At 31.6% G+C, this 72,089-nt stretch overlaps 5 protein-coding genes and 1 pseudogene across 5 annotated transcripts; 1 reads left to right on the top strand and 5 right to left on the bottom strand.

Moving 5' to 3' along the window:
* Positions 1-9,200: 9,200 nt before the first annotated feature.
* Positions 9,201-10,223, bottom strand: LOC148202538 (protein ASYMMETRIC LEAVES 2-like). Its single transcript, XM_088110358.1, has one exon. It carries the CDS (start codon positions 10,122-10,124, stop codon positions 9,480-9,482), a length of 645 nt encoding a protein of 214 aa, XP_087966484.1. The 5' UTR covers positions 10,125-10,223; the 3' UTR covers positions 9,201-9,479.
* A 9,252-nt stretch (positions 10,224-19,475) lies between these two features.
* On the top strand, positions 19,476-20,890 carry LOC148202537 (uncharacterized; annotated as a pseudogene).
* Positions 20,891-22,091: 1,201 nt separating this feature from the next.
* LOC148202536 (putative choline kinase 2) lies at positions 22,092-25,082 on the bottom strand. The gene is made up of 8 exons (XM_088109649.1): positions 24,585-25,082; positions 24,222-24,343; positions 23,883-24,078; positions 23,651-23,768; positions 23,519-23,566; positions 22,951-23,051; positions 22,611-22,719; positions 22,092-22,421 (listed from the first exon to the last, which is right to left on the bottom strand). Exons 1-8 carry the CDS (start codon positions 25,080-25,082, stop codon positions 22,312-22,314), a joined length of 1,302 nt encoding a protein of 433 aa, XP_087965775.1. The 3' UTR covers positions 22,092-22,311.
* Positions 25,083-32,223: 7,141 nt separating this feature from the next.
* Positions 32,224-33,176, bottom strand: LOC124833969 (uncharacterized). The gene has a single exon (XM_047308547.2). It carries the CDS (start codon positions 33,158-33,160, stop codon positions 32,378-32,380), a length of 783 nt encoding a protein of 260 aa, XP_047164503.1. The 5' UTR covers positions 33,161-33,176; the 3' UTR covers positions 32,224-32,377.
* Positions 33,177-51,845: 18,669 nt separating this feature from the next.
* Positions 51,846-57,050, bottom strand: LOC124831548 (putative disease resistance RPP13-like protein 1). Its single transcript, XM_088110357.1, has 2 exons — positions 53,205-57,050; positions 51,846-52,079 (listed from the first exon to the last, which is right to left on the bottom strand). Exon 1 carries the CDS (start codon positions 56,818-56,820, stop codon positions 53,275-53,277), a length of 3,546 nt encoding a protein of 1,181 aa, XP_087966483.1. The 5' UTR covers positions 56,821-57,050; the 3' UTR covers positions 51,846-52,079; positions 53,205-53,274.
* A 10,808-nt stretch (positions 57,051-67,858) lies between these two features.
* Positions 67,859-68,881, bottom strand: LOC124833963 (protein ASYMMETRIC LEAVES 2). The gene has a single exon (XM_047308540.2). It carries the CDS (start codon positions 68,780-68,782, stop codon positions 68,138-68,140), a length of 645 nt encoding a protein of 214 aa, XP_047164496.1. The 5' UTR covers positions 68,783-68,881; the 3' UTR covers positions 67,859-68,137.
* Between the last annotated feature and the right edge of the window lie 3,208 nt (positions 68,882-72,089).

The following is a 72,089-nucleotide window of genomic DNA, read 5'->3' as shown; positions in this document are numbered from 1 at the left end:
TTTAACGCCTCTGTTTTTTTTTCCTTATTTTTATTAAAGTTGGATGCATTGTGTGACTTTTTTCATCAAGCAAACGTAAACTACTTAAATACATTCTATAATTCAGCAAATGTTAACTTCATTTATTGTTAATTTCTAGAAGAAAAAAAAAAGTACTTTTCCAAGCCTGCCGAATTTTGACAATTGTTTCCTGAGTAGTTTATGTTATCGAATAATTGAAGCTATGGAATTTATTTAGACATAACTATCTGTAAGCACTTTAGAAGAAAATAATAAAAATAAATCATCACTACAGCCATGATTTTACAGTTCATTTTATTTTCCGTGAGTGGATGAATGAAACTGAGTAATTTGAAGTGAAGCTAACGTCTTTGATTCGTTACAGTGCAATGGAAATAATAGTTATAAGCTAACTTTTTGAATTATGACCTTTAGTTTTTCTTTGGTGATCGTTTTTTCCTTGATGGTTCGCCGTCAACAACCAATAAGTGTTGTGTTCCACAGCTGTCATTCACAAACTGAACTACAAAACTCATGTATTACTAATTTCTAAGTACTTTCCCAATGCATGATTTTAACAATTGTTTCTTCAATGGTTGTTCATCCTTCAATAACTGCAACTATCAGCACTCTTAAAAAAAGAGAAAAAAAATTTCAAGTTAAATTTAGTTTATGTATTAATTAAATTGTAATTTTTTTATATTACATCTTTAAGTTCTTATTTTTAACTTATACTAATACTATATTATATTTATAGTAAAAATTAATTTATTTTATTTTTTCTTCTTATATATCTCTTCTTAAAGTAGAAAAATCTGTTTACATGTCGGAATTTGTGTCAACTACTACAGTGTGAACATCATGTGAAGTGCTCCAAAGTACCTATAATTTCACACTATTTTTCCAAAAATATGAAGAATGTTGGTGCCATGGTCTCCAAATGAAAATATGTTGACATTAGGGATGAGAAAAAAAACCTCTTTATACCAAATCGATTTTCGGTTTTTGTTTTCACTAGTACAAAATTCGTTTTTAAATTTGTATAATAGGCTTCGGTTTACACAAAACCAAAGCCTATCAAAACGCGGTAGCATTTTTGTAGTTATAGCGAACTTATACGTCTCGGTTCAAGGGAAACCGAGGCATAAAACCTCTATAACCTCGGTTATAAAGACAACCGATACCTAAAACCAGTGTCGTTTCCCTCAGTTCATCAACCGTTGCGCCTATATAGGTCCGACGTCCATATAGACGTCCGATCCATACAGGTTAGACGTCTCTAAGGTTGCTCCTGACTCATGGTGATTCGAGTTTACAACTTTATATTTTAGTTGAAGAGGATGTATTGTACATTTTTTTATTGGATGGTTTTAAAAACGTAGTAGAGGGAATTAGAGGAGTACAAAACGCAAGAAATCGCCGCTATAGAACGTCGCCTAAAGACACGAGAATAACTGTACCAAAACCCAACGAAAACGCATTTTAATCGGTTCAAATGAAAGATAATGCATCAAAGAGTGATGTAATCGGAGTAAAATTAATTTAAAACGGTGCAAAAGTGAGAAAACGAACCTGAAAAGCGTAACCCGTAGAGAGAAAACATGACGAAGATGATGAACAATAAGTGCGCGTAACGGTTGTCTCGTGTTCACGGTGTTTTAATGCCAAAATTTAGACGTTGGTTCCCCAATTAACAAACGTCTAAAGTGCTTCAGAAGTCGGAGTGGCGGGATCAGACGTCTAAACGGAGTCAAAAAGTGACTTTTTAAATTTCTGGATTTAGGGTTTAGACGTCGGTTCCCCAATTAACAGACGTCTAAAGTGCTTCAGAAGTCGGAGTGGCGGGATCAGACGTCTAAACGGAGTCAAAAAGTGACTTTTTAAATTTCTGGATTCAGGGTTTAGACGTCGGTTCCCCATTAACTGACATCTAAAGTGCTTCAGAAGTCGGTTCCCTCCATAATAAACGTCTAAATAGAATAAAAAAAATTTTTTTTAACTTTTTCGTTTTGTTTTGGCGTCTATTCGGAGGAGCCGACGTATATGAGTATTTAGACGTCGGGCCATTCCATAACCGATGTCTAAATAGTTGTTTTATTTACGAAAAATGCCACCGGTCATTTTTTACGTTGGATATTCGAGGGTCAGACGTCTAAAGGGTGACGGTAAAGGTCTTTTTTGCACTAGTGTGAGAGGACGGAGGAGGTAGATTTTGTTGAAGATTTGGGCTTTGTTGAACGGCTTTGGGGGTGCTTCAAAAGCCTTTCCACCATTGCTAAGTGCTTCTTCTGTTTCTCTGTTTCGTCTTCCATGGAGGATGATTGTTCCTGTTTCTGGGATTCCTCAAATTCAATTCATAGTACATTCATGGTATTCATATTCAGGCTTATTTATCAGAGAAGATCGGGCACGGAGGGTTTGGGACTGTGTTTCAGGGGGAGTTGAGTGATGCTTCGGTTGTGGTTGTGAAGAGGTTGGAGAGGCCATGGAGTGGGGAGAAGGAGTTCAGGGTGGAGGTCTCCACAATTGAGAATATTCAACACGTGAATCTTGTGCGGCTCATGGGAAGTTTAACCAAGTTTTTAATTTTAAAACTACCTAAATACACATCATTCAGCCACATTAATTAAAACTCGGTCCAGTGTGTCACGTCAACCAAAGACTGACGATGTAATATTAGTCCTTAAAAATGGACGGCGTCAACTTTTTGTTGATCTGGCAAACGGCGAGGCCACGTCTTCTGCCAGCTTCCGTCTTAAATATCTGCCAAGTTGCTTGTTTAATTTGTAGAATGAGATTAAGTGATTGGCACGTGTGTGAGTGATTGAAATCAGATTACGAAAGTTGGGTTCTTCTTCGTCATCTCAGTTGGGGGCAAAGTTGGGTTCTTCTTCGTCATCTCAGTTGAAGGTTGGAGTTCGTCTTGTTGAGGAGGTAAGATGATACATATTGTTTTGCTCTTCTACATGTGAATATAAGAATTGGTGATTTAGGGTTTGGGTGGGCACGAAAGTATTTTGCTCTTCTCGTTGGGAAATTGGTAAATATTATTTTACTTAGTTTATCAGAAAATTAATTATTCATCAGATTACTAGCTCATTTGTATTGAAAATTATTTGCGTATAAGCCTTTTTCTGATAAATGTTGTTCTACAGGGTCCTTTGTCGGTCTAGGTTTTCTCTCTCTGTACCTATCGGGAAAGATTAAAGCTTTTTGATCAAAAAGGGCACATAGCAAAATTATGCATTGTTTTTCTTCCTCTTTTTACTGCTTGCATGGTTGGAATCTCGGGAATGGATGACTATTGACATCATTGGTAAGATGTGTTTGCAGGAGGACTTCTAGGTTTGTTTTTTATGGACTATAAGAAGGCTATGAATGGATTAAACATCACAGCAAAGTATTAAATATCAGAAGTCATTTTGAAAAAATTAAATAAGAACGAAACCCATCTTACTGTGTGTGATGTTTCTTTCAAGTTTAGTCACATGCAGAATCTTCAATACTTATATTCACACGCAAAAGATTGAGATGACGAAGAAGAACCCAACTTTGCCCCAACTGAGAGATGACGAAGAAGAACCCAACTTTCGTAATCTAATTTCAATCACCCACACACGTGCCAATCACTTAATCTCATTCCACAAATTAAACAACCAACGTGACAGATACTTAAGATGGAAGCTGGCAGAAGATGTGGCCTCGCCATTTGCCAGATCAACAAAAAGTTGACGTTGTCCATTTTTAAGGACTAATATTACATCTTTCAATACTATGACGACTAAAAACCATCAAAATTTTGAGTAGGGACTAAAACCAAAAATTAGTGATACTTAAGGGACGTAAAACATATTTAACCCTTATAATAATAGTTATATTAAAAAATAAAAATAAAAAATAAAAAAGTGAAATAATAATAATACAAAATTTGATTTGATATGTTAAAATATATTAAAATAAATTAAACAATTATTAAATTTTAAATAGAAACATAAATTTCAAATATGCTAACGGTTTAATAAATATTTAATTTAATTAAAAATAATAATTTTAATTATTATATTTTATAATTTAATAATTATTAAAATATGATTTATATTTTTATAATAATTTTATTAAAAAGTAAAAATAAAAATAACTAAAATAAATAAAATTGAAAATAGTGTTTAAAATGACATTAAAAATATTTAAATATATTATATTATATTAAAATATTAAATTAAATTAAATAATTATTAAAATTTAAAAATAAAAAAATTAAAATTTGTTAATCGGACAAGGAAATCCGATAATTTATTACTCGGATATGGATATCCGATTAAAAATTTTCTTAAAATTTTGTTTTTTATTTAATTTTAATAATTATTTAATTTAATTTTAATAATTATTTAATTTAATTTAATATTTTAATATAATTTAATATATTTAAATATATTAAATGTGATTTTAAATATTATTTTTATTTTCAGTATCATTATTTGAATTAATTTTATTTTTATTTTTTTAATAAAACTATTATAAAAATATAAATCATATTTTAATAATTATTAAAATATAAAAGTATAATAAATGATATTATAATTTTCATTTAAATGAAATATTTATTAAATTTTAAATAAACAAAACCGTTAGCATATTTAAATTTATTTTTCTATTTAAAATTTAATAATTGTTTAATTTATTTTAATATTTTAATATTTTAATATATTTTAACATATCAAATCAAATTTTATATTATTATTATTATTTCATTTTTTATTTTTTATATTTTATTTTTATCATTATTTTTATTTTAATTATTTTATTTTTATTTTTTTATATAACTATTATTATAATATAAATCATATTTTGATAATTATTAAAATATAAAATTATATTTAATAATATTTAAATTTTAAATTAATTTAAATTATTATTAATGTGGTGTAGAGTGACTTTGGTAAGAAAGAGAATGAAAATAAAAAGATATTTATTAAGGTGACTTTAATAAAAAAGAGAAAAAAATAAAAATATTTTTGTTCAAGTTAAAAAGTAAATCTTTTGAAAAGATTGGAGGTGTAGATTGAGTTGTGAGAAACTTAAAAATAAAATTTTTGGAGTGGAAGATGATATATTAGAGGTGTAGGATGAAACACTCATAGATATAACACATAACTTGCAAACGAAATTTGGGCTATTGCTTTCTGCACCTCACTTTTTTTTCTTCTACACCCCATAAAAGTGGTACTTCCCAAATTACTCCTCATAAAAATTATAATAAAAGTCTCTATATCTCCTTATTTTCAATATTTTTAATATTTTGTCTTGGTCTGAGATGGACACGGTTCAATTTCACCAAAAATAAACTTAACATGATTCGGTCAAAGATAAATGGACATAATTCAACGAGAAATGGGTCTGAGTTGACTCTGTTTGAGATGGGTATAGTAGTGAACCTGACTTTACTTCACCAAAGGTAAAACCATCCCAATTTGACTTAAGATAAACCAAAAATGAAATTATTAATCGAAGTTAAGATTGATTCGATCCAAAACTCAGTCGAGATGAATTCAAGTTCAACCTAAGCCTAAGATATATAATAATTGTGAAACTGATTCCAAATATGGTAATTGAGATAACTCTGTTGGGCTATATTAATATCATTCATGAGAGATTTTGAGTACATGATAAAAAAATATCATTTTATTGACATTTTGATAATAAATACTGAATTTATGATATAAATAAAGAAAACAATTTAAGTATATATTTTGTAAATGGATGATGGCACCTTCAATATTCTAACATAATTATATAATTATTTTCTGATTAAAAAAACATGTCTTTACATAATTAATATTATGTTAATATCACTAAAACTCATAAATATTATAACTCTATATACATTTTTTAATAAATATTAAATATATATCTTTTACGGATTCCAGTTAACACGAGTATTTTAATTATTCATTTATTGATTGATGGTGTAAAAAACATCATAGTATCTAATCCTCCTCTACTTACTTTCTGTAGTTAATCCTATCATTATCCACTCATCTTATATAAGTATTTTTAAAAGAAATAAGTGATTGTAAAATTATTAGTAAGACAAATATTAATAATGTAAAAATAGTTTAAAATTTGAAGATATATATATATATATATATATATATATATATATATATATATATATATATATATAATATTAATATTTTTTAAGATATAAGAAGTTATTTTTAAAAAAAATTAACTTTTTAAAATTTATATTTGATATAATTTATTTAAATTTATTCTTAGAAAAATTACATTTATTTATATTAATATTTTAATATACATTTTTATTTAAATTATACTTCAAAATGAATTGTTTTTTCTGATTTTATATTTAAAAATTTATTTTCGAATTATTTTATTTAAAATTAAAAATATAAAAATAAATATATATGTAAATATATATTCATGAATATTTAGAGACATAAAAAAAATCACAATTATTTTTTCAGATAATACTCAACAATTAACGAGCTGGGGTTGGAGAGATATATGTAGAGTAGTGTCTGAATTTGACTTCAAAAATAGTATAGTAAATCTTTATGTGGATAAGAAAATACAAAGGGTGGGAATGGATGATTTGAAACTTATTCTCTAGCTCATAAAAGCTTTATTTCTTTCCAACCACCTTAATGAACTGTTATGCTTTTATTTATTTGTTTATTTTCATTTCAACTATGTGTTTTTTTTATTTCTGCATTTGACTTTTCATTTCAATTATGTGTACAGTACCTTTTTATATATCATTTGTTCGTTGTTTTACATAATGTAATTTGATTTCAATGTAATCCCTTATTAAGTGTTCGAAAAGTTTTATTCGATTGTTCATTTCTCACAGTTTACCAATACATTGTGCTAAAAATATGACTTTTAAGGCTATATATATATATATAATTAACTTTAAAATAGTAAAAGAGAAATAACTCCAATTAGAAATTGAGTATACAACTGCTAAGAAAAAAATAATAATAATAACAAAATCAGCGTACAAATTGAAAGATATGGTGTCAAAATAGTTAGTTTTTTAAATATTATCTTTTTAAAAAAATCTATCTGGTAAAAATGAGGTTAACTTTTAAAAAGGATTTTGTAAATCATTTTTCCTATCTTTTGGAAAAAAAAGGTCTATTATTAAGTAAAGGTGTTGGAAGATGTAAGATGTCTAACTATTGAGTTTGGGCTAACTCTAGATAAATCTTTTATTTTCACAGTATTATGTTTCTTTAATAGGTTTATTTCATTAAAATGATTCGGTAACAAATTCATAACAAAATTAAGTTTAATTACTTAATTAATTATGATTTGATATTGATGTAAAAACAGGTTGTTTTATACCTTTTTAAAAACAAACAGTGAATGTTAAATTGAGTTTCAAGAGAGAATGTGTGTTGCAACTTACATATTTGAAAAAAAATAAAAAATATATATGCACCTTAAATAAAAATAAATAAAAAATGTATATGCACCTTATATAAATAAAATAAAATAAAATGAATTTATTTATATTTTACTTTCTATAAGTGAATTGAAAAGGACACAAAAGTCATCAACCCATTGTTGAACAATATACATGAAAGAAGAACTAAAAGAAAAAAAATACACCATGAAAACCTAAAATAAAAATAACATTATATTAAAAATTATAAAACAGGTTTTTTATTTTAAAGATTTGAAAACCTAAAATTAAAAATGACCCAATAGAGAATCTTAGACTGAGGATTGATGGTGTGGATGCATTTGCAAAAACACACTTGATTACGTTGACGTTTTGTCACATCTGGTGTTAATTTTGTTGGTTCCTTGTTCTTTCCGTGGTCAGAAAAGAAAGAAAGAGGATTGGGAGGGGACAAAGAGCATGTAATTAAGGAAGTAATAAAGAAGAAAGATGAAAGAAATGCAGTAGTAGGTGGTTCTGGGGCACATTAGATATATATTCTTTTATTCTTTTCTTCCAGAGTTTGAAGTTGGAAGGATGAACACATATATGGAAAAGCGTGCAGTGCCAAACTTCAAGAAAAAGTTGTGTTGATAGAAACAAGGAATAGTCAAGGGCATAGCAGTGTGTGATAATGCAGAAGAGAAAAGGTAAGAGAATTGGTCAAGTCACCCTCATTGAATTCATTTCATACTCAATGGAATTAACAAAGGCGTTCAGATGCAAGACACAGCTCCATAGTGTTGGCACTGTCTAATAAATGCCAATGACATTCACAATTAAACGTAGTAGTGTGACTCATTATTGTGTTGAGTGGTTTTTACTCAGAACAAGCAACTGCTATAAATGCTCTTCTTTTACAGCAAGGTCTAATCATCTCTTTCTCCCATCTAATACCAATTTCAACTTTACAACGTCTAACTTGTATCACCAAACCAAAATATCACACGACCAAAACCAAACAAAAAACCTCAAGCAGATACAATTGATCCAACATTGTTCTAGACACCAGGTCAAGTTATTTGACCATACATTTTGTTAGATTTGACCAGAGTTTGTTTTCATTACTAGAACAAGCTTTTCTGTGATTAATAACCATAATCATTGTCTTTTTCAGTGGAGGAATCATCTGCTTTTGTTTACTTAGTTTTGAATTTGAGTGCCTATACATAAAATGACCCAAATATTAAACCGTACAAAAAAAAAAGTTAATTATCTTAATTTTGATAAATTAGATAAGTGAATTATTTAGTGGGGGAGAGAAGATTTTTTTCATTGGTAAGACAGTAAAATAATAATAAGATTAAATATGGTCAGCTACTTTATGTTGACGTCATATTTAAGTTTCTACCTAGAAGTTCTGCAATGATGTAAAGGAAATATTAAAATGCAACTTGAGCTTTGAGGTATCATGATCTTGAGAAGTGTTGTGAAGATTGCGGTACGATTCTTTTTTCCATATCTAGTGTTGTCAAAACTATTAAAATATCCTTAATTAATAACAAGAAAAAGTAATTGGTAATCATACAACCATGCATAATAATTATGATATTAACTTAATCATGTTCATTTTAATCTTGACCATATATCTGTTATGTGCCTTTTCTCACATACTATCTCTCACCAACATGATTTCTTTCTGTGTATGTGAATAATAAAGCAGTTTTTGTGCTGAAATTATGCAGCAGATCAATGACAATAAAAAATAATAGTGAGCTTGACATTTCCAAAACTTAGACAGCACAATGTAGAGTAATAGTATTTCCAAATTGACTTGACTTAGGCAAGCACATGAGGAATTGCTTACATTATATGTATAGAATTGAAGAATATGACAGCGTTGTGAGTCCAAATTTATACATTGTGAGTGACAAAATATGCAGGTGGAGATGATTTGAAGATGGTAATCAAGAAGCCACAAATCAAATGAACCATATTAAATGAAAAGTTTAACTAAAGTAATTAATTACCTATTGCATGACTAAATATATGTGGCAACCCTGATGAAACCCTAGGAGCGGTTGGCAGTGTGGCGGTCATCGCCACCGCCAGCAGCGCTCTGATGCTGAAGCTGGTTGAGTTGCCCTAAGCTGGCAGATATGTTCATGGCCAAGAGGCTTGCATCGTAGTTGTTGCCTCCATCAAAGCTTCTTGCTACTTGTTGGTGTTGGTCTCTGGGAAAAAACTGATGGTGGTGAAAGTGGTAGTGATGGTCTCGGCCAAAGCTGTTAGCAGTGTTGTTGTTCTGGTGGTGGTGGTGGTGGAAGGCTGCGGCGGATTCAGAGGCCATGAGGGTGTGATTGGTGGTGATGCTGCTTAGGTTTTGGTACCTGGAGAGCTCAGATTTGGCGCAGTAGAGATCCATTTGAAGCTGGCGAAGTTGGTGCTGTAAGAGTGATATGACTCCAACACAGCCATACACAGGATCACGGAGTCTCATCTCAGCTTCATAAGCAAGGGAATTCACAGCATCTTCACGTTGATGAGGGTGCAAATCGTTGAGAAGCTTGGTGACATTGCTGGCCCCAAAAATTCTATGAACATTTGCAAACTTCTGGGGTTGGTCGGGAGGAAAATAGGGTGCAAAAGCACACTCGGGTTGGCATTTGCGACGCAAGAACTTGCATGCTGCACATGGTGAATTTGAAGAGGCCATGGTGGATCACTCACTTTGTTGAACAAAATCCTCTTCCTAGTAGCTATAGATAGCTTCTATCTATCTCTTTCTTTTCTTTCTCTCTCACACCACCATTAATTTCTGTGACGCATTCACCATGTTTGTTATCACTATATTGTAAAATAATGATATATAGTAATAAATGTTATCAAGAAAAAAGAGAAGAGATCAATTAATGTGTGTGTTAGATGGCCAAATCCATTATTTTAGGCATCTTTTTTGTACTCTCCATTATTTTAAGCTGCACACTCTTTCCCATCCCCTTCTCTTGCATTTGTTTCCCTCTTTGCATTTTAATAAAAAAAATTATAAAGGCAACTTATTATTGATAATTTATATCCTTATTCTTTTCAAAATTTGGTTATTTTAGTAAGGGAAAAGGGAAACAAATATCTAGGTTAAAAAAATATAATTTAGCAAGGGTGTGTGAACTTTGGTTAATGGAGTAAAAGAAATTGGGAGATCCAAGAGGGAGAAGATGAAAAGAGCAATGGGATTGAGGAAAATACAAAAGTGACAAAAACAAGGAATAAAATATGGATATATAACTAGATTCAAAGATTGATTTACCAGTCCAATTTCATATCCTGAGACAAAATCCTTGATCCTTGTGCTGCTGACAGAGGAATTGAAGACAAAACCAAGAGCCAGAGTTTGTAGATGAGGAAGGAGGTGCTGCCTGTGGAAAAAAAATAATGTTGAATGTTTGAAGGCAGAAGACACTCCCTAGTGTAAGTAACAATGAGAATTGATTGTTTAACTTTGTACGATGGAAGAGTATAAATATAGGGAGAAGAAACTTAATTAATGTAAATTGTTATGGTTATACACTACATTAATTTCCTCTTTTTAAGTTGGATCAATGCATAAATTTTCAATTTTCTCTACTCATAAGTCTTTCACTTGCTTGACATGTCCATTTTCCCCGTCTTAGTTTGTGTGACTTTTTGTGGGTGATGAAGCGACGCGAGGAACGAGAAAGCAGAAATTACATCTTTGGAAAATTGCTATAGAAATGAAAAGAAAGACATATTTGGATTGTTAGGATAGAATTGGTGGATATTCCAACGGTGGAAACAAGTTATGATGTAGAACAAATAAGAAGAAATAATAAAAGTTGTAGAGTGACAAGTTTTAAGGGGTTGGATTAACATTATATGTTATACATTTAGGAAAGTAATTCAAAAAAGTTCAAGATAAACTTGAGAATTTCATTGAATGGAGATAAGTGAAACTAACAATATATAATAAAAAGAATTTACAAACTTAATATTTTAAGATTTATATGAAATCGCTTATATGTGTTGAGTATTGATTTATGACTCATATCCAAACTTTATTTACAAGTTAAAATAAAAAGTGCCTTTATGTATATTCACTGTTTTTTCAATATAGGATTCATCATTGGTTATCTAAAGATTATTGTTCAATTAGTTATTGTCTTAGATTTTCAAATTAATCAATATAAATTCTCAATTCATTTGGAATTCTCACTACTAATCAAAGTATATTCTCAATTAAAAGCAAGAATTTTGTATATTAATCATAGTAAATTTAACCAAAGTACATTCTAAATTAAATATTGCTATGTCTAATCATGTCTATTCTTTTACCTCTTATATCAACTAAAAAGCTAATTAACAAAAGTACATTCTTGATCAATTCTTGTATGTTTATGTTTCTTTTGATTATTGATTTGGGTTATCCTTTTTCTATGTCTTTCATCTCTCAATCACGTCAAAAGTAATGATTTTTACATCAGAAGGTGTTTGAATCTACATGCATATTGATTATAATGAATTCAAGGGTTTCCAGGTTTGATTGAGAATGTACTTTGATTAAATTTAGGAACTTTTATATGATCGAATGAGATTTTGTTACCAATTAATGTACTTTGATTAATGGTAAGAACTTTAACAATAATTAATTGATAATTTACTTTGATTAATTAACTTTTAATTTGGTTAGGAGTTTAAATAATAGACATGATTAAACACAATAGGATTTAATTGGTAATGTACTTGAGATGAATTTATTGTGAATAATAGAAAGGTCTTGCTTTTGATTGAGAATATACTTTAGTTAATTGTAAGATCGCCTCCAAATTAATTAAGAATGTAATTTAATTAATTTGAAACCCACACAATAATCAATTGAACAATAATATGTGGATAACGGATGATAAATCTATTTTGAAAAAGTAGTAGAATTAGTCTATTTTATTATAATTGTTTCACTTTTATCTTTAAGCATTGCATTGCATTTTATTAACCTGAGTCTTCATATGAGTCAAGTATTTGAAAATCAATTATGTATTTGTTGGAAAACCACTCAGGATTACTTTAATCATATCTAGCTTGTTAACCACTAACTTGGCAATATTGAATATGTCCTATAAAATAGTATTAGTTTAATAGCGTCAACAACAACGTATCAACAAGTGCCGGTAATGCAAGAAAAATATGGTAAAATCTCAAATTTTTGTAGTGAAATGAGTATAAATATTTCATTATAACTTACAAATATATAATTGTCATTGAAAGCAATTGTGTATACATTTTGAATTATTGATCAAGTGATTCATATGTAGTTCATTGACTAAGACATTAGGAACTTCAATTTCATAAATAAAAACAACAATAAACAAAATATATTATATTTAGAAGAACATTTATGTCTAATATGTATTATGAAATGTTATATGTTTTTATTTTTAAAGATTTTTAAAAACTTATTTGTATACCACGTTTTTAGTTCTAGTGTAACTTTTTTTGTTTGTTCAAAATAAACATTTTTAGTGTTTTATTTGATTTCATTCTATGAACAATAATATATAGTTGACTATATATGAATATAGGATGAGAACATAAAGTCTAACTTCTGAAAGTTATTGACATTGACTATATGTTGTTGGAAAACAAAGACAAACACTCGTTTCATTACAAGGGAAAGTCTAAGTTAGTCAAGTTGAAGATTACAAAAATCATTAGCCATCATGAATTTCCTTAAATCTTCCAACTAGAGCGACAAAACTCATGTCAGTCTACACCAAAAAAGACAATCGCTCAATTCTAAATGGACTCCATAATTTAGCTAAGTTTAACCTTATAATCTTCAAGTTTCATGGGTGTGGCAATTTTGGATTACATGATTTTGTCATGAAGATAGTTCTTTGTCACCATCAAGATTTTCTTTGGATTCCTTTCTTTGGCTTTCAAAAAGACTAATTGAAAATGAAAATTAGTTGTTTAAGGATACAACAAAACTCTTCTTTTATAGACAACCATATATTCATTTGGTGAGGAATTGGAAACTAAGAAAGACCTTACAAATGGGATTTTTCCTTTGTGGAGTTCCTAGATCGTCTAACATGTATTACACTATCACATGTTTAGACTATCTTATTAGACTATAAAAAAATAGACGTCTACTTGTTGAGAATAAAAATTAAACTTCTAACTATTTTAACTGTCAGTTGACAGTTTGTTTCTTTTATCCACTACTGTGTAAACTGCACATATACTTTGTCCTGTTAATGAGAAAATACTAATCTCGTTTTCTCTTCCTCTCGTTTTATACTCTTGCACATCTCTCTGCATAATTTCATCAAACGTCTAGAAAGGTAACAGTTGATAATAGTGGTATCAAGAGCTACAGGTTCTGAGACCTGGTGAAGATTTGTGAAGTCCAAGAAGACATATCAAGAAGGAAAGTCAAGTCGAACAAGCAATGGCTGGAATGATCCACAACAACCTGCCAGTATTTGACGGCAAAGGTTATGATGATTGGTGTGTTAAGATGGAAGCAATCCTTGGATTTCAAGAAGTAGATGAAATTGTAAAAAAGGTTTTCAAGAACCTTCGAAAGTTGACTCGGATGAAATGAAGAAGTTATACAAGGAAAACAGGCGGCTTGACTGCAAAGCAAGGATGTTATTACATCAGTGCATCTCTGCTTCAATCTTTCAAAAGGTGTCAAAAGATGTCACGGCCAAAGAGGTTTGGGACATTCTGCAGGAAGGTTATGGAAATTATGGAAAAGTAAAGAAGATCATATTACAATCTTTACAGAGGCAGTATGAACTCCTATGCATGGGGGAGCGAAAAACAATCATGGAGTATATTGGGAGGATCCAAATTGTGGTGAATGTTATGAGGGCATGTGATAAAGTTGTGAAGGACAAGAAAATTATTGAGAAGATACTTAGAACTTTAACACCACAGTACGATCATATCGTTGTAGCCATAGAAGAATGCAAGGACCTTGAAACGATGAGAGTGGAAGAGCTCCAGAATTCCCTTGAAGTGCATGAGCAGTGGTTAATTGAAAGAAAGAATGCAGAAAAGGGTGTGATGCAAGGCACAAATCAAGCATTGTAGGCCAGAAATAATCAGAGCTTCAAGGGTCGTGGAACTAGAATGGGTAGAGGGAGATCACGAGGTGGACGAACTGGTGGTAGAAATATATCTGATCAACCCGCGGAAGATAATGAAGCCACAAAGAAAATGAAGAATGACGAGGCAGCGAATCTTGCTCAAGACGCATGCGATTCGGAGCCTGATCATGTGCTGTTGATGAGCACTATAGAACAGGTTGAAGAAGATTTATGCAGAGAATTAGTGCGGGACAGGTTTGACCGTGTAGTTGAACACGTGTTGCAGTCGAACACAATAAGTCATGCAGATAGGTGTCGTCGTAATAAGACCACGTGTCATCTTCGAAGGAAAGGTGTCATGCAGTAGATGATGAAGAAACCGAACGCGTGTTGTTGTCAAGTGAAAACAGTCATGTAGTGGATGATTCATGCTGGTATTTGGACACTGGGTTTTCTAACCACATTATAGGAAGGAGAAAGTGGTTAGTGAATCTTGATTCAAGTATAAGAAGCAGCGTGACATTCGCAGATGATAGCACGATTACAACAGAAGGAATTAGCAGAGTCCTAATTACGTGCAAGAATGGCAGAGTTGCATATATAGATGATGTGTTGTATGTCCTAACAATGAAGAGCAACTTATTGAGTCTTGGGCAACTTCTGGAGAAAGGCTACACCATGTCAATGCATCAGAATCTCATAGAGGTATTTGACAAAAGCCAGCGTCTTCTGATCAAGGCTCCGCTTGCCAAGAATAGAACGTTCAAGGTAAACTTGAACGCTACAACAATACAATGTTTATCTACATTGAATGTCGAAGAAGAAAGTTGGGTATGGCACTACAGATTCAGGCATCTAAATTTTAAGAGTCTAAGTCTGTTAAATAGCAAAGAATTGATAAAAGGTGTGCCTCTGATAAATACCCCAAAGAAGATTTATGAAGGTTGTGCGATGGGGAAGCAAGCCAGAAGAAAGTTCAAGAAGTATGCACCCAAAAGAGCCAAACAACCACTTGATGTAGTTCATTCAGACGTATGTGGCCCTTTTGAAGTGCCATCACTTGGAGGTAACAAATATTTCCTAATCTTTGTAGATGAGTGGACTAAGAAGATATGGATTTATCTTTTGAAAGAAAAGAAAGAAGTTTATTCACGCTTTGTTAAACTTTGTGCCACGATGGAGAGACAATCGGCCTTGCAGATAAAAATCTTCATAATCGATGGTGGAGGAGAATTCAATTCTGGAGAGATGAGCAAGTTCTGTAATGACAGGGGAATCATGCACGAGGTGGTAGAATGCTGCTTGATATGACCAGGTGCTTGATCAGGGGTAAGAATTTGCCACACTGCTTATGGGGAGAGGTTGTTTCCACAACAACCTATCTACTGAACAGAAGTCCAACAAAAGCCCTGTCAAGTTGTACTGAAAAAGAGGCTCGGTTAGGGATCACATCATCTGCAAGTCATTTGAGGATATTTGGATCTGTGTGCTACAAACATGATCCAAATGAGAGAAGAAAGAAGTTGAGTGATAAGAGTGAAACCTTTATTCTTGTTGGCTATCATCCAACGGGTGCTTATAGACTTTATAGCCCAGAGAAGAATCAATTCGTGATTAGCAGAAACGTATTAGTAGATGAAACTACTACATTTAATTGGGTGGAAGCAGAAGTAGGCTTAAAACCAGATGTGGTTGTGTCTAGTCGGTTGGAGGAAAAGAAGTCTAGCGATGTTGAACAAGTTTTGCTGATGTAGAAGCCAATAACAGAACATCGCAAAGAGCTAGGTTCCCTTCAACTAGACTCGTAGGTCATGAGGTGTTTACAGATAGTGAAATAGCAAACTCAGGTGACTTTGTTCATTTTGCTTTCTTAGCCGATTCTGAAACACTTACATGAAAGCAAGCTATTGACACAAAAGAATGGAAAGAGGTTATGATGGAGGAGCTGAGAGCAATTGAGAAGAACAAAACTTGGGAGATGGTGGAGCTGCCTCAACACAAACACGCTATTGAGGTTAAATGGGTGTTTAAAATGAAGTACAAACTAGATGGTAGCATAGCAAATTTGAAAGCTAGACTAATTGCAAATGGCTTCTTGCAGAAACCTAGAGTTGACTTCACGGATGTCTTTGCACCAGTTGCTAGACTTGAAATTGTGAGACTTGTAGTTGCAGTGGCTAATTTCAATAGTTGGAAAATATGCCAGATGGATGTCAAATCTGCGTTTTTGAATGGCTCTCTTGAAGAGGAAGTTTATGTGAGACAACCACCTGGATTTGAGAAAGTGAGGAGCTGAAGGTATATAAACTGAACAAAGCCTTATATGGGCTTCGATAGGCACCTTGGGCCTGTAATAATCATATCAATGCGTTGCTTATTAGACTTGGATTCCAAAAATGCATTGTAGAGTTTGGAGTCTATATGAAACTTGTTGGACAACAGGGTGTTCTGTTGATTTGTTTGTATGTAGATGATTTGCTTGTAACAGGAAGTTCTGCAAAAGCAATTGAAAGATTTAAGTTGAGAATGAAAGAAGAATTTGAGATGATAGATCTCGGTAGTCTGAGCTATTTTCTTGGGTTGGAGTTTGTGCAGACAATGGATGGATTTTTCCTTCATCAAAGAAGGCATGTTAACGAGATTTTGAAAAGATTTAATATGAAAGACTGCAATTGTACTTCAATTCCAGTCATAACAAATCTGAAGTTGTCTAACCGGTAGAAAGAAAGTAAGGTGGATGCAACTTTGTTCAAACAAATAGTAGGGTCACTCAGATATATCTGTAATAGCAGGCCTGACATCAGTTTTGGAGTTAAGTTAGTGAGTATATTCATGTATGATCCAAGACAGACTCATCTTGTTGCAGCCAAACACATTTTGCGTTACTTGAAAGGAACTGCAAACCTCGCGGGCTTTTCTTTCCCAAGAAGTTTGACAGTACAAATGGAGGTTTGAAGGCATGGTGTGACTCAGATTGGAGTAGTGACTAGGTGGATAGAAAAAGCACTTATGGCTACTTGTTTAAGTATATGGGAGCACCAATCTCTTGGTGTTTTAAGAAGCAGAATGTGGTTGCACTGTTCTCATGTGAAGCAGAATATATAGCTTCTGCTGAAACTGCTTGCCAATGCGTCTGGTTGGAAGCAATTATGGATGAATTGAAGATTGATTGTAGAAAACCAATTCAGCTTTCAGTAGACAACAAATCTGCTATTAGCCTATTCAGAAATTTTGTCTCACACGGTAGAAGCAAGCACATAGAAACTAAGTTTCACTACCTAAGGGATCAAGTTAATAAAGGAAAATTGAAGTTGGTATACTATTCCACAGAAGAACAGGTTGTGGACATCTTCACCAAGGCCTTAAGGCATAATAGGTTTGAGAAATTGAGGGATTCGCTTGGAGTTAAATCCCTAGAGAGTTTAGTTTTAGAGGAGTGTTTTGAGAATAAAAACTAAACTTCTAACTGTTTTAATTGTCAGTTGACAGTCTGTTTCTTTTATCCACTGCTATGTAAACTGTACATATACTTTGTCCTGTTAATAAGAAAATACTAATCATGTTTTCTCTTTCTTTTGTGTTATACTCTTGCACTCTCTGCATAATTTCATCAAACATCTAGAAAGATAACATTGATAACACTATTGAGTCTTGGATAGTTTATAGTCCGTTGAGATAGTCTAATGTCTATTCAATTATCTTATGAGAAGCATTGTCTTTCCCTAGACATGTGTGTCAATTATACTAGAACTTCTTCTAAGACCTTGTAGCTTTTTTAAAACATTAATGTTTAAGTTTGTTTTTTTTAATCTCTTATTTATAGTGAATTCTTCCATGAGTTTAGATTGGAGTTCGTTAACATTTCAGTTGAACCACGTTATTTTTGTATGTGATTTTTTTTTCCTCAGTTTACCTTCTCTCGTTCAATTATTGTGCTTTTTGGATTTCTTAACGTGGTAAACGTTTATGAGTGAATTAGTGAACTATTCCCTAACATCCTCCACTCAAAGATATTCCTTATTTTTAAAATTATTTTTAAAATAAAATTAATTTTACATAATATAGAATGTTAAAAATTATTATTTTTTATTGTGTCTAATATTATTTACTTTTTAGACTTAGAGAAACTCTAATAATTATTTTAATAAAATTATGTCGACACCTTTTATAAATAGGCTAAATCTCCTTATAGACGTTTAAAAATATTACAATGTGATTGTTATAAACTTCTAAATGTATATAAAAATATCATATGCAATGTAAAAAAATTAGAAAATATTATTCTAATTCACTAAAAAAACTTATTAACACTGCTGATGAAGGAAAGAAATCTATCAAGAAAATAACACCGGGCGGATCTTACTCTGTCTAATTAATCAATTAATTAAAATCACTTTAAGAAACAAAAGAGCAGTATCTGTGTATGTAATAATAAGTATATAATTCCAACTTTATTTATAGTCTAAATTGAATTCATTAAGAAAAACTTTAACAAGCATTTATTACACACCCAGAACATTTTAAGATATTCCCTTAAATATTTTTCACATTTAAGATTCGAACTTATAAAACTTGTACAAAAAAGAATTGGTTGTAATAATAAATTAATTTGCTGAACATTTTGCAGTCCAATGCTCCACAAAAGGTAAACATTTAATGTGTTCCATCATATAAACACTACGAATTCATACAAAAGTTAATCAGCCGGCTAGAGCTCCACGTGGCACCAATTTCTTTTTTGGTCATAAATTAATCATCATCGATCATTATCATAGTCATGATAAAAAAAACATCAAACAATTAAATTCCTTTTGTCGTTTGCAACACCAAGCATCGTTGGAACACAAGAAATAGAATCTACGATAGTGTGAGGGAATCAGAGGGAGAATACTATAAGGGTAACAACATAACACATCATTATTAATTATAATTAGAAGCATTGATTAGAGAAGAGTATGGCGATTAGTGGTGTGATGAAGACGAAGATGAAAACACGCATGGAACGAGACGAAGAGTTATCACTTTTCAGGGAATTGCGAAAGCGCCAGAATGAACACATCTCAAGCCTCTTGCATTGTGTTAATTCTGAAGAGTTTGAATGTGGCACTAATAATGACACTCCTGGTAGGTACTCATCATGAATCATATTGTAATTTTGCTCAATGCTAGTGCTGAGAAAAAGAAAATAACATATCGTTTCAGGTAATTTTTCACTGTACAGAATTCCATCAGGGAAGAGAGAATATGGTTTAGAGTTTCTGGAAACAAACAAAAATGACTACGATTGGTAAGTTTGGAGTGTGAAAATATACAAACATATGATTGTGCATGATTATTTGATCTGTGAAATAAAGAAAATAACTTGGTCACTGCATGCTACAAAGGTTGAAAACACCACCAGCTACTCCTCTGTTTCCATCCCTTGAAATGGAACCAGGTCCTCAACTTGTTGTGCAAAAGGAGATACCAATCTCACAAGCCATCACAAGAGTAAGTCAGATTAGTGTTTAATCTCATGGAAATTCCAACTACTTGTAAATGACTTTGTTCAATTATTCTAATTTATATGTTTTTCATCTGAAGTTCGAAATTGACAACATAAGGTTGGTTTTGCCACAGTTTGCATGGAAAGAAATGGAAGCACCAAAACCCAAATCAAATGATGGAAAAAACAACTCACACCAACTCAACCAAACCAAAACCTTCAACAAGATCAATGACCCCAAGTTACCACAGGCAAAGACCAAGCACCATCAAGAACACAAATGAACAACAAACAAACACTTTGCCAACAATTCCCAACAAGGGCAGCAATGCCAAAAGTGACCATGAAGTGGCCAACAACACAAAATTCACTCCCCAAAAGCAAACCAACAATACTGATTTCCTCGCTTTGAATGTGAAGAAAAGCACAGAAACAAATGATTCACAGAGAAAGCCAAGAGCTAGAGGCGTTTCTCCATCACTGAAATCAAGAGTTGCACTTGTGAGTAATATCATGGAACTCTCCAATGTGGCACCACCAAATCTAAGGACAGATGAGAGGCCAAGTTCCACCACACGAGGAAGAAGCACAACTCGATCTTCTACTGTTACAGGGTTTCAAAATCGGGATCCTATTCCACGAACGAGTAGACCATCAAGGTCACCATCACCGAGCATGGCTAATGGTAGTTGGAATCAGTTAGACAGAACCCAGAAGAACTTGAGGGCACATAAAGAAACATTCACTCTAGCAGCAAGTCCTAATGAAGGAAGAACACATTTTAAGGGGAGTAAGATGGTAGAGAAAGTGGTGAATGCTAGAAAGTTAAGCATGAATCAAGTGGATAAAGAAACCAAAACGAAAGCTTTCAAAACTAGGGTATGATTCATAATTCTTCTTCTCTTAGGAAACAGATAAAGTGGTTAATCATCTGTATAACTTTCTGCTAGAGGTATAATTAACAGTAATACATGCTTTTAACTAGTTATATATCATATGCGACATGAATTTAATATCAGAATTGTATTATCAACATACTCTATCTTATTTTTAAGATAAAGATTCAAGTATGAATTTAAGTCATTGGATAAAAATAAAAAAACAGGACATTATATAAAGATAAAGAGTTATGAATTTATTGTCTTAAAGTTTTAAGATAAGAATAATCTTTATTTCTTACCTAATTAAACTCAGATCTCATTAATATCATGATTTCCGATTGACCTTCTCTCTCAATCAACTTATCAAAACTTTAGTTCTCATATTATTTGATGATATGACACAGGAAAAATGAAACAACAAAGCATAACACAGGCTGCTGAAGCAATGATCAAGTTGAAGATTTTTCCTGTAGAGATCACTGGAAGACTTGATTCGGTCCACCTAGAGTAGCTTATAGTGTGTTAATGTGTACCTATTGTTTTTCAACTCCCAGACTACAGGGAACTAAAAAAATTGACTTCATAATATCCGTTTTAGTATGATAGCTTCATAAATGTGTTATTGTTTACTTTATAAGATGATAAAATTATTAAATTTTTCATATAAATTATGGTGTTGCATCACCAAGAGAGTTATATTCTGTTTTTGTGTTTTCTGCAAGAAGATTAGGATAGATTTTGAAACCATACTAATAAATAAGATTATTTTTAACTTAATGTTTTAAAATTAGTTTTGTAAATTAGGAATTATAATGTGTTTCGAAATTTATCTTTAATCGATGTGACGAGATTTTTAACCTATGAGAATTAAAGAGTTTCATAGGTTCAAATTTTAACTTAGACGCATGATCATAATATCAAATTAAAGTACTAAAATTTATACATAATTCAACTCAATAAAATCAGCTCAATAAAATAAGATTTTGTTTGTACCTGCTGGGTTAGTTTCTGTTGTTGGCACTATCAGTGCATGTAAGTTTTATCTTAGTGAGTTATTTGCCAATAATTGTTTTTGCACTGAAAATAAAAGGATTGTTGATACATGAAAGAGCGTTCTTCTAATAATTGCGTCTTAATTAGATATAATTACGAATCTTTTACCGTTGTCATGGAGAAGTTAAATTAAAAATTCCACCAAAGTTTTTTTATAACAGTTTCAAAATAACCATCACTAGAAGAGATTGATAATTACAGTGTTTCTTTATCCTAGTTAAGGTTATGGATTTCCCCAGATAGAGTTACAAAGAATGAAGAAAGTAAAAAAAAGTTAATAACACATAGGTATTACATTGCTATACTTTCTCACAACTATTCCCATTTAACTCATCAAGGTCAATCGAGGAACAAATTCTGCCAAACCTTGCTCTAGTGTTTCGATCTGAAAAAGCCAAGATTAAACAATCTCTTCAATCTCCTAGGGATACCAATGAGCCTACCTGATTTATGGTGAGTGGTCGATGTTGCTGCTTGCAACCCTGCAAGCAAATAACTAGTTAGAATGTCACATATAAACACGATTCATTAAGATAAGTGAAATTATGTGTAGATAATGTTTAAAGACTTTCAAATTTATAGGAGCTAAAGTTGAAAGAATGTAAATGGAACTAAAATCAAAATGTTATGTTTACAAATACAAAACAGTGTTTTATTGAAAATACCATTACCATGGGAAGCGCCATTAGAGCTCACAACAGGAGTTTTCCTTGACCAATACTGTTGGAACCTCTGTTCTGCATATTCTCTGTACTTAAAGTCAATTTTATTTACATGCACCTGCATAAAGAATTCAGAAGATAATTAGATACCATTTATACCAAAATATTTTACACTCATTTGGAAAATCTACTAATTAGAATTGTCTTTTTGGAAATTTAATTTACAATATTTTAGACTGTTTATTTCAATAATCTGACTACAATTTGGTCATTCATGAGTGTATTAGTGCAGATAATAAGAACATGAAATGTAGAATAACCAATGCTAAAGTGAGAAAGTGATAGTTACCGAAATTATTCCCCAAATGCCCCACAATAGATGGCTTGCAAGTGCATACTTCTCAACTTCATCAAGCAATTGTTGTACTTCAGTGTCACTAGGTTGCTCACCTGTGTCATAATGAAAACATAAATAATTCACTGGTTAATGAGTTGGGTTGACATATATCTGACTAATATTTCTCGTTATGAGAAGTGATAGCTAACTAATAACTAATATTTCTCAAAATAAAAAGGTGTTTTCCAAATCAATAATACTAGAATCTATTGGGATTTTTAGATTAGTAATACTAGAACCTATTGGGATTTTTAGCATAAATTTTTTAGAAAGAGATTTTATAAATGTGATTTGAGTATAACCAAGTGATTGATTCTACCTTGGAAGATAGCAAAAGTATAGAAGGAATTTGGACCACTTCCAATCCAAAAACTTAAACAATGAGACTTAGACTTACACTTGAAAAATATACACTAAATATTATGCAAGAGAAAATTATGGTGATGATAAAATGTCACTAAAATATAGTTTAAAATAATAAGAGAGTTAGGTTAAATAAAACTAATTCCACAAATGCCACCTGAGGAACTCAAATACGCTTGTACAAATCGTTGACGCTCCTCCAAATCTAACAGAAGAAAGAACTAAATTTGTTAATTGTTTGGTGAAAAAAATGAATGAGAAGAAATTGCAGAGTTCATTATTCACAGACCAGGGTATTTAGTGAAGTCAAGAACATGTGGGGTATCTGTGTGATAATTGGCAGCCATCTCATTGAAGTGGTTTGCTATATCATATGCCACAGGATTGTAACTTGCATATTCATAATCCTGTTATAAAAGTAAAACATTCAGTATTTGTTATAATACTAAACTTTACATTCTCTAACCAGTTTGAACTACAACAGTAAATAATTATTAGATAGTAAACAAAGAGGGACTCACTATAAGGGTGACAGAACAGGACTCTTCATCAAGCATTATGTTGCCATATTGCAAATCGTTGTGACAAAATCCTATGCATTGCTTAGTTCCTGTTAACTCTTGTTCCAAAGTAGATATTTCCTTGTCCAAACTGTTCAATTTAAATGCTTCAACATCTTCAGGAGAACTCAAGCGTTTGGCTTCCTTAAGCCAATCTCTGAAGCATTAAAATAAATTTATGTTAGAAATGATCAAATTGTACTGATAATAACATGTTACTGAAATGAATGAAATATGACTCAGATGTTAACCTCAATTTGAAAAGATCAAGAATCTGTGGTTTTTCATAAGAACACATACCTTAACCTATCCCAAAGGTTCACAGTCTTTGGAACAGGCATATCAAGATCATGAAACTCCTTCATTTTGGCTGCTATAAGAGCAGAAGTGGATGGATCTCGCAGATCAGATGCTGATAATGTCTGTTAAATCAACCACAATGTATCAGCTTGATCAAGTTCATATATGAATGAAACAAATGACTAAACTTTACAAGTATGATTTGCAATGTTGGATCAAAAGGGAATGTGTCAGTTGTGTAACACATATTGATTCAAGAATTTGCATTCATCAACTTGTTCATGATAGCAATTTGCAGAAAGATACTGTGCTATGACAAAAGACGAGGATGAAAATAGAAGCATAAAGTGAAGATGAAATTACCCTTGCGTGGATGAATTCCTCAATACGACCATTATCAAACCTTCCTAGCAAACGAGGCCCTTGTCCACTCTTTGACATAAATTCAAACGTCTTGACCTCAACATCCCTATCAATGAAAATAGCAGTACCATCACCATAGATTCTTGCCAGAACCTTTCTTGAGGATTCTCCTTCTGTTGTCTTCCATTTGATCTGGAAAACCTCATTTGTCATTGCCCCTTTAAGAGGGATTACTTGCAATGCATTGACATCGATTACATTCTCCCATTTAGCTGCCAATGATTTCAGTATCTCAGTTGCTTCACTAGGAAGACAATATTCTCTTTCTTTGGCAGAGGTTTCTTTAGGAACTTCTGTGCCCTTTATTGCACTACTACCTGGAATCTCTGCATGATCACCACTAACTACATTTTCTGCATCAACAGCTTTGTTATTCAATGGATTTTCTGTGGCCTCTTCTGCTGTCCCCAGAACAAANATAAAAAAACTTACACTCATTTAAACCTTTCCTTCCTTATTTTTTTTTATAAATAATAAAAATTTATTCTTTATGATTTTCATTAACTCGTTTACTTGAGTCATATATCAACTTAAACAGCTAGTCTTCCAACTTTGGCCTGAGCAATCTTCCAATTCAAATAAAAAAGTTATGAGAATTGCATGTCCAATGCACATGCTTGTCACTGGTTTACTTTGATGTGGTCATACTAACCAAAAAAATCCCTAACTCACTACCAAAATAATCTAATATACCAGATGTTTATTTTCGAAACTTTGGAAAACCTCCGTAGATTTCGGCGGCTTTAATAAAACCGCAACTAAATTTTTAATTTTTTTAAAAATAAATTATTTATGGACACAGTCTTTCTCAGGAGTTTTTATAACGCGAGAATTATATTTTTTTGGAGATTAAAACTCCCGCGTTAAAAATAATTCCTAATAAAATTATAGATTTTTGTAGTGACTAAAATCTACCTAATTCACGCGCGTTTAATTTCAAACATAGTATTCTTACTAAGGGGAACAAACTTTAACTTAAAACGGTATCCTGGTTATGCATTTGGTTCCAAAAATGAATTCATTTTTCCTTAAATGAGAATAATATAAACGCATGTTACTGATCACATTAAACCCATAGAAGCATAAACGAGACAAAATTATATCTTAGTTAGCCTTTGTGTTTCAGATGTGGGATCGAGAAATATCATTAACACTCTTTCACGCTTTTTTGTCAATTTTTTAAGGTCTTTTGTCGAGTTTCTGTTATTAAGTTAATCTCAATTCATTCGTCTTCAATCTTTTAACCGAGCACGTGGGTACTTGTCAAGACATTCTGACGCTCAAGTCAGTTACGTATGTCCAAATGGTTAACATAGTAAAATCTCAAATTTACAATAAATGTAGTACCTACCTCCTTATCTTACCTCTGTATTTATAGGTTTCGAAGCGGACTTTTAATTAGGGTTGAACTAATCACAGCCCAAGGGTCAATAAGTGTGTTTTACTTGTAAATATGATGGATTTTTTATGATGATACTTAACAATATAATCAACGATCAACTTATTAAGTCGTCTCATTTACAAAATATTTAGGACTAGAGATAACCTTTCATATAGTTCTTTTAGGGATATTGATCGAACGGTCAACAAAAAGACTGGCCAGTCATACGGTACATAGGCCCCCCAAACCCGAGTCGAGAGTAACTAACAAAGGGGTTTATAGAGCTAGTGGATCCCAAACATCTCTCGACAGTTTCTAGTTGCTTCTCGGTCCTCCTTTCCTTTTTTGATAAATGAATGTTGGCTGGATGGCGTGAAACACCTCGTTTGCCGCACTTGACGACAGTTAAAGGGTCGCCTGATCTGGTTCATCAGATCTCGCTAGATCCAATGAAAAAGGACACACGAGGGCCACAACCTAATGCCTATAAATAGGGTGGACCTCTCCCGTCATTTTCACCATAAATATCTTATTCTCTCTTTCTACCGAATAATTTTTTCTGCTTCAGGTATAATGTCAACTGTCAACTAGTCCTGTTTAAGGAGTCTTCTAGGAGGAGCGGACGAGGTTATGATGATTGTGCCTTGTCTTCGTTAGTGTAACACCTTAAATTTTTAGATGTTACGGGTTATTACAAAAATCGGCAAATCCAAACTTTATCATAGCATGAAAACCTATTTTTTCAAACACCTTAACATTTAAACGTGTATAATGTTCAAAACATAATAGTTTCAAAAGCTTTATCCATTTACATTATTAAAAGAAAGGTTTAATTGCTTCTTTTGTCCCCAGTTTGGTTGAAGTGTCTCAAGTTCGTCAACCCTTTTAAAAAAGTTACAATTTCGTCCACATGTGATTTAAAAGTGTCAATTGCATCCAAACGTAAAAAATTTGTCTCCATTGAGTCCCTTCCGTTAAATAGGTACAAACGGAGTTAACTTTATTTAAATACAACAGTTTGTCAGCACACCTTTTAATATTTTAACAATTCCAGTCAGCCACACAATCATAAGCAATAAATTTTAAATAATTTATTAAAAATAGATGATAAGTTAAATAAATATTAAAAATAAATAAGTTAATGATAACTTAACAAATGCATTAAATAAAGTTCAACTCATATATATTAAATAAAATAAATATTACAAATAAATAAAGGTAGAAGTTAAAGTTATGTGTTATAAATTCAAGTGCATTAATTAAGAATAATATAAACATAAATTAATTTTAATTTAGTGATTTAAATTTAAAGATAATAAATTTTATTAAATTCATATTATTTATTTACGTTCATAAATCTCCTTACAGTTATTTATAAATATGTTTTCATATTTCCTTTATTTATATTCTTCTTCTCATCATTTTCATTCATACTTTTTTTTCATCCACATTTATCTTTATTATGTACATTTGTCTACACCTATTTTCTTAATCTAATATTTTTTTTTCATTTATATTTATTAATCATGAAAATATTGTATATGATTCTTTAAGTTACTTTTATTACTATCTATCAAACAGACACAAATTAAACTAATATTAAATAAATTTCATTTAGAATTGACTAAGCTATTTTTAATTTAAATTAATTTTAAAATCAAAGCACATTTGACAATTAATTGTTTTAATTAAAAAATTAATTTAAAGGTTTGTGATACAATAGTGTTGAAGCGTTAATTAGTCAACATTATCTAAAATCAATCTTTATAAGTTAAAATTAATGAATTAGTACCCATAATTTTAGAATTGAATACGTGTGTGACATAAATTTGACGTTAATAATTATTTAGTCTCAATTTTTACTTGTTAACATCAGGGTTAAATCCATATTTTCTTATAATGTAAAAAAAGATTTAAAAGGTGAAAACGAAAAACCTGAACTTTTCTTTTCAAACTTTAATCTCATCTTATAAATGCTACCAATTTTATTACCCTTCCACTAAATTTTTTATTTTTAAAATAAATTCATATATCTCGTTAATTAACATCTTACGTTTAAATGGAAAATAGAAAGGGTTTTATGTAAGAAAGTTTTGATGGAAAGTCAATTTTTATAAATGTTGACTGAAAAAAAACCTTCTCTCTCCAACTTTTCAATAATTAAATGAAAAAAACCTTCTCTCTCCAATTTTTATAATATATTATTGTTTAATAAATTATTTAAAATTTATTGCTTATGATTGTGTGGCGGAGACACACATATGAATTGTTAAAATATTAAAGGGTGTCCTGACAAAAAGCTGCTGTATTCAGAGGAGGAGAAGAGAGAGAAAAAAAGTTAACCGTGTTTGTACCTATTTAACATAAGAGACTTAATTGAGACAAATTTTTCTATCTTTGGATGCAATTGACACTTTTAAACCACATATGAATGAAATTGCAATATTTTTGAAAGGGTGGACGAACTTGACATACTTCAACTAAACTGGGGACAAAACAAAAAATTAAACCTAAAAGAAATAATGGAAATAATGAAAGAAATAAAATAACTTCCATTAGATTGTCTTAAAGTCCAAAATATAATAACTTTAAATGAAATTTCAAGTTTGTTCCCATCCTCTCTCGAGTCTATCATGCCTGTAGAACATTTGTAATATTATCTACTCAAGTATAATGTATTATACGATCATCGCCAATAATTTCATTCACAAACACACAAAAGATTTTCAATAATTTCAATAACATACACTAGTGCAGTCAAGAGAAAACAACGGTTGTTTTCGCTTATAGGAAGCGGTTCTGCAACCGAGGTATATACAAGCGAGGTAAAAAGGGTTGGCTTTTTGCCTCGGTTCTGAACCGAGTCAAAAGGGTTCAGATTCTGCCTCGGTTCACAGGCAATCGAGGCAGTAGAGTGTTTTTAAATTTTTTAATCTCACTTGCGTGTCTGACACCTTTCTACACAGACCAACCAATTTTAATCTCAGATACCCAAAAAGGTCCAAAGTACGTGCCTCTCGGCAACAACCCATTCACAATGCTTGTTCTCGCTCAACCACAATTTCTTTCCAGGAAAACTCCAACCCAGATTTTCAACCCCCATCATCACCATCCAGGAAAACTCACAATGCTTGGTTTAGTGAAGCCAAGGTTCGCGCACGAGAGAAGGCGTTGTCGTTAGGGCCTCCAGTGTTAGCCTGCGTCGTTACCGACGATTGCATGGCGAGTGGGGGCGGCATGAAAGTTGGTCCAGAGGTAGCTCGTGCAAGGAAATAGTTTGAGAGGTGAAACTCTTTTTTTGTCGTGGATGAAGATGAAGATGCTCTCTTTGATTTTAGGGAGAGGAGGCAGAAACCTTGTTTCTGATTTTTGGAAAAGAAAAAAAACCCTAAGAGAGTTGGCCATTTGAGCTTGGCCCTTTTCTATTTCCATTTTATTTTTTTATATGCCTCGGTTCATCATGCCAACCAAGACAATATTTTTGCCACCAAATACGTACCAGTTGAAAGGTCTGATTAGGTGTAATATATGTGGGGTTTATGTCTCGGTTCACCCTACTAACCAAGTCAGTGTGCTCTTTAGGCATCAGTTGCTTTACAACCGAGGCATATAGTGTTCTGAAAATTACGAAATTGCCACTGCGTTTTAATACGCTTCGGTTTTTCTGGAACCGAAGCGTAATGTGCGAGTTAAAAAAACAATTTTTTACTAGTGGTATTATATCATCATGATCACCACCATGAGCCTCTTCAATACCATAAACACCATACTAGAAAGAGTGAGTACCACTCTTGTATTCTACCTCACTGATTGTAGCCGCTCCTACAATCGAATCTATAGCCTCCTCTGCAAATATGTTTGAGTGATCCTGCAATCCAGCTAAAGAATATGCCTTCTTGCCACACAAGGACAAAAAACCACCATTACCCCACATAAGGAATGTTCAATATTCGAACAATCCTCCCTATTTGAACAAAAGGCAAAAGGAAACATCTATCAGCAGATAAAACAGGACTTACTAAGTACAACAAGTAGATCTATCCTTCACTCTTATGTTCATCAATCACACACTCAGGTACACTTCAACACTCACTCATGCTCCAATCTCCACCACAAGTCAAACTTGATCCTAAACATAACCACAAGTAAATAACCCATTTGGAAAATTTAAAGAAAAACATAAGTTTATACATTACTTAAGTTTATATGTTTTTAAAAGAAGCGCACGTCTATAGATAATTTTTTCTTACATTATTTAAAAAAAATTATTTTCCATATTGTGGCTTTGTGTAAAAGACGAAAAAAATAAGAGAAGAAAAAAAATGAGTTTTTTTTCTTTAAAAGGTATTTTATTTTTTAACAGTGGTAACTACGGAAACAGTAGTTTCTCCTCCTCCATCTTACATTTTTTAAATTTATCTCTTATGACATTGCATCTCATTTGTTTCATTCACATTATCTTTCTTTCTACAATTTTCTACAACTTTCTACAAGTCCGTTCAATGTTTTCGCCAATCTTTGTTCTTTCTTTTTACACAAAGCATTTGGCATTATTGACTCCTTACATCCTCAAGTTGACCTCTCTAATCAGTTTTCTTTTTTTTTCTTTCTTTGACCATTGGTCCCTTCATTGACACTTTCAAATGGTGCAATTAATAATTTTGTGAAAACAAAAATTGAAACTAGGAAATAACTTTCAGGACACATATAAGCTTTTTACTCTTCGTGGCGATGCTATCTTACAAATAATATAGTCGGAATATGAGTTATATCGATTTTATAATAGTTATCTTATTATATCTTAAAAACGGATAAAGTCAATTTAATTTGTTTTATAATAAATTAAACATTTTACAATTCAGTTCAATTTCTCACGAACTAATGAATTAGATCAATATATTTTGTTTATTAATTTTTTATATAATTATTATAATCCAGTCAAGTACAACATTTATGTATATCTCTATCAATAATATTATATCTATATTTTTATCAATTACTTCTTCTTATCCAGTTGAAAAAGCATATTAAATATTAAATAGTGTAGTCTAACAAGTATTTTTAAACCTTTTTACAATGAAAGAGTCTAATTTACACATATATGGGTCATATTCATATAATGTGATTAAATTTTAATAATTTGGTATATTAGTTATTATTTATAATTATATTATTATTTTTAAAAATAAATATTATTTTAATAAAAACATAGGTTTATGACTTATCTTAATTCTATAAATAAAACTAACATTTTAAAACATACTTATTTTATAATCACTTTTATTTATAGATTCTAACTTTCTTAACTTAAATGTCAGATATTTTTTAGAAATTTTTTATTCCTCTTAAACAAGAAGTCCTTTCTCACAAAAAAGCAACCAAATCATTTCTAGAAATCTTACTTAAAAATATTAGTGAATCAAACAAAAGAATAAAAAAATTATAAGTTAATCTACCTTCAACCTATAAAAAATAATGGAATTGAATTATTTTTATTTTGGGTTGAGGTTTGATAAGAGCTAGACCAAGCTCGTAAGCGAAATCAAGAAGGAGAAGGGTGACGACTATGACTGATCATGGTAGCTCGCTACTGGCAAAAAAATGAAAAAGAAAACAGAAAGAAAAAAAGATAAAAAAAAAGAAGATAAAATTCAAAATAATTACATGTAACATCTACCAAATAACGTTTAAAACGTATCGATTTAACAGTGAAAAATCTAATATTATATGATTTTAAACAAACCTCAAAAATAAATATTAAAAAACAATTGAATTCTTTAATATAGAAATAAAAATATTAATTAAATTTTTTTATGTAATAAACATACATGTAATTAAAAAAATTAATGATAAATAACATTTATCATTAATGAGTTCAAACAAAATCAACGAAATAAAAATATTTGTATGTAATTTTTTTAATTATACTAAAGCGAAATATATTAATAACTAGTTGTATTGAACTGATTATTTATGGTTATATGTTTTCAAGTTATGTTGTATTTATTGTGTTTTGGGTAAGAAAGTTATGATATTTCCCTCAGTATTATTTTATATACTTATGAATTTAATCCTTTAACTTATGTGTTAAATAACTAGTTTTGTTTTGGAAATAAAATACCAGACTGATTTTAAACAAAACAGAGGCAAACACGGTGCATCCATCAAGCTTTACGTGTATTTGATGGTTATATTACATCAGTACAAACTCCCAATTTTTATTTGATGACACATGCTTACAGCATCGACACTAATACTTATACATTAAAGTAGCAAACTCTAGCCAATTTAGGTTTCAAATTGCAATTATTGTAGAGCATCTTAAAGCTTTGATGCAATTTGAAACTTTTGGCTAATCGGAACCTGGTGGATCAATTGGTCGAAAGTTGGTTGATTCCACGTTATGACCACCATGTCCAGGACTCCTCGGAGGATGTGGATTTTTTGTGCTTTGTTGCTCCTTCGGTGGCAACTCCTGTGTGGTTCCAATGGGCGGTGGCTTACCATGATGTCGTGGTTCCGTGTGTGGTGGTTTACCATCACGATGTGTTGGATCACCACTTGGTGGTTTAATACTACGATCCGGTGGTAAACGACCATCAAACAATGTATCTTTTATGTGTGGTGGTTTATCATTATGATGTGATGGTTTACTATCATCATCATGTGATGGTTTACCATTATGACCATCATGTCCAGGCTCTGGATGTTGATTTCCTGTGCCCTGTTGCTCCTTCGGTGGCAACTCCTTTGTGGTTCCCATGGGCTGTGGCTTACCATGATGTGGTGGTTCTGTGTGTGGTTTACCATCAGAATGTATTGGATCACCACCCTGATATGGTGGTTTAGCATTATAATCCGGTGGTAAACGACCATCGTACGATGTATCTTTTATGTGTGATGGTTTACCTTTATGTGATGCATCTTCCATGTGTGGTGGTGGTGGTTTACCATGATGTGGATTGGGATGACTGTTTTCAAAATGTGGTGATGGTTTATTATGATTTGGTGGTTTGGGAGTATGTGGTTGTGGTTTAGAATCATTGTTTGCTGGTGAAGAGGATGGAAGGATGGCAAGGGAGCTTGTAACCAAAAGAAATGCTATCAGTAAGACTAGCATGTTTTTGGGAGACATCTTTCATCAAGTTCTGAGGAATGTGGATAGTGGTGAAGAAACTAGGGCATAGCAAGTGGCCTTTTATAATGGTTATATTCCATTATTCACTGTCATCAAACACTGTTTCCTCCTACGTAAGCTTAATCCCACCACATTATTGCACAAATATTTGTGTCAAGCACTTTTACATAGTGCCTTATAACTTTATGCATTTTCTGATGTTTATGGAGCCCATGAAAGATAAGTAGAAATTAAAAAATATAAATAAAGACAGAGAAATAAATAAAGATGTTTGTTTGCGTAAGTAAAATGTCTCAAAAGTATAAACCAATTTTTTCCATTCATGAATGTGTTAAAATTACTGTCATGATCTCGTTTCATCTCGCCAGTATGTAGTTGATTTTTGAATTTTTATAAACTGTATAAATTAGAAATAATTTTTATTATATAAATCATTGTCAAAATGTATGATCATATAATATTAATTTTAACACTGACCGTAAGACATATTTTTAAGTTAAAATTACGATAAAGTTATTGAATTTCAGAATAGTTTACATGCTTAACAACACTAACATATTTGAATTCGGAATATTAAAATTCGAAAAGAGAGTTAGAATGAGAAAATGGATATTTAGCATCAATACAAAAGTTGATCCAAAATAGTTATTAACATTAATTTTGTGTCGCACTTTTCATGGAGTTCTATAATCACGTACCATAGTTTGTTAGCGTAGAGTTTTGAAAGTCGATACTAAATGGATATTAATTCACATCTTAAATTAATTTTTTAATTAAAACAATTTAATACGATTTTTGTTTTTAACAGTGTTAGGACAAGAAGTTAATTGTTTCAATTTTTAAAAAATAGAAACTCAAAACTTATTTAAATTTTTTTACCAAAAATAAGAATTATTTGAAGGATTAAATCATTAAATTTATATAAAAAGTGAAAAAAAATATTATAAATTATTATCAATCTATTTATCACTCATTTTTCTTTTTTTGTATATACCTCTCTCCAAATTTATCATGAGATGTTAGATCAACAATTTTTGTCTTTCTTCCTTTAACAAAGCATTTGGAAATTGTATGGTATGCAATATGGGCTCTTCAGTCCATCCACTCAATGTCGTTCGGTCCAACCGCTACAACAAATGTTGGCCCATAATTGGACCAACGTTTAAGTTATTATTGGACCAATAGTTCAGCAGACGATAAAATAATTAAAGATATCTGATTAAAGACATTGATAAGTTATTTATCAATAACCAACCGAATCTAAAGGTAAGTCTGTTTTTCTTTTATTGGATATGTGTTGGTTTAAGATCCATAAGACACTTATACATATAAGGTCAAAGCGTTCTACTTACGTTCGACTCATACTCTACGAGACTAAAATATTCAGCTGTGATAAATAGTTCATTAAACTGCTCCTATATAACTTGAGCGTCAGAGCGTCATAGCAGTCGACAAACGAACAGTCCAGACCGAAAGCGATCAATTCAGACTATCTAGACGAGCGGAGCACATGACTCAGGCATTAAAAAGCAAAAAGTCACGTCATAAAAAGTATGTCTCTTGGTCCTACACAATCCCTACCAAAACAAATGAATCCTAGATTACCTCTTTACGTGTACGATTGGCTTCAAGAACTTTTTAATTTTTAATCATATCTTTAGTTTATTTCTTTCACGTTGGAATTCTTATGCCTTTATTTACTATAATATTTTAAATTATCCACAGAAACCAAAAGTTTACTTCTGTTTACCACTGAACTCCCGCGAAACATTACTTCCATTAGCTCTTTAATATTTTATATGGTAATTAAGGGTGGAAAAAAAATAACAAATCATTAAATTCAATTTATAATTATTTTATTTTATATTACCTTAAATTTATTTTAATGACTTTATCTCAAAATTTATGTTTATATTTTTCAAATTTTAAGTTAAGGCCATTTAATTATAGATTTAAATTAGATATCAGATAATATTTTTAATTTTGTATCAAAATCAATAAAGTTATCAAATATTAAGTCTCAAACTTAAGTAAGTTTGGACTATATCAAATTGGGTCCAAATTATGCAAGGTGAGGAAAGGCCAATCCTAAGACTAGTCGAGTAGGTGTTTCACACTCAAATAAGATCAGATCAAAGTCAAGTTATGTTGTGTGATAAGCATGTCTAAGTTGGTCAGGTCAAATCTAATTAGTCAAACTAATTTGAGTCTATTCTAAGTGAGTCAAGTTAGAATTTGGATTGATTTGTACTAATTTGAGTAAGGTATCTCTCAATTCGATTAAAATAGATAAATTTTGTTGTGTTTAAACAAATTCACATTAGCCTAAATCAACTTAAGTATGCTCATTGTCTTAGAGAGATTCACATTGGTTTTAGTAAGCATAAGTCCATGCCAACAGGAGTAAGTTCATGCTCATGTTGGATTGAGTCATCCTAAGTCCACTTAAGATAGAAAGGTCCATGTTAGTTTGAAATGAAAACATGTCAAGCCAAGTGGATGAAGTCAACCTAGTGCACATAGTGTGAGTTAGGTTAGGTTAATGTCACACAAAATCGACTCAAGTTCATAACTAAGTCAATTTGAATTTTGATCGAACCTAATCGGCTATATTAAACAAAATCAAGACATGCTTATATTAAGATAAATTGGAAAGAGACAAAATCAATTCAAATTCATAAATATTAGATCAAACCAAAATAGTTTAGGTTTAACTCGAACTGAGTTAACTACATAAATCCTTATTGGATTGAGTAAGCTTGTCCAATAAAGATTTTTGAATAAAATTATGCTCTCTATATATAAAAATTACAAAGAGAATTTTATTTTTAAAATTAATTTTAAATTTAAATATAAGAAAATAAATTTAAATAACAAGCTATTTCAAAAGCTTTTTTTTTTTAATTTATTTGAACTGAATGAGTAAATAATCTATTTGGTAAATTAAAAAAAAAAATTAGATAAAATATTTTACATTACTTAGAAAAGTTTTCTTGTTCTAAATTATTGTTTTGGGGAAGAGGCGGAAAACTGAGTGAAGAAAAAATATCTTTCTTTTGTTTTAAAAATGTATTTTACATTTTAGTATTCATTTGTAACTACCCAAATAGTAGTTTCTCCTATCCACATCTTACATTTTTTAAATTTATCTCTACATTGCATCTCAATTGTTTCACTCACATTATCTCTTTCCTTTATGCAACTTTCTTCAAGTACGTTCAAATGATGTTCACAAATCTACAAATGCAAATCTGAAACCATAATTTTTTGCGAAGAAAGGGGTTGCCACATGTCAAGCTTTCATTGGCACGACCATCCTTAGTCAACGCTGGTCCTAGTCACATCATTCAATAACTACCATGTAATTCACTGATTGGTGCTGTGGACATTTTGTCGTTAACGACTTAAACCTTGTTAGCAAAAATGACCAAATTGAACATAAATTACACAATTAGGTACTACATTGAACATTCGAAAAAAATGAGTCTCACATCTAACAAACAAAGTTGACAAAAATAGAGACCAACAATGATATTAAGCCTTTTTAAAAAGTCGTCACTTTAAGAGTTAGTTGCAGGTGGGAAATGACATAACATTACACTTCTGTTGGTTATTTAACTAAAGTAATAGGGACTTTATGTCTCGGTTTTCCTTGAACCGAAGCGTATAAGTTCGTTGAAATTGCAAAATATCATTGCGTTTTCATATATTTTGGTTTTCTGTAAACTGAAGCGTATTCACCGTGTTAGTATCTCAATTATGTAATAGTGTTATGATGTTTATGGAGCCCATCAAAGACTGGTAGAAATTAAAAAATATAAAGAAAGAGAGAAATAAATAAAGATTTTTGTTTGCGTAAGTAAAACGTCTCCAAAGTATAAACACATCTTTTCCATTCATGAAGATGTGTTAAAAATACAGCTTTACATTTTTAATTACCTCTTTACGTACGATTGGCTTCAACAACTTTTTTATTCTTAATAATATCTTTACTTTATTTTTTTCACGTTAGAATTCTTATGCCTTTATTTACTATAATATTTTAAATTACCGAGAACCACAATTTTAACTCTGTTTACCAGTAACTCCCACGAAGCATTACTTTTAAAATTTAATTTCAAAATTAATTCTAGATTTGAATATAAGAAAATAACTTTAAGTAACAAGCTATTTCAAAAGCTAATTTCTTGAATTTATTTTAACTGAATAACCTATTAATTAAGTTTATATATTTTAAAACAAGTCTACGTGTATAGACAATTTTTTCTTATATTACTTTAAAGAAGTTTTCTTTTTTAAATTATTGTTTTGGGGGAAAAGACGGAAAACTTAGTAAAGAAAAAATGATCTTACTTTTGTCTTAAAAATGTATTTTATATTTTAGTATTAATTTCGTAACTACCAAATAGTAGTTTCTCCTTTCCCATCTTACATTTTTTAAATTTATCTCTTCTTATGACATTCCTTATCTATTGTTTCACTCACATTATCTCTTTTCTTTATGCAACTTTTTTCAAGTACGTCCAAAAGATGTTCACCAATCTTTTTCTTTCTTTTCTTTTAAATGGACTCCCTACACCTCAAGTTGACCTCTCTATTCAGTCTTTCTTTTTTCTAAAATCAAAGTCTTGTACTCACTCACTTTTTTGGACCATTAGTGACACTGTTTTTATTTTTCATAGCAATATACTACAATTGAAATTGCTTGAGAGCAATGATTTCTAATAAATAGAGTTAGAAAACGAGTTAACTCAACATCTTAGGGATCAGTTCAATTTGACTTATTGCATAATTATTGTATAATGAGTCACAACTTTTGCAATTAGTTGAACTCACTTTGAACTTGATAATAACATCGCATAATCCATACCTAGTCCGACCATCAGTGGGCAGATGTATGAGGTTTAAGGTTAGACCACGAAGGTTTGGTAAGGGCTAGACCACGAAGCTGTAAGCGAAGACAAGAATCAATGGGATTAAGGAGGAAGATAGGAAAAGACATGAGGGAGAAGCATAAATAAAATTTTAGAAAAATGGCCGGATAGGGAGCAGGCTTAGCGATGAAGCCTATGACTGATCATGGCTCGCTAGTAGAAGAAAAATGGAAAAGAAAACTCAGAAAAAAAAATTTAAATAATAAAATTCATAATAATTACATGTGAGACTTACCAAAAACATTTAAAACCTGTCAATTTAATAGAAGATCCAATACTAATATGATTTATATGTAATTTTTTGTAATTATACTAAAATGAAATATATTAATGATAAGTTGTATTGAACTGATTATTTATGGTTATATTTTTCTCAAGTGAAGTTATGTTTTATTTTTGTTGTGTTTTGGGTAACAAAGTTATGATATTTATCTCAATATATTAATTTATATATTGTTATTGATGTAATATTAATCGAATGACGGACGACAGCAAAGGCAGTGGAGCGGCGGCGGTGCGGTGGGGACAATGGCGGAAGTAGCGCTTGGAGAGAATGCTCCTACAGTTCGTGCAACTGATAGAGCCACCCAACTTGGACAACACTTTGCCTGAGACAATGGAGGTGCCGATGGTGGATGAACTCTGTCAGCGCGGCCTTTGATGCAGTGAGAGAAACGCGACAGAAAAAAAAATGGAGACCGCGAGAGAAAGAAGAAGAAGGAGCAACGAAGGAAGGGTGAGCACGCGACGGAGGGGTGAACACGCGACGAGAAGCAGCAGGGAGGCGCGACGAGCAGGCGACAACAATGGAGGAGATTTGCAGAGGAAGAGGAAAGTTCGCGTGAGAAGAAAATTGTTTCGTGAATTTGGCTAAGTAAAAACACTATTACCTCGGTTCCTACACTTAACCGAGACGATAACAACTAACTACCCCAGTTTTCAGTGAAACCGATGCCTAAAGCACTCAGTAAATTTCAAATTTAAAAATATCTATAGGCATCGATTGACCGCCTACTCGAAGCAGAAACACTATGACATTGGGTAATATGAACCGAGGCAGTATCATATGACTTTTCATTAATTAGGAACGTTCTCTGGCAGAGGTGTGTAGGTTGCTGGTAGGAGATACTACCTCGGTTCTGTGACTAAGCAAAGCAATATGTCTATTCTTCTTAATCAAGTCAGGCATGAAAGAGGGATGACAAAGGTTGTGGCAGGATAGGCCTCGGTTCCCCCATCCAACTGAGGTAGTATCTCTGCTACCAAAAAGGTGTCAACTGAAAGGTTTGAGTTAGGTGTAACAATTAGAGGTTTTAGTTTCGAGTTTTTATTTAACCGAGGCAGTATGTCTTTTATGCATCGATTCTTTTATAACCGAGGCATATTGTTTGATGAAAATAACAAAACTACCACCGCGTTTTGATACGTTTCGGTTTCTCTGAAATCGAAGCGTAATCTACGAGCGATTTTTAACTAGTGTTGTGTTGAATAACTAGTTTTGTTTTGGAAATATAACACCAAACTGATTTTAAACAAAACAGAGGCAAACACGGTGCATCCATCAAGCTTTACTTGTATACACAAGCTGAAAATTTTAAAAGCACGCTTGGGAGAGTCATATCTCACATGGTTATATTACATCAGTACAAACTCCCAATTTTTATTTGATGACACATGCTTACAGCATCGACACTAACACTTATACATTAAAGTAGCAAACTCTAGCCAATTTAGGTTTCAAATTGCAATTATTGTAGAGCATCTTAAAGCTTTGATGCAATTTGAAACTTTTGGCTAATCGGAACCTGGTGGATCAATTGGTCGAAAGTTGGTTGATTCCACGTTATGACCACCATGTCCAGGCCTGGGATGTGGATTTTTGTGCTTTGTTGCTCCTTCGGTGGCAACTCCTTTGTGGTTCCAATAGGCGGTGGCTTACCATGACGTGGTGGTATACTGTCGTGATCATGATGTGGTGGTTTACCTTTAATGTGATGCATCCTCCATGTCTGGTGGTGGTTTACCATGATGTGGTGGTTTGGGATGGCCGTTTTCAATATGTGGTGATGGTTTATTATGATGTGGTGGTTTGGGAGTATGTGGTTGTGGTTTAGCATCATTGTTTGCTGGTGAAGAGGATGGGAGGATGGAAAGGGAGCTTGTAACCAAAAGAAATGCTATCAGTAAGACTAGCATGTTTTGGGAGACATCTTTCATCAAGTTCTGAGGAATGTGGATAGTGGTGAAGAAACTAGGGCATAGCAAGTGGGCTTTTATAATAGCTATATTCCATTATTCATTGTCATCAAACACTGTTGCCTCCTACTGTAAGCTTAATCCCACCACATTATTGCACAAATATTTGTGTCAAGCACTTTTACATAGTGCCTTATAACTTTATGCATTTTCTGATGTTTATGGAGCCCATGAAAGATCAGTAGAAATTCAAAAATGTAAAGAAAGACTGAGAAATAAATAAAGATGTTTGTTTCCGTAAGTAAAATGTCTCAAAAGTATAAACACATTTTTACCATTCATGAATGTGTTAAAATTACTGTCATAAGCTTGTTTCATCTCGCCAGTATGTAGTTGATTTTTTGAATTTTTATAAACTGTATAAATTAGAAATAATTTTTATTATATAAATCATTGTCAAAATGTATGATCATATAATATTTAATTTCTACGTACACTGACCGTAAGACATATTTTTAACATAAAATTACGATAAAGTTATTGAATTCAAAATATTAAAATTCGAAAAGAGAGTTAGAATGAGAAAATGGATATTTAGCATCAATACAAAAGTTGATCCAAAATAGTTATTAACATTAATTTTGTGTCGCACTTGCATGGAGCTCTATAATCTCATAGCACAGTTTGTTAGTGTAGACTTTTAAAAGTCGATACTAGATGGATATTAATTCACATCACTATTTTTTAAATTAATTTTTTAATTAAAACAATTTAGCATGACTACCTAACACTAAAATATTTTTATAATTTTAATATTAGTTTAATTTATATCGTCCTCACCAACAATAATGATAGTAACTTGACCAAAAAATTATATTCTACTTCCATGTTCAAATATTATAAATAAAAAAATTAAAATAAATAAATGATAATATAATAAACTAAGAAAACAAGTGTAAATAAAGAAAATAAATATGGATAAAGAAGATAAGAATGAAGGAAAGAGATAAGGAGAAGAATATTGAAGAGAAAAAAAAATGAATGTGTAGATGAAAAAAATAAGTGTGATTATGAATTAAAAGTATAAATATGAGAATATTTATATGAATGTAAAGGAAAAAATTGAGTGTAATGAAATTTATATAAAAAGTGAGAAAAAAGTTATAAATTATTACATCAATCTATTTATCACATTTTTCTTTCTCTGTGTATCTCTCTCCAAGTCTATCATGAGATGTTAGATAATTTTTTTTTGTCTTTCTTCCAAGCATTTGGAATTGAATCCTAGATTACCTCTTTACGTGTACGATTGGCTTCAAGAACTTTTTAACTTTTAATAATATCTTTACTTTATTTCTTTCACGTTATCTTATGCATTTATTTACTATAAAATTTTAAAGGTTAAACACATTTAGTTACCACTTTGTGAGTTTTTCTCAGTTCGATTTCTGTTTTATTAGAATTTCCAATTTAGTCCTAAAAAATGCTTATTTGAGTCAATTTGGCCTCTACTGTTAAATTGGCATAACGTGATTAAGTTTTTATGAGTTGAGACATTGACGTGGTCAGTTTTTTTCACATCACTCTTGTCACGTTAGCGTTATCTTCCCCAACAGCAGAAACCCTAATAGGGATTTCGAAATGGGATTTAGGGTGGCTGCGCGATTTGGTGATAGCGGCACTGAAGCGCTTCTGAGTCGCGACAGAGGGGTGGTTGTTCGTTGCGGGGTGTGTTTCTGGATGACATGAGAACTTGCGGTGGAGGTTGAACACCGTAGAGGGGATTGCTATTAGGGTTCTTGGCATCTGGTTCGCGAGAGGATTGATTGTTTGCAAGTTCCTGGATCGTGGTGGTGCGAGAACACTCACGGTGGCTGCTTGAACATTTGTTGGTTGGTGGTGTTTGAACGACGGTGAGGGAGGTTGTGCGATTTTGGATTTCTTGGCTGATTGATTTTCTAACTCGTGGTGGTATGGTTTCACGGTGGTGAAATTGTTTCAAAAGAAGAAATAATGGTGGAAGGAGATGGAGGCGTTGTGGCGGTCCGGGATGGTGCGAATCACAGCCATGAATCTGGGTTCTCTCTAGTTGTTGAAGGTGGTGGCGGATGATGGGGTTTTGAGTTACGCAACAGAAACATTGAGGCGCGACGAGATGGTGGATGCGCGAAGAAGGTGACGTTGATGGTGGCGGTGCAATGATGGCACTAATAGTGTTCTCACGGTGGCTTCACGGTTGCGACACAGCAAGGTGGTGACCGCAACGTGGTAATTTGTACAATCGAAACGGTTGCGACGCAGCAAGGTTGGGTTCTGAGCTGAGATATGGGTACACTTCAAGCATGTGTCGGGTAATCTGTACAATCGAAATTTTGGTGCAGATCTTGATCGGGCGACTAATGAACTTGTTATCAGAGTTCAGCTTGATGAGGCTATTTATTTGAAGATAAACAACAAAGTTTTCAGGTCAGGGAATGAAGTTGGACGTAGTAATCTAAATCTTCACTATGCATCAAGGAATTTTCCTTTTACTCTTAAAAAATCAACTTTATGGGACTCCTGAAGTACATTCTTCATTAGATTATCATCTCACAAATTCACTTCATTCTTAGTTTCTTACTTAAACTGGTGGTAGTGTTCAACATTAATATAATGTCGATATAATCTTTGTGGGCCTGTGGAATGCTGCCACCATAATTGCAAAATTTTTCTTGCTCCGTAGACGAAATTGGACATTTTGAAAGTAGTGAAGTGCTATATATGGATGACATATTGTATGATCATTTTGAAAGTAGTTTTCATTTTTACTTGATTTCAGATATTCAAAGGAGATTCCAGATGCTAATGAGAGGCTATTGTTGGATGCCATTGAAGGAGAAAGAAGACTCTTCATACGCACTGGCAAGAGTGATACGGCAAAAACTGGCCACGTCAACGTCCCAACTCATAAAAATTTTAACCTCGTTAAATCAATTTAACAGCAGGAGCCCAATTGACTCAAATTAACATTTTTAAGACTAAATTGGGGATTTTAATAAAACGGGGATCAAAGTGGGAAAAACCCACAAAAATAGGGATAACTAAAGAGGTTTAACTATTTTAAATTATACAATGAGAAACCACAATTTTACTTCTGTTTACCCGTGAACTTCCTACAAACATTACTACCATTAACTCTTTAATATTTTATATGGTAATCATGGGTGGAAAAGAATAACAAATCATCAAATTCAATTTATAATTATTTTAATTTATATTACTTATTTCAATGACTTTATCTATATTTTTCAAATTTTAAGTTAAGTCCATTTAATTTGAGATTTAAATTAGATATGATAATATTGTTTAATTTTGAATGAAAATCAATAAAGTTATCAAATATTAAGTCTCAAACTAAGTAAGTTAGGACTATATCAAATTGGGTTTAATTTATTCAACGTTAGGATAGGTCAATCCTAAGACTAGTATAGTAGGTCATGTCAAAGTAAGTAAAGTTATATTAGACCTAGGTTAAGTGATTCATAGTCAAATTAGATCGGGTTAAAGTCAAAGTTAGGTTATGTCATAAGTATGTCAAGGTGGTCAGGTCAAACTTTAGGTCAAATAAACTTAGCTCAGTTCTAATTGAGTCAAGTTAGAATTTAGAATGATCTGTATTAGTTTGAGTAAGGTATCTCTCAATTAGATTAAAGTAGAGAAATTTGGTTGTGTTTAAACAACTTCACATTAGCCTAAGTCAGCTTAAGTATTCACATTGGTTTTAGTCAGCATAAGTCCATGTCAATAGGAGTAAGCTCACGCTCAAGTTGGATTGAGTCATCCTAAGTCCACTTAAGATAAAATAGACAAAGGTCCTTGTCAATTTGAAATGAAAACATGCCAAGTCAAGTGGATGAAGTCAACTCAAGTCTAACTTTAGATTGACTCAACCTAATGCACATAGTGTGAGTTGGGTTAGGTTAAGGTCACACAAAGTCGACTTAAGTTCACAACTAAGTCGGGTTGAATCTAGCTCGAACCTAATGACCTATATTAAACAAAATCAAGACAAGCTTATAGGAAGGTAAACTGGGAAGAGACCAAATCAATTCAAGTTGATAAGTATTAGATCAAGTCCAAATAGTTTAGGTTCAACTCGAACTAAGTTAAACATAACCACCATTGGTGCAGAATTGAGCTTTAATGTCACCCCGTAGACGTTGGATTACTAAATAACCAACATAAATTATTGACCAGTGGCATTTTCGTAAATAAGTGGGCATATAGACGTTTCTTAGGAGGGGGCCCGACGTCTATAATATTATAGACGTTGGGGCCCCTCTTAACAGACGTATTAATGCTTGACAGGTAGGTGAAAAGTCATTTTTTTCTACCTTGGAGACGTCTGATCCCGCCACCCCAACATCTATATTCGATTATAGACGTCGGTGTCCCTCCTAACGGACGTGTATAGTCTGACAGGTAGATGAAAAGTTATTTTTTTTCGTCGTACAAGCGTCGGATCACGTCATCCGACGTCTAAATGACCTTATGAAAAGTTATTGTGGACATCATATTAGTGAGGGCCCCGACGTCTAGGCCAGAATAGATGTTGGTTCACCTAGGGAGCCAACGTCTAGTTGCTGTTAAATCAGACATCCAACCCACTGTTACGAGCACTGCATTGTCTTCCTTCTCGCCTTTTCTCTCCGCGGCATTGCTTTTCCAAGTGCGTTTTTGTCTATTTTGAACCGTTTAAACATACTTTTATTCTGATTATATTAGTCTTTGGTTGATTATCTTTCATTTGAACCGATTAAAATGAGTATTTGTTGTGTTTTGGTGTAGTTTTTCTCGTGTCTTTGGGTAGCATTGTACCACATTCTTCCTTTGCTAATTTCCTCGTAAGAAAAGCTTGCGTCTTTTGGATGTCTTATAGCGTTTCAACCCAAAGTCGAACTTCAGTCCTTGCCTAGTTATATTCTCACCGTTCGTTTTCATTGGCAGTTTTAATGGAACTAGGCAAGGACCCATATTCGATTTTCGGTTGAAATGTCATAAGAGATCCAAAAGACGCAACCTCTTCTATGACGAAACTAGCAAAGGAAGAAGGTGTTGCTATGCTACCCAAAGACACGAGTTGTAGTAGATGTCGGTTAATGGAATGTCCGACGTCTAGGAAGCCCTTTAGCCGTCGGACATTGCATTGTCCGACATCTATGGATCCCTTTAGACGTCGGGGTCATGCAGTAACCAACGTCTATAAAGAGGTCGGACCTGTTTGAGTCCGACGTTTGATTAACGTCACCCACAAAAACGTCAGTTCTGGAGCTGATGTTAAAAGGTCAAAATAACAGACGTTAAATGCCCTTTCTGCACTAGTGTATATAATTGTCAAATCAATACAACTTAAAACCTTATTGGATTGAGTGAGGCTGCCTAATTTGAAAAAAAGTATGCTCTTTATGTATAGAAATTAAAAAGAGAATTTTATTTTTAAAATTAATTTTAAATTTAAGTATAGAAAATAACTTTAAGGTTTAATTGCTTCCTTTGTTCCCAGTTTGGTTGAATTGTGTCAAATTCATCCTCATTTTTAAAAAAGTTTCATTGTCGTCCTCACGTGGTATAAAAGTGTCAATTGAATCCAAACATAGAAAAAATTTGTGTCAAAGTAGTCATTTTTCCTATATATCTGTGTCTTCCTTTCATATGTCACTTCTCTGGAGCTATGAAAAACCTTAAATTGGATAAGGTAAAATGAATATCTGTACTTGATTGTATGAAAGGAAGACACAGAGATATAGGAAAAATGACTACTTTGACACAAATTTTTTCTATGTTTGGATTCAATTGACACTTTTACACCACGTGAGTACGACAATGAAACTTTTACACCACGTGAGGACGACAATGAAACTTTTTTAAAAATGAGGATGAATTTGACACAATTCAACCAAACTGGGGACAAAGGAAGCAATTAAACCTAACTTTAAATAACAAGCTATTTCAAAAGCTAATTTTTTGAATTTATTTTAATTGAATAAGTAAATAACCTATTTGTTAAATCATACACCCTGATTTTTGGGATATCATGTTTTTTCAAAAGTCAATAAATTTCGAATCTTTACAATAGTGTGGAAACATATTTTCAAAAATCTTAACATTTTAACATGCATAATTTATTCAAAACATAATAATGTCAAAAGCCTTCACCAATTACATTATTTCAAAAGTAATTAAAATGACCAAGGAAATAAAACAACTACAATTACTTTGTTTCAAAAGTCTATACCAAAAGAACTTTTTAAAGAAACATAAATCTTTTCCTCTTCATCTCACGAATCTATCATGCCTCTGGAACATATGCAACATCATTTACTCACGTCTAACACATTATATGATCATTGTTGATAATTTCATTCACAAATACAAAACACAAACATGTATGAGGTAAGCTACCGATAAAACAATCATAACAATAATATGCATATACATACTAATTATATAAACCATAATCAAACACGCAACAAGATACATACCTTCTAATTATATTAACTCTAATTAAACACACAACAAAATACATACCTTCTAATTATATCAGCCATAATCAAACTCAAAACAAGATACATACCTTCTGATTATATCAACCATAATCAAACACCCCATACATAGAAGTAATAACAATAGGATTCCTAATCTTCTAACTTAAGCATTTCAAACATAATGAATTACTCGATCCTCGATCCTCGATCTTTAACCATTATATTCTTATCCAACATCTCACACTTAGACCATTGGTCTATCTACCCATTAGCACCTATGCTAACTACCTACATAAGGAACATCTAGTCCTATCACACAAGGACAAGGAATACACCTTCACTCCAACACAAGGAAAGCTCAAGACCCTAACAACCCTTTCAATGCATTCAAGGCAAAAGGAAGCACTTATCTGAGGATTTACGAGGTACAACAAGTAGCCCCACTCTCATGCTCATCAATCACATACTCAGGTACATCACAACTCTTACCCATGTTCCACTGTCAACCACAAGTCAAATTGACCCTAAATATAACCACTAACCTCAATCTCTCATTATCATCATGTTCTACATCTCCTTAGGCTTGGTCCATATGCATTCTTCATCAAGTTCACCATTTTTTTTATCAAAATGTACTATGATAATCGATTATTACTTAAGATAATCGATTATCTTAGTGAAATTTACCTATAAACATCATGCATGAATGGATAATCGATTATCCTCCTAGATAATTAATTATTCCCGAAACTACACTCAAAACCAACGTGTAGATAATCGAATTATAACTAATGATAATTGATTATTGTTGAATTGAAACACATCTTGGACATGATTCAAGCATTCAAACATGCATACATCAACCGTGAAAACATACTTAACACATCATACATGCATAAGCATCACATACCCAAGTAAACATACTCAAACACATATAATACATCACTTGAACAATCCAGATCCAATCATTGACATGTTATACCTCCAATAAACCTAATTATACTGCATATGATTATTACCACACCCTTACTGATGGGAAAAAGGGAAAAAAGTAATAGAAACTTAACAAAGAGTAATAACACAACGAAAATTTAATCCCCCTTCTTGTGAGAATCTACGAGGAGCACAAAAAAAATAGAGCAAAAACAGAATCCAAAGCATAAAGAGACACCAAATATTTTTAACATGGAAAACCCCTCAAAGGAAGGGTAAAATTTCATGAGTCGTCCAGACCAAAGAAAAATTAATTGTGTCAATGCAAAAGAGTCTCTGATAAAAAAACAAATGGGGTTTTCAATCAGCTAAACTAACTAAGCGTAAATGCTTACAATTGAGAACAAAGAAAATGAAAATTCTCCAAAACTGCAATGCAAGACTATTTTCTCCCAAACTAGAAGTCTGATTGACGATCCAAATGGTTAGAATATAGCACCATACGTCTGAAACCTACTGTCCGAAAATCAACCGGATCCAACGGTGAACGACTTCAACACGACGAAAATACCAATGCAGGTTTTATGTTATGGAGCCACGACTTCTTCTCTTCCTTTCTCTCTCACTTGGATTTTCCCTATCTTCTAATGACTCTAATGTGTCCTACTAATCTGACCAATCTCCATTAAAAAAAGTGAGACATAATGGTCTGCATTATTTGGCCTATTCTCCACATAGGAAGGGAGCCCAATAACCCAACACTTACAAAATATATTTGCATGGAAACCTCCAAGAATCATAAATTTGTTCCCTATTAGCATCAAATCCTCTATTGTGATTAGCCAACAAAACATACATAATACATTCATAGGGAAAACCAATAACATATATTACCAAAAACTTATTCCCATGCACACACAAACCCTTGTCCAACAATAAGAACATATAATCATAATCATAATCATATAACGCATATCAAAGTATTTTCATGCAAGTAAATCGAGAATGCATAACATACAACAAACAATGGTAAACTTCCTCGTATCTTGGCTAATACTAGAGTTTTATATTAACTTCAAAAACATCGCAATCCTCCCTTGCACTAAGATTTTCTACAACTCTTCCTCTTTTCTCCTATAAAACGTCTTTTCTCTACCGTATCTTTCTAATTTTTGCTTTTTGTTTTATTTTAGAGTAAACAAATGCGAACCCCTATTTACTCTTCTTTTTATCTTCTCCTATTCTATCTCTATTATTTTAATCTTAATAAAATCTCTCAGTTTATCTCTAAAACCACTAAGATTTTCTTTTTTATTCACTCTTAACTACTTTTTAAAATATCACCAACCAGCAAATCTTTTTAAAATCTATGTAATCTTTTAAAATATCTAACAATATCTAATAATGATTTTCTTTAATAATAATATCTCTTTTAATCTTTAAACCCTCCAAGATTTTGTCTCCTATTTCCATTTAACTAATTTTTAAAATAACTACTAAATCTTCTAAAAGATTTACATAATATCATTTTATTAAATATCTGAATTATTTAATTTGTATGTTTTTCCTTTCTACACTCCTTAATTAATGCACCAACTAAATAAAGATAAAAGTAAAAAATAACGTAACAATTATATATATTATAAGAAAAATATATACTCAAAAATACTAATCTTTAAAAAGAAATTCAAAGTCTCAAAAACTACTTTGTTTTTAAAATTCATATTTTCCTGATCTTACAATAAATTTAAAAAAAAAATATTTTAGATATTTTTTTTCGGTTTTCTTTTTTTAAATTATTATTTTGGGAGGGGGCGGAAACTGAATGAAGAAAAAATATTTTTGTTTTGTTTTAAAAATGCATTTATTTTTTAGTATTCATTTCGTAACTACCCAAATAGTAGTTTCTCCTTTCCACATCTTACATTTTTTAAATTTATCTCTTATGACATTCCTTATCTATTGTTTCATTCACATTATCTATTTTTCTTATGCAACTTTCTTCAAGTCCGTCCAAAAGATGTTCATCAATCTTTTTCTTTCTTTTTTTCACACAATGGACTCCTGACACCTTAACTTGACCTCTCTATTCAGTCTTTGTTTTTTCTGAAATCAAAGTCTTTTACTCACTCACGTTTTTGGCTGACACTGTCAAATTGTGTAATTTCTAATTTCAACAAGATAAATATTGAAACTTGGATTTATTCTTCATAGCAATATACAACAATTGAAATGGCTTGAGAGGAATGATTTCTTATAAATAGAGTTAGAAAATGAGTTTACTCAACATACTTGTCTTGTCATAGGGATCAATTCAATTTGACTTATGGTGTAATTATTGTATAATGGGTTACAAACTTTGCAATTAGCTGAACTCACTTTGAACTTGATAATATCATCCAATAATCCATACCTATTGGATCATCTTGAGCAAATGGTTTAAGGAATTCCGTTTAATCTTTTCGGAGTTGATTCTTTTCGAATGTTATGTTAGTATTTCTTTATATTTTTTTAATATGGTTGAATTTCCAATATCTTGTTTTTTAATAATATATAAATTTTATAATCATGTTTTTAATTTTATTTAATTGTTTAATTTTTTTAGTGAATATAAAATTTTATCAATAATTTAGTAGTTACTAAATAAAAAGCATTCACCCATAAATACAGATCTACACGAACTTTATATAGATTAAATCCGTAAATAATTATTTGTTGATATATTCTGTAAGTAACTACTTGCTAATATAGGTAATTAGATTTGATGGCAAACTTCTGGAAATCACTCAAGTCTTCTAAGCATAGGTCTTTGAGAGATGGAAACATTATACGCATATTTTTAAACAACAACTTTTTGTATTTTTGCCTCTTGTGTTTAGGTGACATTTACTAAAATGTTTCTTACAGCCAGAACATTACTTAGGACGCAAATTTTTAAAACTTTTTTAGGTGTGACAAATATGGTTTCGTTAATTTATTTATAGTCATTATGGTAAAAATGAAAAGTATTTTTTTTTGCATAAGTTTTCCTTTCCATTTTTTCTGAATTACTTATGATCATATGAACTAGTTATTGTGTCCAGAATTGTTCTTGATACTTTGAGAACATCAAATTCCTGAGGAACACTATACCTTCAAGCCGGTCATATGTTGGGCAAGAGAGGTCATCATCTATGTTATAGATAACACTTTCATTTAGCAAAGATGTATATGTTAATTTTATCCTATATATGAGGCATGTGCAGGGGGTGTGGTAATCACATTGGCAATTTCAAGTGACATTCAGGCTGCAGTTACTCTTGATCCTGGTCCAATCTCCGATGAAGAAATTAACCGTAAACTTGTGTTTTTCATTTTATGATTAAGGGTTAAATATGTTTTTAGTCCCTAAACTATTGGTCGTTTCTGGTTTTCGTTCCTCTTTCAAAGTAAGGTACAATTTGGTCCTCATTCTTTTCGAAACGTTCGTTTTAGTCCTCGGAATTTTGGTTTTAGTCCTCATTTGTTGCTAAGACCAAATTTTTAAACAGTGTTTAGTTTTCGAGGACTAAAACGAAAGTTTCGAAAAGAATGAGGACCAAATTGTACCTTACTTTGAAAGAGGGACGAAAACCAGAAACGGCCAATAGTTTAAGGACTAAAAACATATTTAACCTTATGTTTAATATTGTTCAACATGATATGGTGCCTCGGTTACCGTGTACAAGTGTTTTTTTTAAGAATTCCCTACCAATTGCAATTAAACGACTATAAAACCAACATCAACACAACTCAAGGGACGCAGAACTTGAAACTATTGGCAGCATCAGACCCATGAATCTTGTCACTTTGCATGGCTTAGTTTTTTTATTTATGGGGATTTTATCTTCCACAGATTAATTTATGGAGTTTTTTAAACCTTTACTATAGAGTCGCTACAAACATACAAGTTTTCTCCAATCCCTTTGTGAAGGATTTTAATCTATGATTAGTATTATGTGGATGTTTTAAACTTCTTTTATTTATAATCTACATTTATAATTTCTTAATTTAATAGAATATGTTTTTTATAGTAAAAAATAAATAAAATATATAAAATTGTAAAGTACATAAAAATTAACCAAAATTAACTTATTAATAATTTAAAATAAAATACAGTTGGTTAACAATTACAATGTAAATATAAAAAAATTACATAACATTTTAAGATTGATTAAAAGTTTCTAACATGGTAAAAACAATCAGACTACAATTGAAAACAACAAGATCTCTAACAACTTCATCATCTTCTTGGTGAACAACGTTGTTGTACTGTTCAATAACCTCATTCTACTACTTAATCACATCCTCCTGAACATCAAGACCAACAAAACAACAATATTAAGTAGTGATTAAAGAGATTAAATACATAAACTCTAAAGTAGATTAAAGAGATTTAACAACAACAACTATTTAATCTCTTTATGGACTCATTCTACTTAATCTCTTTAACAAATACATAAAACAACAACACATAAACCCTAAAACATAACAAATAACTAAACTCTAAACCATAAATCATAAACTCTAACCAAGAATACACAAAAATCAATAAAATTAAAAAAATAACAACACCATAAGTCATTAATAAAGATTAAAACCAATTGACATGACAAATAACTAAATTTAAAGAGGTTAAAGAGAATAAATGCACAAAACAACAACTCATAAATTTTAAACTCTAAATCATAAATAAGTATAAACTAAAATCAATAAAATTAACAAAACCATAAACCATTAAAAATAAATTTAAACTAATTTTAAAAAAATTAAAATTATATATATATATATATATATATATATATATATATATATATATATATATCTTACACTTTAAATTCTAAATAACAATATATAAAATAAATAAAATTAAAAAAATAACAAATCATAATCTATTAAAAATAAATAAAAAATTAAATACAAAATTAAATAAAATAAGAATTAAAAAATTCTAAAAATATATTAAAAAGTCTAAACTCTAAAGAAGAACAGACACCATAAATAAAAGTCCTTAAAAATAAATCAAAACAAAATTAAAAAAAATTAATATAACAATTAAAATAAATAAATATATATATATATATATATATATATATATATATATATATATATATATATATATATAAGATTTCGGAATTCAGTATTTAATTAGATTTTAAAAATTAATGTATTTAACTGAATTTTAAATTTGATAAAAATTTTAATCAGATTTTGAAATTCTATAATTTCTTTGTGGATTTCGAAATCTGTTGTGTGATGAAAAGAGAGATGTGTTTCGAAATCTGGTGTGACAAAAAGAGGGATATGTGTTGATATTGCAGTGTAGGTAGGGGGTGAGAGAAAATAAGACTTGTTTGTACGGTGTTAGGATTCAGAGAGCTGAGTCAGAAAAAGTGAATAAATGGGATAAATATAAGAAAAGAGAAAAGAATTTACCATAGAAAGTTCTGGATAAGTTAAGGCGTTCAGAAAAAAAATTTGGAGGAAAAATTTAAAGTGACAGGTACTAGATCCTTAGTCTCGGAATGTGAGCAACCTTTTCCCAGTCTTCACCTCCTTCCCTGATACGGTCTTCCAACGATAAACATAAATATATACAAAGATCTGAAATTGATTTAGGAAGACCCTCCTCTGGTAAGCGTTGAAGCTTGGGGCAGTTCCAAAGGGTTAGACTTTTAAGAGATGAGAGTTGATTGAGAACCGTGTAGTCCAGTTCTTGTAGATTTGGAAAATTACGGATGCCTAGTTCAGTAAGAGAGAGTGGAAGCAAACCTTCGTCAGGAAAACATTCGGCATCCAGATGTTCAATATGTAACGTTTTCAAAGACGGATTGTCTCCGAAAGTTCCTTTCAGTGAGCCAACAAGTCTAGGGCAATTACTGAGTGTCATCTCTTTTAGATTTGATGGCAAACCTCCCTCAGTGAAAGGCTCAAGTCTTGGACAATCACTAATGTATAAACTCTTGAGCATATCCTTGTTTTCAGGCAATGATTCAATTTTAGGGCACCAACCGATATCCAGACACTCCAGTGCGTGATTTTGAGAAATCATCTGTAAACTTTTTAACCGCCAGAGAACAAGCGTCTTTAGTGTCGGGAAGAAATGTAGTGGAAAGGTCCACAGACCAATATTTGGAGAAGGCCTAAAACTGGATCCATAAATCTTCAAATGTTGAATAGAATTGTCGGGTATGTTATCCCGAACCATATCCAAGAATGATGCTTCCATGATGTCCCCAGCCAATAGGAGGCTTTTCACTGTAGCCCAATCAAGCAACACCTTTGCACTTTCTTCCAGTTTTATATCTAGAGCCCTGGGAGCGAAAGCCTCAAGTTTTTGGCAGTATCTAATGCATAGTTTTTCCAAAGGAACAAGTAGCTCTGGCAGCTGTCCTTTCAGCTTGGGACAACCCTTTATGGATAACTTTTGTAGACGTGGAAAAGCACCTGTCACAACTTTACATTCCCATTTCTCCCATTCTTTCATATCGAAGAAATATAATTTCTCAAGGGATTTAAAGGAAGAAGAATTGTTCCCATAAAAATCAGCATCAATGCTCACTATCCCATGAAGTTTTTCAATTCTCAAGTCCTTAAGAGATGGCAAAAGTCCAAGGGGAGGTAAACGTTTGCAATATTCACATTCCTTCAACACTAAGGACACCAGATTTGGTAATGAATTATCAAATAACCAATTTGGAAAATGTTCACCCATGTAGCTCCTTATTGACAACTTCTTCAAGTGTTTTGAGGGTTGTAGATTCTCAATTACATCCTCATCTTTTGTTGAATCATCAGAGGAACTGTCACTTGAATCAACAGAGGAGCTGCAACTCCAATTCCAATTGAACTCTAACTCCACAATGTGTGGTTTGTTCTTCAGGTATGCTTCTGATGCATGAGAGGGATCCTCAATACTTTGCAGCCCACTAATGGATAAACTTCCGTGAAGATTGATTTGTCCCAATTGTTGAATACTGAGTTCCTCATGTATGTCAACACAAAACGAATTCATCAATACTTGGAGATTCTTCAGCTCTCCCAAAATATGCACATTCTTCACTTCAGTATTTAATAGTTCTAGGAAACACAATTTGTCGAGTTGAAGCAAACATGAGGGAAGCTCCGTTAAACTTTTACAATGGTTTAGCTTCAGTATTTGCAACTTGTAGAGTAAACCTATAGAGTCGGGTAGTTCTTCTATTTCAGTATAAGAGAGATCTAACGAACGAAGATGCTTAAGATTTCCAATAGATTTAGGCACCTCTGTAAGGATACGAAAGACATTCAGTGATAAGACGCGTATGTACTTGAATTTTGAAAACAAGTCATCTAACGATATCTTGCAACGCCAATAGAGCATAACACGAGGATACCCGGTCCAACTTGTTTGAACAAATGTATGCAACTTTCGAGAGTCAATGAAATTTCCAAACCCATCAAAAGTTCGAATTTGATCGGTTGCAAATGAAAAATGACGAGTTCTTTTGTGTACTCCTTGTGGTTCATCGACTCCTAACCTGATGCAACTGTCTTGACAAAGGTATTTTGCTAAATCAAGAAGAAGGTCATGCATGATAAAAGCATTTTCCTCTTCCTCGTTTGATTGTTGAAAGAAAGACCGTGATAATAGGTCGTTGAAATACTGTTCACCAACTTCTTTAGGACTCGAAGAGCTTTCCAGAAAATTTTCAGCCATCCACAGTTGAATTAACAAGTCCCTGTCAAACCTATGACCTTTGGGAAACAAGCCACAAAAAGCAAAACATTTCTTTAGATGAGGAGGAAGGTGGAGATAACTCAATCTTAAAGCAGGGAGTATATCACTTTCATTTTCTGAAAAATCCCACATCTCACTTTTCATAATGCTTTCCCATTCGCGAAGGGATGGCTTATTGTATAATAGACTTCCCATTGTTTTCAAGGCTAAAGGAAGCCCATTACATTTCTCAACTATCTTCTTACCAATCTCCATGAAATCTGGATCTAGTTGAGAATTAGCACTTTGGAATGCATGTTTTTCGAACAAGTCCCAACAATAATCTTTTCTTAGTACTTGCAGGAGATGCTTTTCTGATCGCATGGTAACAACAACTTTCTCGCTTCGTGTAGTGACAAGAAGCCTACTTCCTGGGGCCCCAAACTCAAGAGCTTTCTGCACTTGTTCCCATTTGGATTTGTTTTCGTTCCAATTGTCATCCAAAACAAGAAGAAATTTCTTCCCCGTCAATTTTTCTTTCAATTTTTTGTGAACTCCCTCAAGATTTGTACTATCAACAGGTGATGCTGAAACACCCTCAAGAATTGCTTTTGATACATTGAGAACATCAAATTCCTGTGGGACACTTACCCAAGCTTTGATATTAAATTTGCCTTCAAGCCTTGGGTCATTGAATACATGTTGGGCAAGTGAGGTTTTACCCAATCCACCCATACCCACAATAGAAAGTATAGATAGGTTGATGTCAGTGTCGGATGTAAGTTCAGAAGTGAGCCAGTTAAAGATAGATTCTTTGTCATCATCTCTGCCATAGATAACACTTTCATTTGGCAAAGATGTATATGTTAATTTACTACCCGATCTTGATCCAACCCCAACACCAGCACTCTTTTCCAAACCTAGAATATAGCTTTCGTTTGCAAGATCTTCTAGGTCCTCAATGACTTGTTCCATCTTGGATTCAATTTCTATTTCAAAGAAACTGACAAAAGAAGAATTCAGGGAATTCCACACCTTGTTAGTAGCACTCTGAGACTCAGCTTCCGCCTGGCTTTTGGAGAGTTCATAATCTATCTCATCCAAGAGATCCTCTGCATCAAACACAGCATCTTTGGCTCTGAGAAGCCAGTCTCTGACTAGTGGATCTTTGAACTGCTTTTGTTCTGCATCAAGAGCCACAACATCAATGGCAAGGAGCTTCATCTTCAAGTTGCCGAGTTGCTTCTTGTGTTTTCTTTGACGAAATATGTGGACAAGACGGGCAGCCAAAGTGTCGATAGTTCTCTGAACGAAAGTAGAAACAAGAACACCGATAACCATTTCTGATGCCATGGTAAGAACAGAAAAGGAAGTGGATGAATGAAAGTGAGTATTTTCAAGTGAAGCTTATGCCTTTGATTGGGTACAGTGCAATGGAAATAAAAGTGATAAGCTATTTTTTGAATGATGGCCTTGAGGTGAACATATTTTCCTTGATGGTTCGTCGTCAACTTGAGTCTTCCGACAGCTCTCTGTTATTGATGAACTGTACTCAACTAGCTTGAAGGAACGAGTGGTTATGATATAGTCAATGTTCAAATTTTCTTATATTTGCCTACACTTGTCAATTATTACGTACCATCCTCCACGTCTTCGCGGGTAGAAAGAAGAGAATATTGATAATACAGAGAATATTGATATAATAATAAAAAGAATGCTAAGAAGTGAGTTATAAAAGATATAATAGAGATAATAGTTGTAAATTAAATGAAAAATAACAAGCCAATGATATATGTAAAGACAAGGGATGATCAGATTGAAAAAATAAAAGAAAGAAAGAAGAAAAAGTTATATATGAAACAGTAAGAATAATAATAATAAATTAAAAATGAGACGAATGCATTGTGTGACTTTTTTCATCAAGCAAACATAAACTACTTAAATACATTCTATAATTCAGCAAATGTTAACTTCATTTATTGTTAATTTCTAGAAAAAAAAAGTACTTTTCCAAGCCTGCCGAATTTTGACAATTGTTTCCTGAGTAGTTTATGTTATCGAATAATTGAAGCTATGGAATTTATTTAGACATAACTATCTGTAAGCACTTTAGAAGAAAATAATAAAAATAAATCATCACTACAGCCATGATTTTACAGTTCATTTTATTTTCCGTGAGTGGATGAATGAAACTGAGTATTTTGAAGTGAAGCGAACGTCTTTGATTCGTTACAGTGCAATGGAAATAATAGTTATAAGCTAACTTTTTGAATTATGACCTTTAGTTTTTCTTTGGTGATCGTTTTTTCCTTGATGGTTCGTCGTCAACAACCAACAATAAGTGTTGTGTTCCACAGCTGTCATTCACAAACTGAACTACAAAACTCATGTATTACTAATTTCTAAGTACTTTCCCAATGCATGATTTTAACAATTGTTTCTTCAATGGTTGTTCATCCTTCAATAACTGCAACTATAAGCACTCTTAAAAAAAGAGAAAAAAAATTTCAAGTTAAATTTAGTTTATGTATTAATTAAATTGTAATTTTTTTTATATTACATCTTTAAGTTCTTATTTTTAACTTATACTAATACTATATTATATTTATAGTAAAAATTAATTTATTTTATTTTTTCTTCTTATATATCTCTTCTTAAAGTAGCAAAATCTGTTTACATGTCGGAATTTGTGTCAACTACTATAGTGTGGGCATCATGTGAAGTGCTCCAAAGTACCTATAATTTCACACTATTTTTCCAATAATATGAAGATGGTTGGTGCCATGGTCTCCAAATGAAAATATGTTGACATTAGGGATGAGAAAAAAAACCTCTTTATACCAAATCGATTTTCGGTTTTTCTTTCACTAGTACAAAATTTGCTTTTAAACTCGTATAATAGGCTTCGGTTTACACAAAACCAAAGCCTATCAAAACGCGGTGGCATTTTTGTAGTTATAGCGAACTTATACGTCTATAACCTCTATAACCTCGATTATAAAGACAATCGATGCCTAAAACCACATAAAATTATCTGCAAAACTAGCTTTTAGGCTTACAACTTTATTAAAAGAAGCTACTGCCTCGGTTCTCTGACCAACCAAGACAAAAAACCCTGACAACTTTTTCAAAATAGGCCTATTGTCTCGGTTCTCTGACCAATCGAGGCGAAAACTCTGACAGCTTTTTCGAAATAGGCCTACTGCCTCATTCTCTGACCAACCGAGGCGAAAAACTCTGACAGCTTTTTTGAAATTGGTCTACTGCCTCGGTTCTTTGACCAACCGAGACAGTATGTCCTGCCAGAAATTGACAACATTTGATTTTGAACGTTCCATATCCTTTTTTTCAACCTCTACTGCCTCGGTTCCATTTTAACCGATGTCATAGGTCATTTATGCCTCGGTTTAACCGTGAACCGAGGCCTATAGCTAGTAGATATTTTCAAATTTTGAATTTACAATTTTTTTTTGAATTTTTTCTAGAAGGTTTACACATCGGTTTTATTTATAACCAAGGTAATAGCCTCTTCGATGGTTATATTCCAGATCCATAACACAGTAAGCACATTTTCACTCTTCTTCCTCTTCCGTCAAAGAGTAAACGCGAATTGCAGCTTCGCAATGGCGCGAACAACGTTTCCTTGTCGCTCCCCCGCCTATACCTCCACCACTAGCTGCCGCCGTTGGCTGCCATTGTTGCCTCCACCGCTAGGCTTCGCCGCTTCCTCCACCACTGGCCACCATTGTAAGAAATGTTATCCTAATGTTCCTTTTTCTTCCTCGCGTAACCATTCTCTCTTTCAGGCGAAGTTGTTGTTTTGTAGCCTCCATTTCTCTTGCACGAGTGTTTGGTGTGGTCTCCATCTTCGTTGGTTCTATTTCTGTTGCGTGAACAGTTCTCCCTTTATTTCTCTCGCGCCAACACTATTCGTTGTTGCCACCTACCATTCGTCGCTGCCACTAGTTATTTGTCGCCGCCTTCGACCGTTCGTCACTGTCTTCGGTTGTTCGTTGTCGCCTTCATCCGTTTCTTTGTCGTCTCCATTATCCATTGCAGAAAAAAAGAAATTATTTTGAATAGACAAAAGACCCCATTTTCTGGAAAAAAAAGGCATTCATCGCCTCGATTCAAAAGCAACCGAGGCAAAAGACCCCTACATACTGCCTTAGTTCTAAATCGAGACAAAAAGGCTACCCCTTTTTGCTTCGCCTGTATATACCTCGGTTCATGAACCGCTGCGTATAACCGAAAATAACCAGTGTCGTTTTCCTTTACTACACTAGTGTTTGATCCAATCTATTTAACATCCATTCTATCAAATATCTACTCCGCTTAAAATCTATTTTATTAAATTTATATTATAATTTAATCTATATGTTATAATTCTTTTAGATGAGATATCCATTCTTTTCGTCTAAATTTTCAAATATGAAAAACTCAAATTTTCAATATAAATTTTTAGTTGGATTGGACATAAGGTCAAGATGAGCTTATCTAGATCGAAGATCCAGTCGGGCTAATCTAAGCTCAACGTCAAGATCGAGATGAATCAGCCTAAGTCAAAGGTTGTGATAGACCGAACTATGCCAAAGTTAGAGATAGGTCAAACTAGACCCAACGTCAAAACAGGCTAACACGTCCAATGTCAAGACGGGTCAATCCGGACCGTAGTCAAAGGTCTTGCCGGACCAGTCTAGGAAGAATGTCAAGACAAGTCAACCTAGGACTAAAGGTCCAGGAAAGACCGACCTGGGTTGACAATCGAGATGACCTGCTCTAGGTAGAATGTCAAAATAACCGCTAGGCCGAAAGTCTAGACAATTTGGCATAGGCTAAAAGGCGAGAAGGGTCAGGTCAGGCCAAAGGTCAAGACAAACTGTCCAGGCCAAAGGTCAAGACAGGTTGGCCCGGGCCGAAGGTCGAGACAGCGTGACCCGGATTGAAGGTCAAGAGGGATCAACGTAGGGCAAAGGTCATGACAAAACGACCAAGGCTAAAGGTCCAGAAAAGTCAGACCAGGCTTAACATCAAAATGGGCCAGTACATCCCTAATGTTGAGATGGACAGACCTAGAATGGAGTGTGAGACAGGTTGGCCAAGACCAAAGGTGTAGAAGGGTCAGCCTAAGTTGAAGTTTAGACGAGTTAGTCAGGGTAAAAGGTCTAAAGGGGCTGACTTGGCCGAAAGTTAAGAAGGGACAACATAGGCCAAAAGACGTGACGATTTAAGTCAAGACGTGTCAAATTGGGCTAAAAGGTAAGATGAATCGACTCAAACCGAATGTCGAGACAGGTCGTCTAGAGTCAAAGGTCGAGACATGCCAGCCCTAGCTAAATTTTGAGACGAGTCGACTTGGGTCCAACATGATAAATTTGATAAGATTTGGTAGCATTTCACATTGGACTTCGAAATACACAAATAAGAGTGGTCAGGGATGACCACAATCAAATATGCATCTGGAGAACAACACAAATAATTTGAACCAGAATTTTATCAAACTTATCCATAAACTCCAATGTACATGTTATAGCAAATTATGAAAAATAAGTTTTTCCAAACTGTTTGATCGGACAATTCAAAATTTAATACAAACGAATAAAAGATTAATCATTTGTGTTAAATCTCAAACAGGAACTAAGTTTCACTGAATCATTTCATACTACATATATATTCAAAATTTAATCAACAGTATATTGCAAAAAATTCAATATGAAAAGTTTACATAACATGACAATCATAATAACACAAGAAACTTAATCAATCATGCATAACAGACTAAAAATCACATCTCAAATAATCATATCTCCAATAACCAATAACATTTCAAACTAAAATTCATATATGCATTAACTAATAACCAAAAATCAAAACTCAATCACATATACAAAATCTAATAACCAATAATCAACCAAAAAACTAACCTTTTTCAAGGAGTTGAAAACAGAGTCATAATGTTCATTATAATTATATTAGAGGCATAATGTTAGCTAAAAGCGACCTTGCTTTTAATAATATGAAGACTGTTTTGAAGATTGGGAAATTGGTAAATATTATTTTACTTAATTTATCAGAAAATTAATTATTCATTAGATTACTAGCTCATTTGTATTGAAAATTGTTTGCGTATAAACCTTTTTCTGATAAATGTTGTTCTGCAGGGTCCTTTGTCGGTCTAGGTTCTCTCTGTACCTATCGGAAAAGATTAAAGTTTTTGATAAAAAAGGGCACATAGCAAAATTATGCATTGTTTTTCTTCCTCTTTTTACTGCTTGCATGGTTGGAATCTCACGAGTGCATGACTATTGGCATCACTGGCAAGATGTGTTTGCAGGAGGACTTCTGGGTTTGTTTTTTATGGACTATAAAAAGGCTATGAATGGATTAAATATCATTGCAAAGTATTAAATATCATAAGTCATTTTGAAAAAACTAAATAAGAGCGAAACCCATCTCACTGTGTGTGATGTTTGTTTCAGGTTTAGTCACATGTAGAATCTCCAATACTTATATTCACACGCAGAAGATTGAGATGACGAAGAAGAACCCAGCTTTGCCCCAACCGAGAGATGACGAAGAAGAACCCAACTTTCGTAATCTAATTTCAATCACCCACACACGTCCCAATCACTTAATCTCATTCCACAAATTAAACAACCAACGTGGCAGATTATTAAGACGGAAATTGGCAGAAGATGTGGCCTCGCCGTTTGCCAGATCAACAAAAAGTTGACGCCGTCCATTTTTAAGGACTAATATTACATCTTTCAATACTATGAGGATTAAAAGCCATCAAATTTTTGAATAGGGACTAAAACCAAAAATCGGTGATACTTAAGGAACGTAAAACATATTTAACCCTTATAATAATAGTTATATTAAAAAATAAAAATAAAAATAAAAATAAAAATAAAAAAGTGAAATGATAATAATATAAAATTTGATTTGATATGTTATAATATATTAAAAGAAATTAAACAATTATTAAATTTTAAATAGAAACATAAATTTTAAATATGCTAACAGTTTAATAAATATTTAATTTCATTAAAAATAATAATTTTATTTATTATATTTTATAATTTAATAATTATTAAAATATAATTTATATTTTTATAATAATTTTATTAAAAAGTAAAAATAATAATAATAAAATTGAAAATAGTGTTTAAAATGACATTAAAAATATTTAAATATATTATATTTTATTAAAATATTAAATTAAATAATTATTAAAATTCCAAAATAAAAAAATTAAAATTTGTTAATCGGATAAGGAAATCCGATAATATATTACTCGGATATGGATTTCCGATTAAAAATTTTCTTAAAATTTTGTTTTTTTATTTAATTTTAATAATTATTTAATTTAATTTAATATTTTAATATAATTTAATATATTTGAGTATATTAAATGTGATTTTAAATATTATTTTTATTTTCATTATCATTATTTGAATTAATTTTATTTTTATTTTTTTAATAAACTATTATAAAAATATAAATCATATTTGAATAATTATTAAAATATAAAATTATAATAAATAATATTATAATTTTCATTTAAATGAAATATTTATTAAATTTTAAATAAAAAAACAAAACCATTAGCATATTTAAATTTTTGTTTTATTTAAAATTTAATAATTGTTTAATTTATTTTAATATTTTAATATATTTTAACATATCAAATCAAATTTTATATTATTATTGTTATTTCATTTTTAATTTTTTATTTTTATTATTATTTTTATTTTAATTATTTTATTTTTATTTTTATTTTTTCATATAACTATTATTATAATATAAATCATACTTTGATAATTATTAAAATATAAAATTATATTAAATAATATTTAAATTTTAAATTAAATTAAATTATTGTTAATGTGGTGTAGAGTGGCTTTGGTAAGAAAGAGAAGAAAATAAAAAGATATTTATTAAGGTGTCTTTAATAAAAAAGAGAAAAAAATAAAAATATTTTTGTTAAAGTTAAAAAGTAAATCTTTTGAAAAGGTTGGAGGTGTAGATTGAGTTGTAGAAGCTTAAAAATAAAATTTTTGGAGGTACAAGATGATACGTTGGAGGTGTAGGATGAAACACTCAAAGATATAACACATTAACTTGCAAACGAAATTTGGGCTATTGCTTTCTGCACCTCACTTTGTTTTCTTCTACACCCCATAAAAGTGGTACTTCCCAAATTACTCCTCATAAAAATTATAATAAAAGTCTCTATATCTCCTTACTTTCTATATTTTTAATATTTTGTCTTTGGTCTGAGATGGACACGGTTCAATTTCACCAAAAATAAACTTAACATGATTCAGTCAAAGATAAATCGACATAATTCAACGAGAAATGGGTCTGAGTTGACTCTGTTTGAGATGGGTATAGTAGTGAACCTGACTTTACTTCATCAAAGGTAAAACCATCCCAATTTGACTTAAGATAAACCAAAAATGAAATTATTAATCGAAGTTAAGATTGATTCGATCCAAAACTCAGTCGAGATGAATTCAAGTTCAACCTAAGCCTAAGATATAACCAAAACGAAGTTTTGCATACAATTTTATGATATATAATAATTGTGAAACTGATTCCAAATATGGTAATTGAGATAACTCTGTTGGGCTATATTAATATCATTCATGAGAGATTTTGAGTACATGATAAAAAAAACATCATTTTATTGACATTTTGATAATAAATACTGAATTTATGATATAAATAAAGAAAACAATTTAAGTATATATTTTGTAAATGGATGATGGCACCTTAAATATTCTAACATAATTATATAATTATTTTCTGATTAAAAAAACATGTCTTTACATAAATAATATTATGTTAATATCACTAAAACTCATAAATATTATAACTCTATATACATTTTTTAATAAATATTAAATATATATCTTTTACGGATTCCAGTTAACATGAGTATTTTAACTATTCATTTATTGATTGATGGTGTAAAAAACATCATAGTATGTAATCCTCCTATACTTACTTTCTGTAGTTAATCCTATCATTATCCACTCATCTTATATAAGTATTTTTAAAAGAAGTAAGTGATTGGAATAAAATTATTAGTAAGAAAAATATTAATAATGTAAAAATAGTTTAAAATTTGAATATATATATATATATATATATATATATATATATATATATATATATAATATAAATATTTTTTTTAAGATATAAGAAGTTATTTTTAAAAAAATTAACTTTTTAAAATTTATATTTGATATAATTTATTTAAATTTATTCTTAGAAAAATTACATTTATTTATATTAATATTTTAATATAAAGTTTTATTTAAATTATACTTCAAAATTAATTTTTTTTTCTGATTTTATATTTAAAAATTTATTTTCGAATTTTTTTATTTAAAATTAAAAATATAAAAATAAATATATATGTAAATATATTCATGAATACTTAGAGACATAAAAAAAATCACAATTATTTTTTCAGATAATACTCAACAATTAACGAGCTGGGGTTGGAGAGATATGTAGAGGATTGTCTGAATTTGACTTCAAAAATAGTATAGTAAATCTTTATGTGTATAAGGAAATACAAAAGGTGGGAATGGATGATTTGAAACTTATTCTCTAGCTCATAAAAGCTTTATTTCTTTCCAACCACCTTAAAGAATCACATGCAATTGCAATCCCTTCTATATCTCATCTTTTAGGCAATTAATGAACTGTTATGCTTTTATTTATTTGTTTATTTTCATTTCAACTATGTGTTTTTTCTATTTCTGCATTTAACTTTTCATTTCAATTATGTGTACAGTACCTTTTTATATATCATTTGTTCGTTGTTTTACATAATGTAATTTGATTTCAATGTAATCCCTTATTAAGTGTTCGAAAAGTTTTATTCGATTGTTCATTTCTCACAGTTTACCAATACATTGTGCTAAAAATATATGACTTTTAAGGCTATATATATATATATATATATATGTTTCCAAGATCGAAATATGGATTAACATTGTACCTTGTAAATTTACATACATATAGATCTAAGAAACATAAGCACTTGTGTATTAAAACTATATATGGGTTAATAGTAAGTTAATATTATATATATAATTAATTAACTTAAAAATAGTAAAAGAGAAATAACTCCAATTAGAAATTGAGTATACAATGCTAAGAAAAAAATAATAATAATAACAAAATCAGCGTACAAATTGAAAGATATGGTGTCAAAATATTTAGTTTTTTAAATATTATCTTTTTAAAAAAAATCTATCTAGTAAAAATGAGGTTAACTTTTAAAAAGGATTTTGTAAATCATTTTTCCTATCTTTTGGAAAAAAAGGTCTATTATTAAGTAAAGGTCGGAAGATGTAAGATGTCTAACTATTGAGTTTGGGTAACTCTAGATAAATCTTTTAGATTCACAGTATTATGTTTCTTTAATAGGTTTATTTCATTAAAATGATTTGGTAACAAAAATTCATAACAAAATTAAGTTTAATTACTTAATTAATTATGATTTGATATTGATGTAAAAACAGGTTGTTTTATACCTTTTTAAAAACAAACAGTGAATGTTAAATTGAGTTTCAAGAGAGAATGTATGTTGCAATTTACATATTTGAAAAAAAATAAAAAAATATATAAGCACCTTAAATAAAAATAAATAAAAAATATATATGCACCTTATATAAATAAAATAAAATAAAATGAATTTATTTATATTTTACTTTCTATAAGTGAATTGACAAGGACACAAAAGTCATCAACCCATTGTTGAACAATATACATGAAAGAAGAACTAAAAGAAAAAAAAAATACACCATGAAAACCTAAAATCAAAATAACATTATATTAAAAATTATAAAACAGGTTTTTTATTTTAAAGATTTGAAAACCTAAAATTAAAAATGACCCAATAGAGAATCTTAGACTGAGGATTGATGGTGTGGATGCATTTGCAAAAACACACTTGATTACGTTGACGTTTTGTCACATCTGGTGTTAATTTTGTTGGTTCCTTGTTCTTTCCGTGGTCAGAAAAGAAAGAAAGAGGATTGGGAGGGGACAAAGAGCATGTAATTAAGGAAGTAATAAAGAAGAAAGATGAAAGAAATGCAGTAGTAGGTGGTTCTGGGGCACATTAGATATATATTCTTTTATTCTTTTCTTCCAGAGTTTGAAGTTGGAAGGATGAACACATATATGGAAAAGCGTGCAGTGCCAAACTTCAAGAAAAAGTTGTGTTGATAGAAACAAGGAATAGTCAAGGGCATAGCAGTGTGTGATAATGCAGAAGAGAAAAGGTAAGAGAATTGGTCAAGTCACCCTCATTGAATTCATTTCATACTCAATGGAATTAACAAAGGCGTTCAGATGCAAGACACAGCTCCATAGTGTTGGCACTGTCTAATAAATGCCAATGACATTCACAATTAAACGTAGTAGTGTGACTCATTATTGTGTTGAGTGGTTTTTACTCAGAACAAGCAACTGCTATAAATGCTCTTCTTTTACAGCAAGGTCTAATCATCTCTTTCTCCCATCTAATACCAATTTCAACTTTACAACGTCTAACTTGTATCACCAAACCAAAATATCACACGACCAAAACCAAACAAAAAACCTCAAGCAGATACAATTGATCCAACATTGTTCTAGACACCAGGTCAAGTTATTTGACCATACATTTTGTTAGATTTGACCAGAGTTTGTTTTCATTACTAGAACAAGCTTTTCTGTGATTAATAACCATAATCATTGTCTTTTTCAGTGGAGGAATCATCTGCTTTTGTTTACTTAGTTTTGAATTTGAGTGCCTATACATAAAATGACCCAAATATTAAACCGTACAAAAAAAAAAGTTAATTATCTTAATTTTGATAAATTAGATAAGTGAATTATTTAGTGGGGGAGAGAAGATTTTTTTCATTGGTAAGACAGTAAAATAATAATAAGATTAAATATGGTCAGCTACTTTATGTTGACGTCATATTTAAGTTTCTACCTAGAAGTTCTGCAATGATGTAAAGGAAATATTAAAATGCAACTTGAGCTTTGAGGTATCATGATCTTGAGAAGTGTTGTGAAGATTGCGGTACGATTCTTTTTTCCATATCTAGTGTTGTCAAAACTATTAAAATATCCTTAATTAATAACAAGAAAAAGTAATTGGTAATCATACAACCATGCATAATAATTATGATATTAACTTAATCATGTTCATTTTAATCTTGACCATATATCTGTTATGTGCCTTTTCTCACATACTATCTCTCACCAACATGATTTCTTTCTGTGTATGTGAATAATAAAGCAGTTTTTGTGCTGAAATTATGCAGCAGATCAATGACAATAAAAAATAATAGTGAGCTTGACATTTCCAAAACTTAGACAGCACAATGTAGAGTAATAGTATTTCCAAATTGACTTGACTTAGGCAAGCACATGAGGAATTGCTTACATTATATGTATAGAATTGAAGAATATGACAGCGTTGTGAGTCCAAATTTATACATTGTGAGTGACAAAATATGCAGGTGGAGATGATTTGAAGATGGTAATCAAGAAGCCACAAATCAAATGAACCATATTAAATGAAAAGTTTAACTAAAGTAATTAATTACCTATTGCATGACTAAATATATGTGGCAACCCTGATGAAACCCTAGGAGCGGTTGGCAGTGTGGCGGTCATCGCCACCGCCAGCAGCGCTCTGATGCTGAAGCTGGTTGAGTTGCCCTAAGCTGGCAGATATGTTCATGGCCAAGAGGCTTGCATCGTAGTTGTTGCCTCCATCAAAGCTTCTTGCTACTTGTTGGTGTTGGTCTCTGGGAAAAAACTGATGGTGGTGAAAGTGGTAGTGATGGTCTCGGCCAAAGCTGTTAGCAGTGTTGTTGTTCTGGTGGTGGTGGTGGTGGAAGGCTGCGGCGGATTCAGAGGCCATGAGGGTGTGATTGGTGGTGATGCTGCTTAGGTTTTGGTACCTGGAGAGCTCAGATTTGGCGCAGTAGAGATCCATTTGAAGCTGGCGAAGTTGGTGCTGTAAGAGTGATATGACTCCAACACAGCCATACACAGGATCACGGAGTCTCATCTCAGCTTCATAAGCAAGGGAATTCACAGCATCTTCACGTTGATGAGGGTGCAAATCGTTGAGAAGCTTGGTGACATTGCTGGCCCCAAAAATTCTATGAACATTTGCAAACTTCTGGGGTTGGTCGGGAGGAAAATAGGGTGCAAAAGCACACTCGGGTTGGCATTTGCGACGCAAGAACTTGCATGCTGCACATGGTGAATTTGAAGAGGCCATGGTGGATCACTCACTTTGTTGAACAAAATCCTCTTCCTAGTAGCTATAGATAGCTTCTATCTATCTCTTTCTTTTCTTTCTCTCTCACACCACCATTAATTTCTGTGACGCATTCACCATGTTTGTTATCACTATATTGTAAAATAATGATATATAGTAATAAATGTTATCAAGAAAAAAGAGAAGAGATCAATTAATGTGTGTGTTAGATGGCCAAATCCATTATTTTAGGCATCTTTTTTGTACTCTCCATTATTTTAAGCTGCACACTCTTTCCCATCCCCTTCTCTTGCATTTGTTTCCCTCTTTGCATTTTAATAAAAAAAATTATAAAGGCAACTTATTATTGATAATTTATATCCTTATTCTTTTCAAAATTTGGTTATTTTAGTAAGGGAAAAGGGAAACAAATATCTAGGTTAAAAAAATATAATTTAGCAAGGGTGTGTGAACTTTGGTTAATGGAGTAAAAGAAATTGGGAGATCCAAGAGGGAGAAGATGAAAAGAGCAATGGGATTGAGGAAAATACAAAAGTGACAAAAACAAGGAATAAAATATGGATATATAACTAGATTCAAAGATTGATTTACCAGTCCAATTTCATATCCTGAGACAAAATCCTTGATCCTTGTGCTGCTGACAGAGGAATTGAAGACAAAACCAAGAGCCAGAGTTTGTAGATGAGGAAGGAGGTGCTGCCTGTGGAAAAAAAATAATGTTGAATGTTTGAAGGCAGAAGACACTCCCTAGTGTAAGTAACAATGAGAATTGATTGTTTAACTTTGTACGATGGAAGAGTATAAATATAGGGAGAAGAAACTTAATTAATGTAAATTGTTATGGTTATACACTACATTAATTTCCTCTTTTTAAGTTGGATCAATGCATAAATTTTCAATTTTCTCTACTCATAAGTCTTTCACTTGCTTGACATGTCCATTTTCCCCGTCTTAGTTTGTGTGACTTTTTGTGGGTGATGAAGCGACGCGAGGAACGAGAAAGCAGAAATTACATCTTTGGAAAATTGCTATAGAAATGAAAAGAAAGACATATTTGGATTGTTAGGATAGAATTGGTGGATATTCCAACGGTGGAAACAAGTTATGATGTAGAACAAATAAGAAGAAATAATAAAAGTTGTAGAGTGACAAGTTTTAAGGGGTTGGATTAACATTATATGTTATACATTTAGGAAAGTAATTCAAAAAAGTTCAAGATAAACTTGAGAATTTCATTGAATGGAGATAAGTGAAACTAACAATATATAATAAAAAGAATTTACAAACTTAATATTTTAAGATTTATATGAAATCGCTTATATGTGTTGAGTATTGATTTATGACTCATATCCAAACTTTATTTACAAGTTAAAATAAAAAGTGCCTTTATGTATATTCACTGTTTTTTCAATATAGGATTCATCATTGGTTATCTAAAGATTATTGTTCAATTAGTTATTGTCTTAGATTTTCAAATTAATCAATATAAATTCTCAATTCATTTGGAATTCTCACTACTAATCAAAGTATATTCTCAATTAAAAGCAAGAATTTTGTATATTAATCATAGTAAATTTAACCAAAGTACATTCTAAATTAAATATTGCTATGTCTAATCATGTCTATTCTTTTACCTCTTATATCAACTAAAAAGCTAATTAACAAAAGTACATTCTTGATCAATTCTTGTATGTTTATGTTTCTTTTGATTATTGATTTGGGTTATCCTTTTTCTATGTCTTTCATCTCTCAATCACGTCAAAAGTAATGATTTTTACATCAGAAGGTGTTTGAATCTACATGCATATTGATTATAATGAATTCAAGGGTTTCCAGGTTTGATTGAGAATGTACTTTGATTAAATTTAGGAACTTTTATATGATCGAATGAGATTTTGTTACCAATTAATGTACTTTGATTAATGGTAAGAACTTTAACAATAATTAATTGATAATTTACTTTGATTAATTAACTTTTAATTTGGTTAGGAGTTTAAATAATAGACATGATTAAACACAATAGGATTTAATTGGTAATGTACTTGAGATGAATTTATTGTGAATAATAGAAAGGTCTTGCTTTTGATTGAGAATATACTTTAGTTAATTGTAAGATCGCCTCCAAATTAATTAAGAATGTAATTTAATTAATTTGAAACCCACACAATAATCAATTGAACAATAATATGTGGATAACGGATGATAAATCTATTTTGAAAAAGTAGTAGAATTAGTCTATTTTATTATAATTGTTTCACTTTTATCTTTAAGCATTGCATTGCATTTTATTAACCTGAGTCTTCATATGAGTCAAGTATTTGAAAATCAATTATGTATTTGTTGGAAAACCACTCAGGATTACTTTAATCATATCTAGCTTGTTAACCACTAACTTGGCAATATTGAATATGTCCTATAAAATAGTATTAGTTTAATAGCGTCAACAACAACGTATCAACAAGTGCCGGTAATGCAAGAAAAATATGGTAAAATCTCAAATTTTTGTAGTGAAATGAGTATAAATATTTCATTATAACTTACAAATATATAATTGTCATTGAAAGCAATTGTGTATACATTTTGAATTATTGATCAAGTGATTCATATGTAGTTCATTGACTAAGACATTAGGAACTTCAATTTCATAAATAAAAACAACAATAAACAAAATATATTATATTTAGAAGAACATTTATGTCTAATATGTATTATGAAATGTTATATGTTTTTATTTTTAAAGATTTTTAAAAACTTATTTGTATACCACGTTTTTAGTTCTAGTGTAACTTTTTTTGTTTGTTCAAAATAAACATTTTTAGTGTTTTATTTGATTTCATTCTATGAACAATAATATATAGTTGACTATATATGAATATAGGATGAGAACATAAAGTCTAACTTCTGAAAGTTATTGACATTGACTATATGTTGTTGGAAAACAAAGACAAACACTCGTTTCATTACAAGGGAAAGTCTAAGTTAGTCAAGTTGAAGATTACAAAAATCATTAGCCATCATGAATTTCCTTAAATCTTCCAACTAGAGCGACAAAACTCATGTCAGTCTACACCAAAAAAGACAATCGCTCAATTCTAAATGGACTCCATAATTTAGCTAAGTTTAACCTTATAATCTTCAAGTTTCATGGGTGTGGCAATTTTGGATTACATGATTTTGTCATGAAGATAGTTCTTTGTCACCATCAAGATTTTCTTTGGATTCCTTTCTTTGGCTTTCAAAAAGACTAATTGAAAATGAAAATTAGTTGTTTAAGGATACAACAAAACTCTTCTTTTATAGACAACCA

This window comes from Vigna umbellata, chromosome 3 (genome assembly GCF_029865625.1).
Source record: "Vigna umbellata cultivar VRB3 chromosome 3, Vumbellata_1.0, whole genome shotgun sequence".
In the NCBI taxonomy this organism is placed as follows: Eukaryota; Viridiplantae; Streptophyta; class Magnoliopsida; order Fabales; family Fabaceae; genus Vigna; species Vigna umbellata.
The sequence above is the reverse complement of the archived record's forward strand: the minus strand, read 5'-3'. Positions and strand labels throughout refer to the sequence as shown.

Coding starts and splice junctions, on each gene's coding strand:
- LOC148202538 (XM_088110358.1), bottom strand. CDS start 10,124: ATGGCCTCTTCAAATTCACCATGTGCAGCATGCAAGTTCTTGCGTCGC.
- LOC124833969 (XM_047308547.2), bottom strand. CDS start 33,160: ATGTCTCCCAAAAACATGCTAGTCTTACTGATAGCATTTCTTTTGGTT.
- LOC124831548 (XM_088110357.1), bottom strand. CDS start 56,820: ATGGCATCAGAAATGGTTATCGGTGTTCTTGTTTCTACTTTCGTTCAG.
- LOC124833963 (XM_047308540.2), bottom strand. CDS start 68,782: ATGGCCTCTTCAAATTCACCATGTGCAGCATGCAAGTTCTTGCGTCGC.